The sequence below is a fragment of the Cajanus cajan genome, chromosome 2, assembly GCF_000230855.2.
Source record: "Cajanus cajan strain Asha chromosome 2, NIPB_CcT2T_4, whole genome shotgun sequence".
In the NCBI taxonomy this organism is placed as follows: Eukaryota; Viridiplantae; Streptophyta; class Magnoliopsida; order Fabales; family Fabaceae; genus Cajanus; species Cajanus cajan.
The window spans coordinates 67,877,324-67,949,412 of NC_138518.1; the positions used below are offsets into that span (position 1 = coordinate 67,877,324).

General features: G+C 31.2%; 5 protein-coding genes, 1 long non-coding RNA gene and 1 other non-coding gene across 13 annotated transcripts; 3 read left to right on the top strand and 4 right to left on the bottom strand.

Annotated features, from left to right (window-relative positions):
* Positions 1-7,352: 7,352 nt before the first annotated feature.
* Positions 7,353-10,856, bottom strand: LOC109793547 (phloretin 4'-O-glucosyltransferase). Its single transcript, XM_020353013.3, has one exon. It carries the CDS (start codon positions 10,270-10,272, stop codon positions 8,818-8,820), a length of 1,455 nt encoding a protein of 484 aa, XP_020208602.2. The 5' UTR covers positions 10,273-10,856; the 3' UTR covers positions 7,353-8,817.
* A 9,849-nt stretch (positions 10,857-20,705) lies between these two features.
* On the top strand, positions 20,706-20,811 carry LOC145955376 (small nucleolar RNA R71). Its single transcript, XR_014431990.1, has one exon. It is a non-coding gene; the product is annotated as a small nucleolar RNA R71 (small nucleolar RNA).
* Positions 20,812-26,498: 5,687 nt separating this feature from the next.
* On the top strand, positions 26,499-31,464 carry LOC109789498 (uncharacterized). 3 transcript variants are annotated; one of them, XM_083068803.1, is made up of 9 exons: positions 26,509-27,229; positions 27,415-27,517; positions 27,611-28,197; positions 28,443-28,545; positions 28,635-29,539; positions 29,690-29,792; positions 29,912-30,606; positions 30,981-31,079; positions 31,154-31,464. In XM_083068803.1, exons 1-9 carry the CDS (start codon positions 26,627-26,629, stop codon positions 31,220-31,222), a joined length of 3,267 nt encoding a protein of 1,088 aa, XP_082924929.1. In that variant the 5' UTR covers positions 26,509-26,626; the 3' UTR covers positions 31,223-31,464. The 3 variants fall into 3 exon arrangements, with proteins under 3 accessions (XP_082924930.1, XP_082924929.1, XP_082924928.1); XM_083068802.1 differs by having other exon boundaries at positions 26,511-27,229; positions 29,903-30,606; XM_083068804.1 differs by lacking the exon at positions 29,912-30,606 and having other exon boundaries at positions 26,499-27,229.
* Positions 31,465-31,887: 423 nt separating this feature from the next.
* LOC145955329 (uncharacterized) lies at positions 31,888-36,131 on the bottom strand. The gene is made up of 3 exons (XR_014431948.1): positions 35,947-36,131; positions 35,276-35,444; positions 31,888-32,465 (listed from the first exon to the last, which is right to left on the bottom strand). It is a non-coding gene; the product is annotated as an uncharacterized LOC145955329 (long non-coding RNA).
* A 3,345-nt stretch (positions 36,132-39,476) lies between these two features.
* On the bottom strand, positions 39,477-42,321 carry LOC109789503 (xyloglucan endotransglucosylase/hydrolase 2). Its single transcript, XM_020348471.3, has 3 exons — positions 41,983-42,321; positions 40,465-40,658; positions 39,477-40,042 (listed from the first exon to the last, which is right to left on the bottom strand). The coding sequence occupies exons 1-3, from the start codon at positions 42,259-42,261 to the stop codon at positions 39,673-39,675; spliced, it is 843 nt and encodes a 280-aa protein (XP_020204060.1). The 5' UTR covers positions 42,262-42,321; the 3' UTR covers positions 39,477-39,672.
* A 10,177-nt stretch (positions 42,322-52,498) lies between these two features.
* Positions 52,499-56,443, bottom strand: TIC22-III (Tic22-like family protein). The gene is made up of 7 exons (XM_020348472.3): positions 55,982-56,443; positions 55,826-55,900; positions 55,225-55,281; positions 53,134-53,193; positions 52,957-53,037; positions 52,848-52,883; positions 52,499-52,754 (listed from the first exon to the last, which is right to left on the bottom strand). Exons 1-7 carry the CDS (start codon positions 56,363-56,365, stop codon positions 52,680-52,682), a joined length of 768 nt encoding a protein of 255 aa, XP_020204061.2. The 5' UTR covers positions 56,366-56,443; the 3' UTR covers positions 52,499-52,679.
* Positions 56,444-65,995: 9,552 nt separating this feature from the next.
* Positions 65,996-71,947, top strand: LOC109789501 (uncharacterized). 5 transcript variants are annotated; one of them, XM_020348469.3, is made up of 6 exons: positions 65,998-66,285; positions 66,572-66,772; positions 66,962-67,210; positions 68,278-68,388; positions 68,500-70,434; positions 70,990-71,947. In XM_020348469.3, the coding sequence occupies exons 1-6, from the start codon at positions 66,249-66,251 to the stop codon at positions 71,670-71,672; spliced, it is 3,216 nt and encodes a 1,071-aa protein (XP_020204058.1). In that variant the 5' UTR covers positions 65,998-66,248; the 3' UTR covers positions 71,673-71,947. The 5 variants fall into 5 exon arrangements, with proteins under 5 accessions (XP_020204057.1, XP_020204058.1, XP_082924931.1 ...); XM_083068805.1 differs by having other exon boundaries at positions 68,284-68,388; XM_020348468.3 differs by having other exon boundaries at positions 65,996-66,285; positions 68,278-70,434; positions 71,059-71,947.
* The last annotated feature ends 142 nt before the right edge of the window (positions 71,948-72,089 follow it).

Genomic DNA, 72,089 nt, shown 5'->3' on the forward strand with positions numbered 1-72,089 from the left:
TAAAAAAAAAACAAGCTACTGTATCTAGATCTTCTGCAGAAGCTGAGTATAGAGCAATTGCTTCTATTACTTCAGAATTATTATGGCTCAAACAACTCTTAAGATTCTTCCAAACTCAACCTAAATGGTAATGGTGTTATGTGACAATATTTCAGCCATATATCTGTCAACTAACCCCATCTCCCATCAAAGATCAAAGCACATAGACATTGATGTCCATTTTGTCAGAGAACATGTTGAATCTGGTTTCATTAGGCTTATCCATGTGAAGACAAATCAACAAATAGCAGATCTCTTTACCAAAGCTCTTCCAAGACATAAGTTTGAAGATCTAGCTAGCAAGTTGGCTCTCAAAAACATTTTTCGTCCAACTTGAGTGGGGCTATTACAACATTCTGTTTACTAATTGTATTTTAGTTTCATATTCTTTTATTAGTTAGTATAACCTGTTTAGCAGGTAGCCTAGGCAATTTCTGTTTAGTTTCTCATTCTGTTATATATTTGTACAGTTCTAATTTTCGGTGGCTACATTCAGAAATATTATTGCATTCAGTTTTTGTTTTCTTCTCAATCTCCTTTCTTTTCCTCTGTGTTTTCCAATCACTCTCAGCCATTGATAAAACTATGATACAGTAACATGGAGGATTAGTGCACTCTGAGCGTGAGTGAGCTCTGTGGGGCCACCATCGAATAATACTCGTTGTTTCCGCTGCAAGGGAACTGTGGTCTTTTGTTTGAGGGGAGGATTGTTGGGATGCAAGCAAAATCCCACATCGTTTAAACAAGAGGACAGACATGGGTTTATATACACACACTTGTCTCCATTGGTTGAGAGACTTTTTGGGTAATGTCCAAAAGCAAATCCGTAAGGGCTTGAGTCCAAAACGGACAATATCTCACCAATATGGAGACATGTGTATATGTGTAACATGGAGGATTAGTACACTCTAAGAGCATCTACAATGGGAGTTGCTTATAGCAACTCCCCACCACTTTAAATGGGTCCCACTGTGCCACGTCACTCATAAGCAACTCATACTATATTTTTACAATTTTTGCTCCAATAAAAATTGCTTGTAAGAACTCCTATTTTTTTACAACTCATACTACACTTTTTGACACCTCATACTACATTTTATAATAAATTTTTATAAAATTAATTATTATAAATAATATATAAATATAAATAACTAACAAAACAAAAATTACAATAATATTTAATTTCAATAATAAAAAAATATTACATAATATAAAAAATATAAAAAAATACAATAATAAAAAGAAATAAAAAAAATTATAAAAAAAATTCTATAATAAAAAAATACAAAAAAAAAGAAATACCAACGTCTCTTGTCTTTTTTTTTTTTTAATTTACGTCCCTCTTTCTCTTCACATTTCTCTTTCTTTTTCCTTTCACTCTCTCTTTCTCTTCACTCAAGCTTTCACCGGGGTTAAACGTGCGATGAGGCGCGCGCATGGAGGGGTTAGTCGTGCGAAGCTGCACGCGCGCGAAGGGTTCTGTCGTGCGGAGAGGCGCGCGCGCGGAGGGGTCTCTCGTGCGGAGCTGCGCGCTGGAAGGTTCTGTCGTCGAAGGTCGTGCGCGCGGAGGGGGTTAGTCGAGCAGAGGTGCGCGCGGACTGGGGGTCTCATCGGGCTGGTCAGGCGGTTCCGCATCGGTGAGGTCTGGTTCAACGGAGTTGCGCGCGCGGAGGTACTCATGACGGTGGAGTCGCGCGCGGGTTAGGGGGGTTGCTCCATGGCCCGGACGGCTAAGCGCGGCCGGAGACGCGCCGCCGGCGACGCTCGACCGGCGACCGGTTGCCGGCATCGACAACCCTTCCTCCAACGTCCAGCGGCCTTCGCACATGCCCAATGGAGGAAGAACCTGAAGATGGAGGTTTTATTTATTTTTTTTATTTTCAAAACCCTTTTCATATTCCACTTGGATTCCTATCAGCCAATCACGTTTCTCTTTTTCAAATTTGTCAGTGCTAAGCACCGTTCCTTGGACAAGCAACTGAAAAAAAAAATTAAGCAACCGGGTTGCCACCTAGATCCACTCCAATAATGGAAAGTTTTTATAAGTACCGTTGCTTATTCTTAAGCAACACAGTAAGCACCCTCCGTTGGAGGTGCTCTAAGCGTGAGTGAGCTCTGTGGGGCCACCATCAGATAATACTCGTAGTTTCCGCCCCAAGGGATGGGGTAAACTGTGGTCTTTTGTTTGAGGGGAGGACTGTTGGGATGTAAGCAAAATCCCACATCGTTTAAACAAGAGGACGGACATGAGTTTATATACACACACTTGTCTCCATTGGTTGAGAGACCTTTTGGGTAATGTCCAAAAGTAAATCCGGAAGGGCTTGAGTCCAAAGCGGACAATATCTCACCAATGTAGAGACATGTGTATATGTGTAGTAACCCCCTCGGACCACAACAGATTTGATTGATGCGTAAGTTTTCTTCGATTTGGTTTTAGCTGTCATAAGTTCAAATTTATGAACATCTATTTGCGTTGTTCTTGTTCACATCCGGTTGAGCTATTAGATAATTTTCTTATTCTTAAACAACTGTGTTTTAAACAAGACACGGTACTTAATTTTAGTAACTTCACTTGCCAATTCAACGAGTTCTAACATGAGTTGTTTAATAGCAACATGTGCTTGATTTTAGGATACAGAATACGAACGCGCACTGCCGATATGCTCTAAGAGAGTTCATGCAATGACTGGCTATGAAACCAGGTAGCAGGCTTTGGAAACCAAATGCGTTAATTGCATGTGTCCTTGACCAAAAAAAATGTTAGGCAAGTGTGAATCCGGTTTGGACAGTGATTAGTATGTGGCAACATAGCAATCAATGGAGACATAAGTGTTATAGAAGTTATGAGTTATCGACTTGCTGCAGAAGGACGAGGGACAGATAACTGAACCTCACCGTTCAAGATATAAAAATGATATTTTAGATTTCTTGTCTTTGGAAATTCTTCTTATTCTGATTGTTTCATTATTTTACAGAAATTTCTATATCCGAATTTAATTATGAGTTAAATGAAATAAATTATTAATATAGCAATTTGTCATGATCATTATATTTAATGAATCAATTACTAATAATAAATATTATTTATTTTTTAAAATTAATATAATTACAATATCTAAATATATGCATTATAATATATATATATATATATATATATATATAAAAGTGTAAACTAATTGAAGAAATAATTAAATATAGGTGTTTGTGTGTACAAATAATAATAATAATAATTATTATTATTATTATTATTATTGATAATTATAATGGTAATTCAAAATTGTAAAATAAAAATTTCAAGCCATCGATCAAGTAATAACTACCAAAAATTAAAGTAGAGTACGTAGCACCTAGGATCGATCACTATTGACATCACCACAAAAAATTTTACTTAAAATTTATTTTTGTCATATTCCTATATCTAGTATAATAATTGTTGTTCAATTATAAGAAAACATGTAAGAATAAGTTAGTGTACAAAAGAATAATCATACAACAAGTATAAAAGAAAAATAATTATACTATCAACAACATTAACATGTAAACCATACAACAAGATCACATGGTCTACATCTTAACACTACAACAAAATACCTCAACATGTCATTCAACATCTTATAAAATAAGTAACTTAAGCACGTACGAAAATTCTTATTTTACCACATGAATGTCGCTCAACAACATCATCAACCAAGTAAATGAACACCACAATCAAAAACAACACATCAACTACATTCGTTGCCACACATTCACTTATGGAAATCTCGCATAACAAAAGTGAGCAGTTTGAGTAGCTTGACTTACCGAATCAACATAATATTTTTACAACTGTTAATTAGATCAACAACTGATTGGGATACCAATCCCTAACAACATAATTTTTCAAATATTGACACTTAAACTAGGAAATCTAGTATTCTTGTTAAGGTATAATAACTTGGGTATAAGCTCACCACAATTTAGCTTGTAGTACTAAGTCTTTTATGGAATTAATTTACTGACTATCCTCTAAATAATGTGTTCTTCCAGTACTTAGTTAGGGACTAAGCCCCTTAACCTTGTACTTTACTTAGTTGGTCACTTTATACACGTATGCATTGGCCATACACATATACAGATCAACATTAGTTACTTATAATCGAAATACCTTCACCTAACCCACATATATACGACACAATGAATGTGCTAGAGGAGACTTAACTATCCATTTTAAGAGTCAATCACTCGATTAAGGTTTTCAACAAATTGGACTCTTAAAGCATCACACTAATATCCTCACAATGAGATATCCAACTTTCGAAAACACTATTTTCTTTAGCCCTAAGTGAAACAACAAACCATATCTAAATGCCTAAAACATCATCAGCAACACACCTCAACAGTTCAACAATCAACTAACATACCATGCCTAAATACCTAAAGCATTCCCAATATCACGCCTTAACATTTCAACAATTATTCATCTATATATATTGTCTTAGATCAATAAAATATAAAACCTACAATGTTAAACAACATAAAACAAACAATATATTCATCTAACCCATTCATGTTCACCATCTCATCAATCAAACAACAAGTCTTCATAAGGAAATCCACACCTAGTGTCGTACACCTAGCACTTAACATCATTGAGATTGAGAGCTCTCTTTCTTGCACACGTACAACGCCATTCATCTTGCAATTGGTGTGACTAAGATCAAAGACCCCTAGGGTAATCATGCATGGCATGGTCAAATTCCATGTCTCGCCCCATTTCAAGTAAAGACCCCGTTTTAGGTAAAAATTCTCTCCCTGACTCATGTCCGAAGTCATCCTACTAACGTCCAACGTCAATTTAGGTAGAGACGATTTTCTCTCTTCATGCTTAGTGTCATTTAACTTAACGTTCAACATGACCAAGTCAAAGTCAATTTTCTCTCCATACATTTAACACCACCAATCTTGCGTTGACACGAGTAAGGTAGAGAACCCTTGATTTAAGTCACGCCTGATGTCATAAAGGTGTGCCTAGCGTGATGGTGAATTTTTCACTTGTAGTTTCAAGAAATTACTTTCCCTTCACCTAAAAATTAGGAAATATAACATGCAACATATCCAACAATATGAATACATTGCTACCAATTCATATGTCTAGCAAAAAATTCAACATGCAACCGTTAAATAGCTCACATTCTCCAAATCTTCATCAAAGCACCAAATCCTCACCAACCAAAAATTCAAACCTCAATTCATCAACACACATCCATCAAGACATGCAATTCAAGCAACAATTGAAATAGAATTCACATGGACATCACCACAACAACAAAGATCAAGTCCTAGATTCCCTTACCTCAACAAATCACTCTAAGAGTGAGGAAGACAAAGAAGAAGGTAAGAAACTCCAAGCACACACCGAAAAGTTTTGCACCACTCCAATCCTCAACTAGGTGCTTTAGATTACTACTTTGGTACTAAACAATGAACTTTTATGACTATCAATAAGTTGAAAATAAAAGGAAGAACTTCATAGCTCCTTTCACTACTAACAATCTAAAGTTCCATGAGAAATGAGTTGATAAGACTCAAGTCTTAAAAGGAACTTTATATATCTTCTCCTTAATTAGAGTCAAATTTACAATTTAAAAAATTAATTATTTCGATAGCTTGGTGTCGAACTTAATGCTAAAACTTTTTAGAGCATAAATTGTTGCATCCGTCGTCATAAAGTAAGATGCAAGATTGCGTTGAGTTTATGTACAAAAATTGAATAATTAATGGTATTATGATTGAAAATCAGTGATAATCACCACTTCAAAATATTTAGAAAGGAGTTTTTTTTTCTTTTTCTTATTTTATTTTCTACATAGAAAGGAAGAGTTTATACTCTTACTTTCTTTTAACTGAGTACATTCAGATAACTTGATTAATCAGCTTAATGTGAGCCATATTAGGTTTTTTAATGTTGTTGTATTAAAGAAAAAAAGTTTAAATTCAAAATCTATCTGCTAACTATGTGTTTATTTTTATTTTTTATTTTTACATAAAATAGTAGAGAAAGAATGATATCTCATGTCTACTAAACAACAATGACATGTTGGGATTCTCCTTAGACCAAACGTTATCTGTAACACCTAGTCGTATTAATATTAATTTCAATAATATACGCATATATATATATATATATATAATATTTATAGATGGAAAACACATGCATATTAATAATGTTATACATAATAACATACTAAAAATATTTACCACTACGTGCGTAATTACTTACTTTTTACATATATTACATATATATTATTAAAAATATTTACAATACGTGCCTATTTACATACCATAATTTCTTTTTCTACTTCTATTATAATATTTACAGGGGTGGTTGAAACAAATTTACAACTGGATTCACATGGTTAGCGGGAGGTAAAAAGAAAGTGACTATTATTGAGTCGTTGATCACTGTAGAGACTTCTTGATTTGGAGAGAAGGTAAAAGTTGACACCACCACTCCATTGAATGTGATTGTGTTTGTTGCCGCGTCTACACTCCATGTAGTTCCAGAAAATACTACAGATATCACTGAGGGAAAAGGTCTTGGAATGGCGAGCACAATCATCTATATGTATATATATTTGTTTTCTAAATAAATTAATACAAATTTTAAACAAGAAACATAATGAGTGAGAAATTTTTTTAAATAAATATTAATAATTACATAGCATACGTAACAATAGTTAATACTAGAAAATATATATATATAAATTTGAATTATACTTGCAGTGACTAGTCAGGATAAATGAACATCATCATAATATCAACTAACAAAAGGATTTTTCACCTTAACCCCTTACTCATTTAAATCCCTAAGGTTCATTCTTATGGCTATAAGATGAAATTTTATCTTTATAAATGCATGAAGAAATAACAAGATAAGTCAAAGATATTTTAACAAAACTATGTTATAGTTAATCATAAAAACAATTACACTAAATAAATTTGAATATTTATCATTAAAATAATGTTTACGTAAATGAAATATATTAAAAGTACTAATCAAGTAAATGACAATAATAATTATTATAAAATAATTCAACAATATAAACTATGAACACCTTATTAATTATTATGAGTAAAAATTATCATAGATTAAACAAATAAATGAGGTTAGGGATACCTCACTAAATAAATATACACAAATTATAACATAAATAAATAGCATATAAAATTTTAAAAAGATAAAGTTCTTCTCCCCCTTACCTTAAAGTTGTTTTTATCTTTCTTTCTTTCACCTTTCTACTTGTCTTACGTAAGAGAATTTACGTTTATCTTATATAATTTATCTAATTAATATATACTTATAGATTTTGAATAAATTTTTATTTAATTACTAATATATATATATCGAGACACAACATGATTTGATCCTGTGGCCTGTATCTTATGATCTCTATGCATTATAAAACAAGTCACTGAACCATTATATTTTATATGTATAATGTTATAATAAATTGTTTCATATGTAATAAAATATTATAATATAATTAGATATCATACATATATATATATATATATAGTTTACTGAAAATATAAAATTTTATAAAAATAAATAAAATATATTAACTATAATTTTAGAGTCTTATTTTGAAAAATAATAATAAGAATAAAATTAGAAATAAATATTATATAATTGTATTTTATTTTACTGAAAATTTTATAATTATATAAAATATTATACTTATTCTCTATTATATATATATATATATATATTATATGATAACAAAAAAAAATTAGACTATTACTTATAAAAAAATATAATAATAAATTTAAGAATATTATATCTAAAAATTAAGACATTACATTATACACTTAACAGTTACTCGAAATTGATCAAATATCTAGTTTGAGACAGGAAGTTACTTTCCAAATTGAGGGTCATCACAAGGTCACTAGAGGGAGCACTTATGACCAAAGAGAATTGATAGTAAGTAGGTCCACCAATGTAGAATTTTAGTAGTCTCCAAGTGTTAAACTCACATCATGAATATAAGTTTGGACCAAATTCTTAACCATTTGTGTCAATCCAAATAATACCACTAAGTGTAATTAGTTAAAAAAAAGTGAAAAGAAATAGCCGACTAGTAAATAAAAATATATAAGAAATAGAGTGAAATTTAGAGTGTTTAATTTAAAACAAAGAAAACAATATTATATATGTATGTTTTATACGATAGAAATAAATAAATGAAAATAAAGTATCTGTTAGAAATAAATAAATAAAATAAAATATTTTTAAAGTTAATTTTTAATGAAATATTTTTTTAATTCAATTAACTAAAACTTATAAAAGTGAATAAATAAACCCGTTATAAATTTTAAAATAAAATTAATAAGCGATTAAAAGTAAGTAATAAATAAATTAAGGTAAAATTTAAACCGATTAAAAATAAGTAAAATAATAATTTTGATGTCAGTAAATAAATCTAAAGTAAATATTAAAATAAAAAACCGAATTATAATCGATTAAAAAACTAATAACGATTCAAAGTTCCAACTTTTTAAAACAGTGACTTTCAAAGTATATTTTAATCAATTAAATCTTATTCATTCCCCAATAATAGAAAAAGACAAATGAGAAATATGACGAAAGCAGGAGTGAATACTGAATACCCCGAGTTGGGATATTACCAAAAAAAAAAAAAAAAAAAGCAGTAAAGCAGTAAACCTAGTCGACAAATGAGAATGAAGTGTAGCAAAACTGAAGGACGACGGTGAAGGTGGAGTTACATGGTGAAACTATGGTGGAGCTTGAACGTGACGAAGAAAAGCCCTGAGATTGTTGTCCGAAGAGCCACCTTGTTTGACAGCGTCCCTAGCCAAATCCTTCCACTTGTTGGCATTCTTCCTCAACTCCTCTCCTCTCTCTCCACTCCCCATCACCACTTCCAAACCCTCCCTAATCCTCTCCCTCTGCACCACCCCTTCCTCATTCACCTCACCATCCACCCTCACCCCTACCTTCCACACATCCTCTATCAGCTTCGCATTCGTCTTCTGATCCACCCACAGCGGAAACGCCACCATCGGGACCCCCGAAGCCAAGCTCTCCATAGCTGAGTTCCACCCACAGTGCGTCACGAAACACCCCACAGCACCATGCGACAGAACCTCCACCTGAGAACACCACGTTACTATCTTCCCCTTCCCTCCCAATCCCAACTCCAACTCCACCTCCAACTCCTCTTTCTCTCTAACCACCCACAGAAAAGGCCTTCCACAATCCAACAACGCACGTGCCACTTCCTCCATCTGCGCCTTCGACAACACGCAATAACTCCCAAACGAGACATAAACCACCGACATCTCCTTCTTCTTCTCGAGCCACTCAACGTAACCGTTCGTCAGGTCGAACACGTCGCCGCCAAATGAATTATCAGAAGGATCCTTTCCGCAGAAGGCCGAGGGGATCAACGGCCCGATGGGGATCATATTCAACTTCTCAACCACGCTTAGAGCCTCCGGCTCCAACGCTTCGAACGTGTTCACGAGTATCCTCGGCCTCGTTTCCTCGTCCAGAGCGAGAAGCTGCTTTTCATACATTGAAACAATGAGAGAGTCAAAAGTAGGGTTTGAACCCAATAAGAAGGAAGGTAGGTCGCTGGGTGATAGCGTTAACGGCAACCCCGGAAACTGAATGAGAGAAGAAGAATGTTTGGTTTTGGCGTCGATGGAATCACGGTGCCCGTGAAAGTAGTAGTAGAAGATATCGAGAATGGTGGCGGGTTGAGTCCAGAGCAAGGCGGTGGGGAGGTGAAACTCGCGCGCCACGTCAGCAGCCCAAGAGAGGATGGTGGTGTAGACGACGCAGGTGAAGGGGTGACCCTCTTGGGCGTTGGAGAGGAGGAGGTTTCGGACGAACTCGGAGCCGCGGCGGCTGAGCTCGGAGGAGTAGAGGGAGTAGTCGGAGGAGCTGAAGGTGTAGCCGTGGTCGTAGCCGTCGGAGAAGGGGAGGAAGGTGAGGGTGGGGAGGGAGGGTTTGTTGGCGATGCGGCGGTGCATGTAGAGCGTGGTGGAGACCGTCACGTGTGCGCCTAAGGCGGCGAGGTTTTTCGCCAGCTGGAAGGCGGGGTTTATGTGGCCTTGGGAGGGGTTCAGGATGAGGAGGATGCGGTGGTGGGACATGGTGGCGCGTGAGAGTGATAATAAGGTGGTGGTGGTGGTGGTGGATAGTGGATACTGGATACCAATCATGCATGCAGCAACTGCGGAAGGGTTGATTTTATATATGTTGAGGATTTGTGACGTTTGAGATGACGAATCTAATGGCAATTACAACTTGCTATATTTTCTAGATACTGATTGGATTCACTTCCACCCTGTTTTGGTCTGGGTGAATGAACGGGGAAGAAAAATATATCGTAAAATAATAAAGTAATATTACATCATCATGCATATGAAATATGGATTAGAATCCTTCACCAGTGAAACTGCACAAATCCCCTAAATTTAATTCTTTTATTACATAAATAATAAATTATTTTAATGTGTTAAATCTAGTATGAAATCATTTAAACAATATCTGAGTTTATCCCTAACTATAGTCAGACTCTACCTTTTCCCCGCAACTAGATTAATCTAATACAAAACAAATTATTTTTATTAAATTAAATTCTTAAACCCTATTAAAATTATAAATTATTAAAAGTATAAATTATTAATATTATGACTTATTAAAACTTTAACTTATTAAAAGTATAAATATTAAAATTAAAAATTATTAAAAGTATAAATTATTAATATTATAACTTATTAAAAATTATTACAAGTATAACTTATTAAAAGTATAAATTATTAAATATATAAATTATTAATATTATATCTTATTAAAATTAAAAAATTATTAAAAATATAACTTATTAAAATTATAAATTATTAAAGTTATATATTATTAAAATTATAACTTATTAAATTTATAACTCATTAAAATTATAATTTATTAAAATTATAAGTTATTAAAATTATTTCTTTATAAAAGTATAAATTCTTAACATTATAAATTATTAATATTATTAATTTTTATAATTATAAATTATTTTATATACAAATTTATATAATTAATAAAATAGTTTTTACATTAAAAAAATAATAAAAATAGGCTGCTCGGAATTCGATTTCCGAGAACCGAATTCCGACCGCTACAGTACAGAGGTTTAAGTCAGTAAATATATAGATGGGAAGTTCATGTTAGAAATTTTTTTAAAAAAAATATTATTAAAGTTAAAAATTCCTAATATCAAATCATTTAAACAATATCCTTAAAGATAGCCAGACTCTACTTTCCTCTCAAAATTAGATTAGTCTAATGTAAAAGCGATTTTTTTATTACATAAATAATAAATTATTTTATAATTAAATTTATACTTCTTCTAAGTTTATATATAAATAAATAAAATGTTCAAAATCCTTTTTATAATATAAATAAATTTTAATCAAGTCAATAATTTCATTCAATGTACGATATTTAAAAATATACTTAAGATAATAAATGAGAGCACGATTTACTATAAATAATTTAAAATATTTTTAAAAATATAGTATATATTTTATCTGAATTGTAAAAATTAAATGTATTTAAAAAAAAATTTCAAGAATATTTAATTAACTTCCTTAATACATATGAAATTAATTTTTTTCCTATGAATATAGAGAGAGTACCATAATTTTATGTACCAAAAAAAGGTTTGCGCGTACCATAAATATTTACTATAATTTTAAGTTGATTTACGCCATGCAGTTTTATTTCAATGCAGAGGATCCAAATTCTATAAACTTGACAAGGTTTGATAAAAAAAAAATCTTCTAGGGCTGATAGTCGATACTATAATGTATCAATGAGGTCGAGGTGGAGGGTATGTATAATTTTATTTAAATAAAAATAATGTAAAAAATTAAGAAAACGTGCCCAATGTAATACACATGTTGTAATAATTATGATACAGAGATAATTGCCTCAATTTCAATATTTGTGTATATATATTAACAATTTTATTCAAAAGGAAATCACGGTTATTCAAAGAGATAGTGTATGAGAATGATAAATAAAAATATTGATAAATATTGAAATTATGTTTCGTACTATAATTTATTTTGCAAAAATTATTATAAATTAGGTCTCGTAGTTCTTTTGCATCTTTATATGTGATATCTATCAGTGAGATACTATTTTTAAAAATTTTCATAATCTCTATCATGTCATACAAAATAGGTAACATTCTAAAAAATTAATAATAGAAACTAAAATAAGGTATAAATATAAAGATTAAAAAAATATCTTAAACAACATACATGACTAAAATTGATTAAAAAAATAAATATAAAAATAAAAAAATTATTTTAAATTATAAAAACTAAAAAATATAATAAATAAAAATATAAAGATTAAAAGTATTTTAACCTTAAAAAAAAATGAAAGAGAAGATATTTGTATGAACAGTAGGAAGTTCGTATTAATTTTTTTTTGTTACATGAGAAGTTTTCTAACAATTGTTATGTAATGGAATCTTCCCATCTTAACTGTGGCATGGGCGTTACATAGCTAGGTTAGTGAATGAGAAGGTAGATAAAGTGATTATGAGAATTCAACTTACATCTTTATGTTTTTAACTATTTTAACTCTTTCTCACTTAATTATTATGTTAATTCTAATCATAGTTTTAAAAACCGGACCGGTCATCGAATCGGTTAAGGTACTGAGTCAGTGGGTCAAAGGTTGAACCGGTGGGTCACTTAGTTGAACCGCATGACTCGATTTTTATTAAAAAATATTTATATTAAATATATTTTATACTTATAAATTTTAATAAATTTATATCTTATTTTAAATTTTAATTTTCCTATCTTATTTAAAATTATTTTTATTTTTATTTTGTAAAAAAATACATAAAAAAATTACATGTTAAACGGTATATTAATACAAATTAAAAATATAAATAATATGTACATATATAATATGCTTGCAATTAATATCACAAAATAATATATGTAATATTTACATAGATATTGCATTATTAAATATATAATTTAAAATTAATAATATACTATAAAATTTATTTAAGTTGTATATATTGCAAACAAATATATTAGAACAAGTAGTCATTGTTATATTTAATAAGACTCCTTGCTTTTTCATTAAGAGATTCAATTTTCATTATTATTTTTGTGATTTATGGTCCCTTAAAAAATTTTAAAAAAATTTTAAAAAAAAAAGTGGTTGAACCGGTTTGACCCACCGGTTCACCGGTTGAACCGGAAAATTGACCGATTCAATCCGGTTTGAAACGGGTCGACTGCATAACCGATCCAACTTCATATTCGAACCGGCTGGACCACCGGTTCCCGGTCCAACCGGTCCGACCGGCCGGGTCGGTCCGGGTTTTAAAACACTGATTCTAATGATTTAATCAAAGTTTTTTTTTTAAGATTTGAATCCTAAATCCTAAACCCTAAACCTCTGACCTTGCTTAAGCGTGGATCAATCGCTACCGCTGAATCACGTTTGAGGTTATTTAATCAAAATTAATTTAAGTAAGAAAGACTTAATAATACAAAAAAGAAATTGGATTAATTTTTATATTACCAGTATATTGGTCCAATAAAATCTATAAACCAATAATAGTTATTAAAAGGAGTATTCTTTTTGTATAAAGGTGTAGATAAATTAAATTTAATAAATTTGATAATATATTTTTTCAGAAAATTTAAACAGTGAAAGATATAAATTAATTTTGTTTAATTATTTGTTTTCTATGATATTAAAATATTTTCTACTTTATTAATAACACATTTTATATTTTTATGCCGCTGTCTATTATAGAATATATAAAAAAATATCTATATATTTTGTGAAAAATTTGGGAAAATATTAATTTTTTATGCAACAAAAAAAAAACATCGAATAATTTGTCCAATTTAAGAAAATAATCATGTGCTTACCAAAATTACAAAAAAAATTGCAGAAAATGATTTAGAAAAAAAATCTCAAGAAAATTATAAAATTAATATAAAAAAACAAAAACATCCCAAAAAACTATTGTAGATCCAAGTCATATTGTATACGTTTTCTTATACCGAAATGAGAAAACAAATATCATAATAAAATGATTTTAAAAATAAAAAAGTTATAAATTAAAATAATTAAATAATAATGAAAAATGTCTATATATTTTGTGAAAATTTTGGAAAAATATTAATTTTTATACAAAATAAAAATCTATGAATAATTCATCAAAATTATGAAATTAATAATGTGCTTACCAAAATTACAAAAAAAAATTGCAGAAGATGTTTTAGAAAAAAATCGCAAGAAAATCATAAAATTAATTTTAAAAATAACAAAAAGATTCCAAAAAATATTGTAGATCCAAGTCATATTGTATAGCTTTTCTTATACCGAAATGAGAAAACAAGGATCATAATAAAATGAATTTAAAAATTAAAGGTAATAAATTAAAATTTTTAAATAACAATAAAAAATTGTCCGTATATTTTGTGAAAATTTTGGGAAAATATTAATTTTATACAAAACAGTTTATTTTACAAAAATAAAAATCTATGAATAATTCATCAAATTTAAGAAATTAATCATATGTTTTCCAAAATTATAAAAAGAACGCTGAAAATGTTTTAGAAAAAAATTGCAATAAAATTACAAAATTAATAAACACACACACAAAAAAAGATCCCCGAGAAAAATTGTAGATCCAAGTCATATTGTATAAGTTTTCTTATACTAAAATGAGAAAACAAAATTCATAAATAAGATGAATTTAAAAATAAAAAATAAATAAATTTATATTATGATAATTGTCTATCGATTAATGTAATACATAATGTATAGTGCTATTAAATTTATACTTATTAGAGAGATCGAGACATTTCGTGCCTCTAATAGTCACATACAAATAAATATTATAAATAAATATTATAGACTAGAGGGGTCGAGACACTTCGTGTCTCTATTAAAAATAAAATAAAAATAAAAATAAATTTTAAATAATAAAAATATATTGATCTAATTGGTATTATGATTAATCTATTAGTTTCAAGTTCTTAAATTTGATAAAAAAATATTTTTTCTAATTTTTTTATAATAGAAGGGTATAATGGTTCAAAAAAATATGGAACCAAGGTGGTTACTGAAAAGGTTATTCGCTTTATATATTAGTATAAATATCATGAAATGACAATTAATTAATGAGATAAGTAATGTCCAATGTTATTAAATTTTTTTACAAGAGTAAACATGATAAAAATAAAGTGTAATGGGTGAAACGTGTAATGTAGTGAGTAAATTTTAGAGTTTAGTTGACTTTAGAGAGAGAAGTATATAAGGGTTTATTTGAGAAGGGAACTTCATAAGTTCATTTTCAAAAAAACTTAAAGAGAAGTTTTAGAGAGAAGGACTCTGGGTCCTTGAGCTCCTTCTCTCCCAAATTTCTCTGTATGGTTCCTCTTATCTTCTAGATCACTAACTTCTTCTATCTTCCCTTGGAATTCAGGCTAGGAAGCTTGTTTTTGAAGGATTGAAGTCTGTGAGTCGAGCTCCAGAGAGATTTCTTTGCTTCTTCTCAGTTATTGGCCATTTTGAACCAATTTTCAAGTGAGAGAAGCTAGAATGTATGTTATTTGGTTGCATGTGAGTTTAGGAACTCAATTGATGCATTAATTTGGAGAATCCATGATTGGATTGATGAAATTCTCATTTTTCGGGGTTTTGGGAAAAAAATAGGGTTTTTAATGATTTGAAGCATATGTTAGATGCATGTTGGATCCGTGGTTGTTTTTGGGTTGTTGGAGCCCATGCATTGCATTTCTTGGTTTGCATGAGGTTGGATTTTGCTGATTTTCAGGTGTTGGAGGAAATTTTTGAAGTTTTGGAGGTTGTTATTTGGATTTGCGCCGGGAGCAGTTCTTGGCGCCGGACGTGCCTTCATCAGAGGCAACCATTTCAAACTCACGTCGAGCGTGAGGCTAGTTGCGTCGGGCATGAATTGAAATGGAGGTCACTGGATGAGTTCGCGTCGGGCGTGAGAGGAACCACGCGCGGGCGCAATATCAGATAGTGGTGGGGTGAGGAATTTTACTGATGTGGCGTCGGGCGTGGAGACCTCTGTAGGTCTCTGTTTGGATGGCGCTGAGCGCATGGAGGCTGCGCCAGGTGCGGAGACTCTTATGAGTCTCTATCTCAGGCACGCCGGACGTTGGAACTTCACGCTAGGCGTGGATAAGTTTTATAACTATTTGGCTAAGTTTAGGCCGGGCGCAGGTGGAGCGCACCGGGCGTGGAAGAGCTTAGGGCTCTCGGGTTGGACGTTAGGCCGGGCACGAATTGGCTGCACCGAGTGTGAATGTGCTTGATGTGTTTGATTGAAAATGATGCTTATGCATGTTTAAAGTTGAAGTTTTGATCATGTATGTATGATATATGATGTGTGGTGGTGTATGATTCATATGTATGCTTGGTAATGATATGTATGAATGTTCAAATATGATATGACATGTGTATATGTTCATACGAGAATGATATTGATCATGATGGTGGGTAGACCATGTATGATGTATGATGCATTATTGCATGTGATGCCTTATGGCATGTGTCTAGCCTAGGACTTGAGGAGAGGGAAATATTTTCAAACTGGAAGAGCCCACAAAGAGTCTCTTGAGAGTGGTGCCTAGACAAGCCACTATTATAAATGAGAGCGGTGTTTAGGTAGGTCACTGGTTTTGGGTGAGAGTGGTGCTCAGGTAGGCCATTGGTTTGGGTGAGTCTCCTCTAAGTCTTTAGCTAGTGTTGGAGCGGAGTATGAGGTCGAGGGTTATTCCCTTAACCAAGTACTGGGGAAGGTGCGTGGTTCCTTGCGGATACTCGGTGGGCGAACCCCACAAGTGACTTGGTAATGCATGCCAAGGTCGTGGTAAGCTTGTACCCAACTGTGTTATACCTAACGGTAGAATTGGACTTCCAATTGTGTAAGTGACATCATTCAAGTAAACTCGAGTGAGGATTTATATCCTGTTTAGTTGTGACCGAGCGGGTGCATTGGATGTGAAAACGGTTGGGGTGGTTTCGGTAGGATTGGGATGTCACTTATACTGCTCTACTGTTATGGAGATGTCCCAAGTGTATGCGTGACAATGCATTAGATGATTGATATTCATTGATATCTGTCATGAGTTGCATATATTGCATGATTTCTAGTATGATGAAGTGTGTGGTGTTGACTTCATGTTTGATGAAATGATGAATGATTTGAGATGGGAGTCCCTTTGGGACTTGATTTGGATGCATGTGTAGTATAGACTTTATTCTGTACTTGTATGATTGCTTTTTGAACTCTAACTTATCCTTCTATTTCCATGTGGATGGACTGCGATGATCATACCTTGTATGGGAGCAGGTCAGGGCTAGCTTGGAGTTGAGGTGACCGCTACAAGAGGAGAAGTTTTGTCTTAGTGTTAGAGTTACCTCCTGGGATAACTGTTGTTTGTGCTTCATCGGCACTATGAGATTATTATTTTGGAATGACTGTACATATATAGTATTATATTTTTTTACATAGAAACATAGTTATTATATTTTATTTATATACCTGTATCTACGAGTCATCTAGTTTAATATTTTTCTATCTATCTATTAATAGTGCGATTTTACTAAGTGTAGAGATCATGGCTGGTTGTTACAAAATGATCTAATAAATATCTATATTTATTATAATTCAGTCATTATACAACAAAAAATATTAAATAACATACTACTAATTTAAGGTTATCTAACACACACACACACACATATATATATATATATATATATATATATATATATATATTATAAGATTTAAAACGTTTCCTATATGTACATATAAGATCTACACAAAAGATATATAATAGTATATAAATAATCTTACTTGTGAGTTAAACAACTATACAAAGTCACACTATAATCAAACAATATTAGAGAAAGAATTATCTTTAACATAACTTACCACCAAAAACATCCAAAAACAAATCCATTAATCTTATCATACTCTCATATAAAATATAATCATTATAATTCTTAAAAAAAAAGAAGATAAAGTTACAAACAGAATTAAAATATAATAATAATATTGAATAATAACTTAAATAAACTAAATAACAACATTCAACGTCATATAACTTCCACATATCATGGTGAACTAGACAAACAACTTGCACTTATTCTATTGTCATGCCAGTACTTCCTTATTTTATTTTTAAATTGTGCGAAGAGATCCGCCTGCAATTCTAACTGCAGCCCAAAGTCCAAACCTTTGGTCTAAATTTCGACTTCGACTGTCGTATATTTTCTCCAAAATTTATTTAATTTGGTCTTTATTATTAAAATATATAATTTGATTTCATGATGTTATTTAAAACATACAATATGTCATTTTTTCGTGGTCTAATTATGAATAATGAATTAAAATTTTTATATAAGAAATAATGTGTTATTTTCTTATAATGTAACGTTTACAAAAAGTTTATGTTGTTAACTTCTCTGACACCTTCTACCCCAATATATATATATGTATAATAATAATAAAAAATATCTTCTTGGATAAAAAAAATATTTTAAAAAAATGAAACGACAATTCCAATCATCATGTGAGTAGAGAATTCACATTCATGTACTTAATCCAAATAGCAAATAAAATGACAAAGAATAAAAATTGAATTTTCCAAATATATATACTTTAATAAAACATAAACAACATCATATTCTAATTCTATCTATGTCCCGATGTCACATGTCCTATCAGAGCAAAATCCCACATAGAAGCCTAAGCTCCATCGTCCACATCCTCAGCCTCATGTTGCTAATGGTCTCTTGTATATCAAACAAGAGAAACAATACAAAAGAATGGAGTGAGAAACATCTCACTCTAGCTCACGGTGTAGGAACGCACACCGGATAGTCAAACACAAACAATACAGTTACCTCATAGATCAATCAACAACAATAGCTTATCCAATCATCCAAGTCATACAAATAGTAATTTATCATCATTTAATAATAAGAATGCTAATGCATGGACACGGACTACATATTATCATGCATGTGGCGCCAGTAAAACAAACATCACATGGCATATTGCCGCTAGCAATATACGAATAGTAGTCTAGGAGTACATGTCGGGTCACACCCTCTGCGCACTCTCACTAGAAGGATATACTACCAGAGTCTCGTCAGGATAGCTAAGCCGCGCAAGATACATCCCATGCACACAATGGGCGAGACTGGGACTTCCAAACCGAGCTATCCCCAAGGACTAATCCCCAAAGCTTTTACACTAGGGGCCCTTCTCTGGCGGTGTATTCCACTGCCTGGATCTCTAGACTTCTGAGGTAAAGACTTCTGTATAATAGCACTGCATCCTGCCTCAAGCTCCACAATCTCTTCTTCAAGAATTCTTCTCTTCTTAGTAAACAATTCCTTCATGAACCGAGCATAAGTGGGCATTTGTTCCATGGCTTCAGTGAAGGGAATATTAATCTAGAGCTTCTTTATGATATCCAGAAATCTCAAGAACTGTCTTTCTTTTTCTTTCTTAGAAGGAGCATGAGGGTAAGGTAAGTTTCTTACAGGAATAGTGGAAATGACTTCCTTGCCCTTCTTTTTCTTTTTCTCCTTCTCAACTCCATTCCTCTCTTTTATTTTCTCACTATCTACACTTTCACTCTTATTGTTCTCTCCCTCATTCTTCTCACTCTCTTCCTCAACTTCCTTCAATTCACTATTTTCTTCCTTATTATCAGCACCCTCATTGTTCTCACTCACTCCAACATCTTCACCAACTACCTTCCCACTTCTTGTAGTTATGGCTTTGCAATGCTCCTTGGGGTTGGTCTTGGTATTGGCTGAGAATGGGCCTCCAGACATGTCAGCTAATTGTTTAGCTAGCTGACCCACCTGCACCTCCAAATTCTTGATGGAAGCTTCAGTGTTTTTCTGGTTGTTCATAGATACCTGCATGAACTGGTTCAGAGTCTCCTCCAATTTGCTGGTTCTTTCATGCATAGAAGGATAAGCAAGCTGATGTTGCTGTTGTTGTTGTGGGGACCTATTGGATGGCCCAACTTCATTCCTCCATCCATATCCCTTGTTGTTATTGTTTCTCCAACCTTGATTCCCCTGCATATAATTATTAGTATTATAATTATGGGAATTAAAATTACCTCCTTCCGGTTGGTTACCCACATAGTTGACCTCTTCTTCATTTGAAGTTTTAGAACAGTGACCATTGGGATGATCTCCCCCACAAAAATCACACTTTAAATAAGAATTTGATTGAGCTGGGGAGGAAGCAATGGCATGAAGCTGCTGTGGTATTTTGGCCATCTGCTTAGTCAGTGCTTCAATCTGTTGAGATAGCAGCTTGTTCTGAGCAAGGATTGCATCATTAGTACTGAGATCAAGAACTCCTCTTTTATGAGATTGATGTCTCCCATGCTCTGCTTGGTGATCAGAAGATGCCAAAGATTCTATAATTTGAGTAGCTTCTTTTGGGCTCACAGTCATCATGGTGCCACCAGCTGCTGCATCTAATAACATCTTCACCTCAGGCTTGATTCCATTAACAAAGAAGTTGAGTTGTGCTATATCTTCAAACCCATGGTTAGGACATTTTATGAGCAATGACTTAAATCTCTCCCAGGCTTCACAAAATGGTTCATCTACACCTTGCCTGAAAGTAGTAATTTCTGACTTGGCCTTAATATACTTGGATGAAGGATAAAATTTATTCACAAACTTGTTTTCCACGTCACCCCAGCTTGTCAAACTTTGATTTGGGTGAGATTGTAACCAAACTTTAGCTTTTCCTGTTAGAGAAAATGGAAACAACCTCAAGTATACAGCTTCCTCATCACCTTCAGGAATTATCATTGTTCCACATAGCTCATAGAAATTTGACAGGTGTGAGTATGGGTCCTCATGATCAAGGCCAGCAAATTGTTGTGAGCTAACCAAAGTAAGGAAGGCAAGCTTCATCTCCATGGCTCTAAAAGTATTTGGAGCTGCAATGTTAGAGAAATGCCTAGGACCATGTTGTTGTGCATAATCACCTAGGGTCCTTCTAGGAGGCCTGGCTGGTCCATGTCCACCATTATGAGTGCTTGTACCTTCTTCAGCCATTTCTGTTTCAAGGTGTGGTTGATTTGATGAAGTAGAAAAACTTGGAAGATCTTGTTGTTGTTTTTGAAGTCTCTCTAGTTGTTTACGCCTTCTTGTCCTACTATTGTTTCTCCTTGCCGTTCTTTCAATTTAAGGATCAAAATGCAATTCTTCGGCTGGAGTTTTCCCTCGCATACAAATTTAAGAAGTCTGCACGGGAAGGTGAGTCCACAAAACACAACAAGACAAATATCTCTATATATTATAAGTATTCACAAAATAATTTACAAAATTACAAAATCACAAGACTAAAAATTACTAAATAGCACCAAATCCCCGGCAACGGCGCCAAAAACTTGATGAGGTTTTTCGCAAACACACCACTTGGCAAGTGAACCAAGTTTCGAAGTAGTATTCAAATATCGTCCTCAGGGATTTGAGTGTTTAGTAATTCTTGCTCTGATGATTTAAATGAGAATGATATTAAAATTGCAAATGGGTAAAGATGGAGTAAAACAACACAATAAACTAAGAGTAGTAAAGACAATGGTTAAGAGACAAGGATTGGTCCAGAAGCACTTGCTAACTCATAGATCTTCTTAAAATACATGCGATTCTAATTCCATTATTTCCACGTTCATTAAGTAATCCAACAAGATTCCTCAAGGTTGAATCCTAAAGTCATTAAGCTCAAAACATGATTCCTCTATGTTTTGAGTTTAATACTTCGCATTAAGAACAATGACTTGAACAATGTGACTAACCAAATCAAGTCTATTCCTAGAACAAGAAATGATTAGGTGCAAGATTCAGTTCGGGTTTTCAAAAACGTTTTCCAACTGGATTCAAAAACCAAAAATCATACAACGGGTGATCAAGCCAGTATAAGCATTAAGAGAAGAATCAATGCACAAATAATGAGATCAAAATGCATATATTTAAGAAGAAGAAGAGTTAGTAGTTACATCCAACCAATCCTTAAGAAGTTTAGCCACACATGGCCATTACAGGATCAAAGAGTGAAAAGAAGAAATTACAAAGTAAAGGATGAAGAAATGGAGTTGATCTTCGTTCCCAAAGGATTCAGCTTCCAAATCTTTGTTCTCCCTTCGTTCTCTCCTCTTCACGTGCTTCTCCCCTGTTTTTCTCTGTAAATTTCGTGATGCCCTGTTTCTCCTTTTTTCCCCTTTTATATGAGCTTCAAAACAGGGCCAAAAAGTGACTTTTACTCCCACGGCTGCAGCTGTAGTTCCACGGCTATAGCTGTGGAGAGTCCTTCAGGGTGAAGAAACCTCCAAAGCCATAGTTGTGGTTCCACAGCTATAGCTGTGGCAACTCCTTCAAGCTTAAGGAACCTCCAGCGCTGCAGCTGTGAAGCCACATCTATGGCTGTGGATCTATGGAGTTTTTGCTGGGTCCTAGGTACTCCATGGCTTTAGCTTTGAGTTCACAGCTTTAGCTTCAACTCTCTGGAGCTTCAAATTGTATTTCAGATTTCCACAGCTCGAGCTCCAAATCCACAGTTATGGCTGTGGATCTCTGCCTTCCTAAAAAACCTGCAAAAAATGAGGAAATTCCTTAAGATTTTGCTACTACTCCTCTACTCTTTTAGTATAACTTGGTTCTTTAGATAAAGGGGGGTAAAATAACATATATAATATCTACAATTACCAAAAAGAGTACCAAAAGTTGAGTGCAAATCATGCATAAAAGACACTCAACAATATCGTACCCTTAAAACATTTATGCAAATGATGCATGTCAATCAAGACTCTATGCATTCTCATATCACATTATCATGTCTCATTCCCATATCACATTATCATGTCTCAACACATCTCATCATCACATCTCCTCCTTACATTTCATCATCACATTCGCATTATCACATCATGTTCACAATTGTCACAGAGCACTTTTATTCGTATCAGAACTCATCTATTTGCGAAAGTAAACATATATTCATACATCTCATACAACAAGGAATACAACAGAACAATCAGAAGGTAAAACATAAAATATTAGAAATATGACTGTTTCTCATAGGGTTCCCACAGGAACCCACAGAGCACTCTAATTCATATCAAAACTTGTTTATTTTCAAAATTAAACACACATTCACACATCTCTTTTAATAGGGAATATAAAGGAATAGACAAAAGGCAAAACAAAAATATTCCTATTTTGCCTGCTGCTCATAGGGTTCTCTCAAGAACCCATAGAGCATTCCAATTTATGCAATAAACATTTAAAATAAGATAATTCACGTATATAATTATTATCACAATTAATTTACTCATACAAGCACCAATGTACTCCCTTAAGGTTTCTCGTAGGAACTCATAGGAGCACCAAATTCCACAATCATAGCATAAACAAAGTTTCTATTCATACACGCATATTAATTAAATAATTGGAACATACAAGAAAAATATGACATACAACAAATACAGGATTGAGGGCCAATCCCACTACCCAGCATACAATCCCTCACCCAGAGCGAGGTTTCTCACTCCCCCCTTATCTCGATAAACAGGGGTTGAAACTGAAGTAGGATCTCTTCCTCCGGGTTTCCCTTGGTCTCCAGAAAGTGTAGAAGAAAAAAGGGTCAAAAGTGAAAAATGTCTTTTTCTGGAGTGCCAAAACGCATTTATAGGCATCAGGATTTGGCCAAAACGGCCCGTTCCGAATCTGGAACGTCCCGTTCTGGGCACATAGAACATGTACAAAAGCCTATCTCAGAACAGTCCGTTCTGAGTCAATATTTTTTCCTTTAAAACCACATCCGGAACGGCCCGTTCCCAAAGTGGAATGGCCTGTTCTGGGTTAAAATTTTACTCATGCATGCTCGAGTTGGAATGGCCCGTTCCCAAAGTGGAACGGCCCGTTCCGGAACTATGAAAATCCAGAATTACTAATTAATAAATAAATAAATAAACAACATATATATATATATATATATATATATATATATATCAAATTAAAATAAAATATCAATACAATTTAAAACATGATTTTCTTCAAATAATAATTATAACAAAATATCATAATTAATAATATTATAAAAAATAATTTTCATAAATAATTATTATTAAAAATCTTTAAAAATTCAATCAAACCTATTTAATTAATTAAAATAATTATAAGGAAATAATCTTCATAAATACAAAAAATAAATAATAATTATTCGTAATATTAGTAAAAAAATTCGGGGTGTTACAACTTCAATTCGACAAAAATATTAAATTAAATATTTTAATAATAAAGGAACCAAATTAAATTAATTGATAGGAAAAAAGAAATTTATGTTTTTTTTATTACATATTTTTTAGTGGTTGGAGACTAATTATTTTTTAAATATAAAAATTATCAAAGTATAATTTGTTTTTTCAAACAAAATTTCCTCTATACACAATTATAAAATATTGAATGGTTTTAAAAAATGAATGGTTTTAAAAAATAAATAAAATTAAAAAATAATGAAATGGGTAGTGATTAATTATTAAAAAAATGTGAGGGGGTTCATCATTAATTAGAGTTTTTTAAAAATAAAAGAAAATTAAAAATTAATTAAATGAGTAGTGGTTAGTTATTGAAAAATGTGAGGAGATTTATGATTAATTTGAGTTTTTAAAAAATAAAATAAGAGAATAACTAATGAATCGAAATAGTAGTTATTAAAATTAAAAAACTGTGAGAAAGTTACTAGTTATGTAAGAAAAAAATATTACAATCTATTAATTTTTTTTAAAGAATGTAATGATCCAACTGAAAAATATTACAATATATATATATATATATATATATATATATATATATATATATATATATATATTTATATACATACTCTCTCACACTTTTTTTTATGTCTTACAGAAATACTCCTGCACAAAAGGTAGGGTCGACATTAAATTCTAAAAATATAAAATGTTAAACAATTGCTTTTATCATTAGTATCTTTTATGTTTGTTTTCAACGGTATATTCACATCTTATTATTATGATAGTATATTAAAAATTGATTGAAGTCATTTTATTTTCAAATATATTTATTAAGAAAAAAATATTTGTTGGAAGAAAGAGGAGAAAAGTGTTTAGAAGTTGATTTTAAAATTGTGTTTCGTTGTGTGGAAGTGAATGGAAGTGTCGCATGTCATTATCTTTTTGACACAAGTGAGATGATTTGTGCAAACTTTACTACATGCAAGCTGCACTCAAATTGTGATGTTTCGTGTATATGTATTCAAAGATAATTGATCATGTTTGATTATATTTATATTTATATATATAATATTTATTTATTCTTAAAATCAATTTAAAATATAAAAATTACCATTAACAACAATACATAATTATATATATATATATATATATATATATATTTATATATATAATAATCAAAATTTTATAGTAATTATAAAGACTGTTATAGAATACAAGAAATCGATTTGATATTTGATCGTGAATTTTAAAATATTATGTGAACTATATTTATGAGTAAATTTTTTTTAAATATATTATTTATTTATTTATTTATAAATGAGGGGTTACAAATTTTTGAAAAATTGTTATGTCATGTGCAACAATAAATCTAACAAATTTTTTATTTATAAAAAAAGTATAATTTTAACACATTGATGAGTACTTACATGGTAAAATAATGTTTTTCATCACTTCATATTTAAGTAAAAGATTAAATTTTTATTATTAGTTTTTAGTTAAAGAATATAAATGTTGAATAACTTGTATTAACTAGTATTTTAGCATATGTAATACATGTGTTAAATAGTTTAAAAAAACTTATTCTTAACATTCAGTCTCCTTAAATAAAATTTTAGAATCGAGTCTTGTGTATAAAAAAAAATAGTTAGAAGAAAAGAATAAATTAAAAGTAATCAGTCAAATTTTCTAACAAAAATTAGTTATTGACAAAATGAATAGATACTTTGTCCTAATAATATGATTAAAAAAATAAATTTTAATTTGATTTTCTAAATCACTTATATTTTTATTTTTTAAATTAAACTTCATTAAAATAAATTATAATATAGTTTTTTACACCAAAAATTATAATGCAGTTAAAATAATTTTTATTATAATATTAATTAATATCATAAATTTAAAATAATTTACATTTAATTTTATTACAAAATTTAATTATAACTAATTTATATATTCAAAATATTTATCTATTATAAATTTTAGATATACACAAATAAATATTTATTTAATATTTAAAATTTCTTAACCATTCCTAGTTAAGTAATATGATATAATTGTTTTAAAAAAGTAAAGCGGCGCGAATTCCGAAGGATCCTAAGTTTCGCGCCTAAAGGAACCCCTTGTTCCCGCCATCAAATACCTCTCACATATCAAACCTTGCCGCCAAATTTCCCAGATCTATCACGCAGAAGCCATGGACACCATCTCAAGCTCCCGGAAGCGGAACCACTCTTACGGTACATTCACCCGCAGCAGATCACAGCTCTTCCTTCACCGCAACCGTTCCGGTCAACTCCGCTTCGATCCCGTTCCGACACACGACGATACCTGCGCCGAACTCGTTGGCCTTCGCCGGGCCGCCACGAGTTGCAAGAAACTGAAACGTGACGACGGCGACATTCCTCGCCCTCTCACCAAGGACCTCCGCGCCAGACGAGTTTACTCTCCCCCGCAATCCCGCCACCACGATGATTCCGATTGTACGGATCGGAAGAAAATGAGCGCCGATGCTACTGAGACTTCTGACTTGGGGCTTTCTTGCGAGGCTCCGGGTTTTGATCGGGGGAATGGTGAATCGTTAGAGGAGAGCAGGGATTTGCAAGATCGCAGGGGAAAGAACGGTGGGGATTGTTCGGGGAAAATTGACGGTTTGGATGGAACGACTCTACCTGATGCTGAGATTTGCGGTGGTTCGAAGGTTAACGAAGATGAGAGGAAACATGAAGCGGAGGCTCTCGTTAAGGATACGCCTCATACTGATAGCAAGAAGAATGATTCTGCTTTTAAGAGTAAATCTGTAAGAGCTTGTCATTTTTTTTAAAAGTTTATTTCCTTTTATATTTAATTATTTATTGGTTAGGCGTTTTATCCTTTAGCAGTTATGGAGGATTTTCAAAATTAGGTTGAATGAGTCAGTGTGGGAGCCTAGGTTAAATTGTACTCTATAATACTTTGTTTTGAAAGTTATGATTGCTTATGCAGGTTCTTAGACCACGTTTCCAGGGAAAATTATATAAGGCTCCAGGTTCCGTCAATTACGGAAGGTTGTTTCCGTTTCTAATGGATACCGTGGGAGGTGATTCTGGTAATTATTGTGAAGCGAAACACTTACTATTTGTTAACTGTTTGAGTTGGATGTGTGATGAAGGGGTTAATTGGTTTAATAACCTTTTCACAGGAACGCGCACGTCACAATTGGGTTTTTGCCTGAAAGATGAGGAGAATGGAGGGGAATTCCGACCTTTGTCATCTCCAAGTGAAGAAGCTTCTAAAGCAGAACTCAAGACCGATGGGTGCACAATGCCTGGTACTAATGGGTCAAAATTGATATCTCCCCACTGCTTACATGAATCAGATATGCTATTAGATTCGAAAGAAGTGGCTACTGAGTGTTTATCTGTGTCACCTGTGGAGGATAAATGCTTGAGTGAATCAAAGGTGGATGCCGCTGCAGATTATGGTGATAAAAATGTTGGATGTGATTTGCACGATGATGACTTTAAGCAATTGTCTAAGGCTAGTAGTAATCACAGTGCTTGTGCCTTACTGGAGTTTGGTGTTTTGAATGAAGAATGTATACTGACAACTCCTCCTGATGCTGATATACATGATAACTCAAAGGGCATTGTAGAACAATTAGAGAGCATATCCCATGATGATCGACATGTCAAACCCATGGATTCGACCAGAAGCACTCAGGAAAATGCCGGTGAAGGGTTTTGTCAGAAAACTTATAGGGGGAAAGATTCTCTTAGTAATAAACCTGTAAGCATTTGTCCCGGTTTCATATTTTGGTTTTCTACCAATTATGGGCTTGACATGTAGTTACTTATCTTTACTAAATTATAATTTTAAGTTTGTTAATCAAATTAGGTCTCGGAACCATAGGTGGTAAAAGATTTTTTGTTGTGGGCTTTCTATCACCTTATGTGTTTTTTGTTTTTTTGGTAATATTGACAATTTGGTTTTACATCTAGTGACAATTTAAATGGTTCGGGATGTGTATGCAGGTGCCTAGACAACATTTGCACAGGAAACTTTTTAAAACCCCAGGTTCCGTCAGCTATAAAAGGTTGCTTCCATTTCTAATGGATCTTACAAAGGACGACACTGGTAATCATCTTATTTATTCAACCACTTTAATACTGTAAATTTCATTAGATGCTAGATGTGGATAATGAAGAAGCTAATTGATTCTACAGGTACATCCAAATTTGACCATCAGACTCATCGTCAAAAAGATGAGGCAGATATACATGCAAAGAGGTTCCAACTTCCTTTGTCATCTCAAAGAAAAGAAGCTTCTATAGATGAACACAAGACAGACAGCAGTCCCATGCATGGCACAGTTGAGTTTAATTCTTTGGAAAACTATGTATTAGCTAATCCTTCTAATGAGTTATCTCCTGGCAACCAGTCAAAATCGACAACCCTCCAAGACCTTCCTGAATTGCCGATGCAAGTGGATCCAAAAGAAATGGTTCGTGAGGGTTTATCTGCACCCTCTGTCAACGAACATATTGAGAAACTTGTGATTGGTTCTAAAGATGAACGCTCGAGTGTATCAGAGTTGAATCCAAGTTCAGTAACTGTGGATGATTTTCACTCTACTAAGAATGTTGCGCAAAATGATGACTTCAAGGAAGTACAGGATATGATATCCACACAACACAATAGTGAGTCACCACCCAAAGATCAAAACATGCATAATATTAACGGTGATGACTCTGATCTTATATTTGAGCGTCATTCAAGTAAAGAAAAAGGATACACTGTCGATCATGATGAAAGCAAGCAGTTTGTGAATCCGGAGGAGCGTGAATGCGTTAGCAGATGTCCTCCCAAAGGTCAGAGTCTAAGACAATTGGATACTAATTCGATAGATGCTGAGGAGAATGAAACAAGCAGTCATGCAATTATTAGAAATGATAATTGTGTGGTTTTAAAGCATGGTCGGGTTTCAAATAATGTACTAAGATCACCATCTGAGAAGATTGTCTCAGAAAAATCTGACATGGCAGGGCACAGTGGTGACAAAGCATTAAGTGTCCTGAAAGGCATAAATGGTTGTCAAACTGAAAATGGCTCTGAATCCAAGATCACGTCGGTGAGGACCTTAATTTTTTTACTGCAGAAATACAATTCCTTAGAATTTGCATGAATAAAATTATGATTTTACATTTCTCATTGATTTAACTATTTTTCTTTCCGTGAGTGTATTTATTTGAAATATATTTGATTGGTGGTTTTGAAACAGGTTCTTAAACGTTGTCCGCGGATTAGATTGTTTAAACAGGCTGGATCTTTAAACTACAAAAGATTGCTTCCATTTCTCTTGAATACCGTGGAAAATGATTCTTGTAAGTATTGGTTCTTGTTCTTCTAGAATATATTCATTTAGTACAGTAATTTTTTTTTCTTTCAATTTTATCTTAGCCACGGCATTAGTAGTTCTAAACTAAACTTCTAGGTGCTTCAGTAAATGATCGTTACCCAAAACTTCGGAAGTCTATGGATCAAACACGTCTTCAACCAATTTCAACTTCAAACTTGCGACTAACTTCTCTAAGTGATTCAAATGGATGTGTTCCTATGGAACATTGTGCTGGCAATTCTGGTACTCCGCAACAAACAGGGTTGCATGCATGTGATTTCAATAATGATCGTTCAAGCTCAAAATCTCAAATTCCTGAATGTCAATTATCTCGCGATTCATGCAAAGTGATTCAACTGCAAGATGAAAAGATGATATTAAATGGACTCTGCAAGCTAGAAAAAGGGCCCACACCTGCCTTATCCAATTCATCAGTTTTCTCCGAAGTAAAAGAAAATAGTCCTTTCTTGATATCATGTAATGAGAAGTCACCTGAAAGACACGACTGTTGTCAGAGTTTGTCTCAATTGAAAGTCGTAGAGCAACTTGGAGTTCCTGCCGTTGGTTTCAAAAAAGGAATTTTAAAAAGAAATCCAAGAGGATGCAGAGGGATCTGCACATGTTTGAACTGTGTTTCTTTTCGCCTTCACGCTGAAAGAGCATTTGAATTTTCTAGAAATCAGTTGCTAGACGCCGAAGAGGTTGCCCATGACCTTATGAAGGAACTATCTATTCTAAGAAGTATGTTAGAAACATCTGCTGATAGTGTCAACGACAACCCTGTTTTTGATGGAAGCCAAGTTAGTACTACATGATATCTTGCTCATCTCTAATGTGTTGGGTAGTGTTTGACATGATTAATACTTTTATTACCCATGTTTGTTTTTTCCCTCTGATCACTAGATCACTATTTTATCACCTAGCAATGCTTTCTATCACGGGACACTTTGTGTTGACAAAGTCTCGGTAACGTTCTTTTTAAATGCATTTTTGATCTATGAAAATACATTTTCATTTTACTTAACTGTTTTTTGTCGGTTCATGGTTTTCTTTTGAACTTACACTAGTTTATCATTAAATTTGTAATTCCAGCCATTTTCGTATCTGTATATGCAAAAAATAGCAACCATTTAGCCTAAAAATAATGGGCTAATTTACTCCTTGTACGTTTCAGGTGAAAGAAGCATGCAGGAAAGCATTTGCAGCAGAAGAACTTGCAAAGGACCGTTTCAGTCAGATGAACGATGATCTTAACATCCATTGCAGAATAACGGTATGTGCATGGTTATACCCAAAATTGGTTCCTCCCCAGTTAAGCAATTGTTTTATTTGAACCTGTTTGTGCAGAGCTTGCAGCCACCAAGGGTTACATTTGCAGTTCACGTTGAAGAAAAAGTCATTCCACCAGACGGGTGATTGTCTAGTTGCAGTCTTACACTAGTTATCCTCTCATCTTAGAATTTTGTTTGTAGGAGTGAAAATACATTAGGTTGATGCTTTGAAACAGGAAGTGAGAGCAAGAGCGAATGAGCAGAGCCTTACAGATTTTTACTTTTATTTTTTGTCTTTTTATTTTTTATTTTTGGTTGTAATTTTTGTTATTGTAAATACCTTTTTTCCCCAATGATATGAATATTTTAATTAGCTTTATTTTTAAATATATTTTATAAAAGTTATATATTTTGTTTTTCACAATTTTTTTATTCAATCGCTTGTATTTTATTTGTAATCTTCTATTTTAAAATAATATTTAAAATATTTTGTAATGTACATGTATGTATATTATATATAATTAAAATTTATAATAAATTATATATATAAATAAATATTATACATAAATATATAAATTATATTTAAAATTAGTATATATAAATATTTTTAAATGTATAAATTATATTTTAGGTTTATGATAAATAATTTATATTGTAAAAAAAATTAATTTTATTTTAAATCATTATTTTCAATAGTTGATTATCAATTAACATATAAGGACAACTTTTACATAACATAACATAAATAGAGTTACATAAATCTATTCAAATTCATCTATATCTCATATGAAAGTTAAAATGGTTATTTACAATTTTTATGAAGACATCAAATTCTAATTTCATCATATCTTATATTAAAAATCATAAATACTATAAAAATTTACTTAAATGTAGATAGCTAAAATGGTCATAATTAAAGTTTTAGACCTTTTTTTTCAGGTAGTTTTAAAGTCACTGGAAAGCTAATATTCAATGATATAATTTTCATAAAAATCTTAGGATCAAATTTGGTGATTTACTTTTGTTGCTACAAGCCTACAATGTTTAATTTGGTGTTTCAGTTTTGGATTTTTGTTGGTCTAGTTTTTTCCCATGTTGCAACTTTCAATTGCTATTGCAATGATGGATCTTTGTCAAATCTTATTTTTTATTATTGTTGTAACGATCTGTTGTAGTTGTCACACTACAGAACAATACAACACACTACTGGAATATATATAGACTAAAATAGTATAATAAAATAATTACAACACAAGTTGCTAATTGAACAACTAACAACGATTAACTATATACAACATAATATGCTACTATAAGGTAGCCAACAAAAAAAATTCAACTCCAGGTAATTCCCGTGACCTCTAGCAGCTATCTCCCAGCCTATTCCTGCCCTGCTCCCATATATCGTATGATCATCGTAGTCCAAACCACATGGAAACATGCAAGGGTAAGTTAGAGATAATAAACAACTTATAATAATTAAAAATGCAACACACCAACTATATAATCATCTTCACATCCAACATAGAAGACAACAACACATATATTATACATCTTAACATCATTTTAACTTGATTCAACATATCACCACTAGTCCACTATAACAACACTTCAACGTAACTACTGTACAAATCATTGGAATAGTTACCATATTCATCACAATAACAACCAACACATGTATTACACATCTCTCAACAACACATGTTTAAAAGAAACTTACATCATAACAACACTATCATCATTATCTTACTTGCTCAACATACAACACACAACATCTAAACAACACATATATATGAAAATAACTCACAACACTAGCAACTTAACATCACTATCATCATCAAATAGTTCAACACACAACACATAGACAACATACATCTCAACAACACCTTCACAACACGTTAACACATACAACTCATATCATCTAAATATCAACTCATCAATACATTCAACTTATATCATCACAATATCAACTCATCAACACATTCAACTTATATCATCACAGTATCAACTCATCAACACATTCAACTTATATCATCACAATATCAACTCATTAACACATTCAATTTATATCATCACAGTATCAACTCATCAACACATTTAACTTATATCATCACAATATCAACTCATCAACACATTCAATTTATATCATCACAGTATCAACTCATCAACACATTCAACTTATATCATCACAATATCAACTCATCAACACATTCAACTTATATCATCACAATATCCACTCATCCACAACTTATACGTCGTCACACATTTCAACTCGGAGATCTCCTACAACATGGGTAAGCAGCTTAGGTGGCTAGGTCCTACTGAACCGACAACACAGAACCTTTTTGGGCTTGCTATGTAAACAACAAATTTGGATATCAATCCACAACACGATAACGATTTCTCAGACTTTACCACTTAAACAAGGAAGTATAGTACTATGTCAAGATAGAACAGCTGGGTCTAGGCCTACCACGGCATTAGCTAGCTTAACTAAGCCATCTATGGAATTAGCCTACCAACTATCCTCCAAATACTACAACCCTCCGATACTCGGTTAGGAACTAAGTTCCCGAATTCGTACTTTACTCAAATTGGTCGCTTTGTAATCGGTATAGCTCGAATTGGCCCCTATACCGTGGTCGCTTTGTACACGTGTGCCTCGACCTTGCCCACACACGGGATCAACTAAGTCCTAGAGGAGAACAATACAATGTCCACTCCAAGGGACAACTTTCCAAGGAGAGTTTTCAACAAATTGGGCTCTCAAAGCACCACAACTACCTTAATCCGCACAATGGGATGAGAAACTTTGAAAATATCTTCCCTAGTCCTAGTGATCAACAACTCATCATCACAGCTTAATCAACTTACAACTCAACAGTACAGTTCAGCTCAACAACTTAAGCAACACACAACTTTTCAACTTATCTTCTCGATTAACTTTCAACTTAAACAAATTAGTCAACTCACAACTTGAACAACACAATTTATCAGCACCGCAACTCATCAACATTGTTTAACAACACATTTTAAGAACATAACAACTCATTTCAACTTTAAACAACACAATTATCATCTCATCAGCTCAACTATCAACTCAACATCTCAATTCATAATTTATAACTCAACCATCACAAATTAATATCTTTTTGTATCGTCTTAATGCATTTATACACTTCACATCATGCTTATCAAAACTCACAACGTTATCATCATGTACTTCACAACTCTCAACTATATCATCTCATCATATTTCACAAAATATAATTAGCCAACACAACATAAAACAACTTTAACCACTTAATTTCAACATGCTTCAACAATATCATTTGTTCAACATATAATAGATCAACACATAACTTGTAAACAATTTCACAACATGCAACATATTCAATACATAATACAACTTACACAACATATACATCATGACTTAACCTGCGCACCCAAAACAACCTTCAACTTATCCAAATCACTCCTTGTGAAATGGCAACCTTCACATAAATTAGCATACCGGGAGTTATACTACTCCTATCATGCTCATACTTATCTCATATGAAATATAATAAGATTTACTACAACTCTTATGAAGACATCAATTCATAAATCCATCATCTACTTTGTCAAAACTTACAAAAAAAATCGCAACAGCTATAACTAATATTGACACTTGACCCCCGTTCACTAAAACAACCATATATGGAGTTCTAGAACTATTTTTCAGGTGATTCCAGCGCCATTGGAAAGTTAAGATCCAAGGCTACAACTTTTATGAAGACCACAAAGTCAAATTTTGAAAGCACAAAAGCGCTTAGCGCCTCCAAAGCGCTCGGCGCTTTGTCTCTAGGAATTCTCCCCTAGCTCGCGGCCCTGAAAAGGCTCAACCCTTTCAAAGAGCTCAGCCGTTTCCCAAGGCGCCCAGCCGTTTCCAATGGCTCAGCCCTTTACCTCCAGAGAGTTCTTTCTTGCACACTACCCTCAAAGGGCTCAGCCCTTTAAAAGGGCTCAGCTGCCTAGGATAGAAACCACCTGTTCTTCACCATTTTCACCCAAAACCTGACATGCAAATGCACCAAATCCATCTACAAACACCAATTCAAGAAGATCCAGCACAAGAAATCATAAATTTTCAGCACACCACACAACATGCAACTCAACAACCATCAAAAATACCACATGCAAACCCCTTAGCTTCCCTTACCTCGAAGAAGAAGAATCCGAGCTTCAGGGAAGAGAAAGAAGAAGAAAAAGAATATTAGTGCCTCCAGCAAGCAATCCACACCTCTACTTAGCACCTTCCACAGGACTCCGGGTTTCTCCCAAACTTCAAGCTCTCTAGCACCAAAAACCTAGCTTTTCCTAAGCTCAATCTTCAGAAAACAAGAAGGAGAGGAGAAAAGGATTCAGTTTCAGCCAAGGAAGAAGAAATGAAGAGTAAAGGAGGAACGAATTTGGGTCTTACAGCTGTAGTGCTCATTTTATTGTTGTAGTGTTGAGCCTTGTTTGAACATCTTATTTAGGGTATTTCTAGTGCTCTAGCGTCAAAACCAACGCTCCAATGTTAAATGCAAAGTTTTTTTTTTCTTGCATGCTCATTGTTTTTTCTTTATTTCTCTCTTGCACTTTAGAAATTTTTTTCTAAACACTATCTATAACTCATTTTCATTGATTTATTCACACCAAAATGACATGCAACCAAATTTACACAATCAAGTTCATATCTTTTGCATCCAAATCCAAATCTCAACTTCAACATGAAAACAAATTTAAAATTAGTTACTATAATGAAAACCATCATTTCATCTTTCTCAATAAGATGAATCACATAGAACAATCTATACAAGATTTCTAGACAACACAAACTTCTCTTACCTCTTGTAGAATTGAATTCGTAAGAGAAGAGAAGTGCAAACTCCTTATGACCCTGAAATTGAAATTCCAACTTCACAAGTTCTAACTCTTCTAATCAACAACTTCGATCAGCTACAAGGGAGGAAGAAAAGAACTTCTTAACTAGAGTAAAAAAAAGGAAGAATATTTACTTTAAGAAACCTTTCTCCAATCCTTCTCTCTAGATTTTTGAAAATTCTTGTTATATAATTCAAAAATCTAAGAAAGTCCTTAGCTCACCTCAACAAAATTGACACAACTTAAAATAAACACCTAAAAATATGTATTATACTTATTTAAAAATACTTTTTTTAAATATAAACAAATGGATTCAAAATATTAGAATTTCCGGTTATAAAAAAAATTCTCAACTAAATTTGGGCTTTAATTTTATTGTAATGATATTTTCTTTTAATAATTTGTTATTATGAGTTTTGTATTTTTTTCAATAATAAACTATTTTCTTATGTTAAGTTGAATATTTTTGTTATTTTTAATATTTGTATTAATAAACTTTAATTGAGTTGATGTCTTCAACTGAAATGAAAATCCTTACTCTTTTATTTTTATATGTCGTATGCTAACGTTGGATTCTTCCAATAACAAATACTCTATATTGTATTGTATATATTGTTATATCCATTCTGAATCGGCCTCCGAATAATTAAAATATTAATATTTTTAAATAAATTTATTATAAAATAATTATTTAATTTAATATTTTATTATTTAAATTGAGTTTTTAATAATTCGAAACAAGTTTCGATTCGTTCGCATCCAGCATTTTTCATGTATATTATATTGGATGTCAGATATTTTGGAGGAGTCTGGCTCTTTCTATCTCTTCTCAATAAGAGGAATCTATAAGTACAATTATTGACACAATAATAATATATACAGACAAAAGTGTTAGATTAATTATGTTTGGCCAAGGGGACAACATTGGCTAAAGGTCTTTCATGATAACTTTTTCGGGAAGATAAATCATATTTTTTCAGTTATATCACTTCTAGTTTTTATATAAATAATTTATCAAAATAAATAATTAAACTAATTAATTTTAATTAATAATATAAATTTAAACTTTATTATAATAATATTTGTATAATTAAATAATTTAAATATAATTATATTTAATAAGACAACTCATAATTTATAGGGACAAAATATGATTTGTACTTTGTGCTTCTCTTAATAAAACTCCGTATTTAGTAAAATTAAGGTAATGAAAATTTTATAAATTAGCTGAGATTATCATATGCTATTGAATTTAAAAATCTATTATAAGCTATATAAATTGAGTTAAAAATTTAAAAGTTTATAAGTTAATTAATTAGATTGAAAGTATTTTGTAAAAATAATTAGTAAGCTAGTTTTCTATAAGCTATTAAATATAAAAGACATGAAGTATTTAGTTATTTAAGATAAAAATGAATTTCAAATAAATTAATGAGATAAAAAGAATTATAAACAAAACTAGTAGCTTGTATACTAACTTATTTTTATAAACTAGTAATAGTTTCATAAGCGAGAAGTAGGTTATAAAAATAAGTTAAAATTTATTAAAATAAATTAACCGTATTAGATAAATTTATTCTTGTCAAATTATATTATAAGTTAGTCAAATATTAACTTATAAACACATTTAATATCTACTCAAACACACTTTTTTTTAATGTATTGTTAAATTTTAAAATGTTTTTGTATTATATCATTTTTGACAAAAAAATTTAATAATAAAGTTAATTTCATAAAATAATTAAAAATTTTCATCTATTTACTAATTTTCTTAGTCTGTATAATAAAACTTAGAACAACACTTCAATTATGGAAGAAAAGAATATTGTTAAAACCGCCACAAATACATCCACTTACATATAAAATGAGTGAGCGTTTCGTTAATAATCTTTGAAATAAATAAAGAAATACTGCTGCTAAAAAAACGAGTTTGTTTCTTGTAATTAAGGGAAAAAGCGTCTAATACCTTGTAAATGAGTCTAGATTTTTTTCTTTCTTCTTTTTGCTAATCATAAGTCTTTAATTTCATTGTAGATTATATTGATTTCTTATTCATAATGAAATGATAAGAGTATGTTGCTTAAAAAGAAAAAAGAAAAAAACTATTTCAATCTCTAATTATAAAAGAACAAAGCTAGTATTATTTATATAATACTATTATTTAGTTACAATATTTTAATAATAATAATATTTTATTTGTTTTTATTACATTTATTATTTTATTTTACCCTTTTATGTTCTTTTATCTATTTTTTATTATAAAAATATACAAGCAATTTGTTTTTTATTTTATCTTTTTAGGCAACACTTATTAATCAAGAAACTATATTTACCCCTGATTTAAGTGGCTCAAATTCTTTTAACGTTGACTTTTAAGAGATTTCAATCATTTCACTTAGCTTGTCAAACTATATCTATGCATGCATTTGTCTTACCCTAAAATTAAGGAGCCTTCAGAACAGAAACATATAGCTTTTTTTTATGATTATTTATTTGTTTTTTTTTGTCCGATGATTTTGGGTGCTGTTGCATGTTGAATTGTTGATATATGAAGTTTGATAAGCATGCAATATATTGATGTTTACTCGCTTCATTTTGGACCTCTCTACTATTCGTACAAAAAATAAAAATGGAAAAACAGATTATTCGTCAATCTTAAATTTGTGATTGACGGATCTTAAAATTATATTTGACCAAATTAAGAAACAGATTAGTCAATTTTACATTTGTGATTTTCGGGTCTTAAAATTATATTAATCAGTACAAGAAATAGATCGACAATTTATTACTTTACAAATTTGATTTATCTGAATCATTACATGTAAATGTATGGTTATATATAATTTTTGATGAAGAGAAAATGGAAAGAGAGCTGCCATATAGAATGTTGATATGCTTGCGAAGATCCAAAATCACAATTGAGGGACAAATTCTTTTCGGATCCATCTTATTAATACATTTAATTGATAAATGTTGATATGCTTTCGAAGAGAATATATAGAATGTACAAATACAACTATTGCAATTTGCAAATACAGGCCACCCATTTAAATTCCATATTCTTTTTTAGATCTCTTACCAATAATAAGAGAATAATTTTTATTCCTAATGTTAATGTCTTTATGTTCTTTTTATATTTTAATTTCCCCATTTTGAATCCTCTCATTTAATCTTATTTCCTGCTGTAATGTTGCTAATTTTGAATGTTTAATGTCTACCATTTTACTGAAAATATGGTATGTGGAAGTACATGTAACATAGACTATTTAACACATTATTAATTAAAATTTATTGAAGACTTTAAAATTTTAATAGAAACTCAAAATAAAAAATACACAAAATTTATAATTTATAAAATTTTCCAATTCTATTAAACTTGGCTACAACATTTTATTATATGAACAAATAGAAATTGATTCCAACATGATCAATTTCACAGACTGGATGAGGATGAGACATTGAGATCATGCAACTGTCCATACAGGCAAGCAAAGTGGTACAAAGAATTTGATTTATTATTATGAACCCTTAATATACATTAGCAAACTATAAAACAGATACTTAAAAAGCAAAAAAAAAAGACAGAAGTGATTAAAGAATCTAAGACATAAACATAGCATATGTTACAAAGACCATTAAAATCCAACTCAGAAAAGTGACATATTCTTAATCTCTCAGAACCTTGAGCGTCTAGTGTCTACACTCAGCAGGAACACCTTGTGGGAATCGCTTGAGATCATTGCAGTAGTTATAGATCATAAAGTACTTCTGAACCCATCTCAGTCTTCTTCTGCCATAAGCATCAAGCTCGTTAGCCTCCCATGCAGCACCAGAATTTGAAATGGAAGACTTAGGTGACAAGCCAGTGGCTTTGAAATTGCGGTAGTATGCTGTAAAGGGTGCTTTCGACCAATCAGTTTTCACCAATCCTCCTCTGGTGGCCCAGTCATCAGCATTCCACAGGCTGGAATAGATTCTCATTGGTTGGTTCTTTGGAAAAGGAACACCTACAGATTCAGCATTCTTGAATACCCTTATGGGTGTGTTATCAACCAAGAATCTGCAGTTAACACAATTCATGATGATTTTGTTAATAATTATTGATAAAAAGTATTGACAACAATAGTAAAAAGAGAATAACAAAAACTTTATATTCACTAACAAATCCTCATTGTGTATGAAAAATTTTCGGACTAAAGACAGTGATAATATCACAAGTAATAGTCTCTATTCTAATAGACTAAGTTGACTAGTACCGTGACAAAAAAATATTCACTAGCAAATTTTTTACACTTTCAAGTTTGAATCAACCATATGATATATATGACATTTAAAGTTGGTATGATAAAAGTGAACAAACATATCATACCATATACACAATTGTAATCGGATGATAATGTAAAGTTGTAATAGCTGGATAAATTATTTACTCATGAACAAAAGGTGTTTTTAATTTTATAATGTTTATTTGTTATGACTTACATGATGTGCTGGGGCTTCCAAATGATAGAGTAAGTGTGGAAGTTTCTGGTGGGGTCGAACCAAAGGTAGAACTGTTGCTCTCTGTTACCTTTGCCTTGGGTGAAGATGTTTGTGTGGAGAATATAGGGGTCCCCACTTAGGTTTCCCAAAAACTCAAAATCAATCTCATCGTGTGTTGGTCCCTGGGATGACAACTGCACCGCAGCAAATGGAAATACTACAGTTATTGATAATTGCCTTTATGTATAGTAGCACCACAAACAACTAGACAAAGAAAAGGAACCATAGTTTAGGGAATTCTTCTTTTTTTTTATTAACAGGAACTTAAATTTTGTACATGCATAATAATGAGTTTAAAAAGTCTTAGATTTTTATCAAATTCAAAACTAGAAAACATATTATGATAAGGGTGATTTATGTGAAGATTCGACCATGATTGCCCCCACACACACAACAAATTACACCAACATTTTTTATAATCCATTATATTGTTGTCATTACATTGTGCTACGAACTCATGAGGTTAATGTTTTGGTCAAAGTTAGTCACCTTCCCCTGTCACGGGGGCTTGTGAAATAATTCACTGCTTTAAAAGGACCAAGTTGATTAATGTTTACGTCAATGTTTGAAAAACACCATGGAATGAATAAATAAAGAATTAGTTGTTGACAAAGTAAAATTCTTTAGTCTAACTTGTTTTTGTGGGTTTGCTACAATAGCATTCTCGTGAATGCACAGCCGAGTTTGACAAAAGGTTATCTGAAGCATAAAACTGAGTCAATAATGGTCGTTTGTGAAGACAGGACAATTTATGTTCTTTCATGAAGAATCAATGCTAAAGCTACCCAAAAGAAAAAAAACATACAAACATACAAAAAGTCTACAGTATCACTGTATTAACTAATATAGGGAAGGAAAGAATCTGATCAACTTTAATGAGTATAGTTTTGTTCCAGTAAAAGTATTTTATACTATAAGGGTACCGAGTATGTAGAAGAAAAAAAGTGATGACATCACAAAGTTTATACTATTTTTACATTTTTTTAATTTGCAAAAATAAAAAAAATATTGAAATATGTAAAAGAATAAATTTCTATATATATTTTTATAAGAAAATGGTATATTCACTAACAATGGAAAGACTTTTATACTATCATCTAATCATAACTAAGCATGTATAATAAATTTATTAATGTTAGAAAAATTACTTAAATGTCATCCATATGATTTGTAATTAGTTGAAAATATAAAACAAAACTTTTATATTATTGGTAGATAAACATTAAACTTTATATTTATCGTTGTTCCTTCATATACTAGCTCAGTACTCCATATGTAAACATTTAATGCATACCTATATTAGGTAAATTATAGAGTTAAAACTCTAATTTTAATTTTAAAAAAATAGCACCAAGAGTAAAAAACAAAAAGGCCTCCTTCTAACCTTTGTATTTGAAATATTTGTTTGTAGTTTATAATATTGTAATGAAAATGTGTTGCAAGTATTAATGAACATACGTAGTAAGCAGTGACAGTGCCAGCAGAGTTGCCAGCAACTAGCTTGAGCTGCATATCAATCCTCCCAAAGAGATATTCTTTCTTTGATTTGAAGCCAGAGCCAGAGACTTTGTCAAGGGAAAGAGATAGAAGCTGACCACCATTGAATATCTTAGCACGGTGATCACCCCAAGTTAGATCAAAGTCTTGGTAGAAGCTACCAGCACAGTTAGCAACCATAGTGCTAATCACTATCATAAGAACATAAAACCCATTATGAGTAGAAGAATTAGGAGCCATTGTGGATATATAGAGAGAGAGAGATAAATTGTTATGGTTCTTGTGATGTGAAGGAATGTGTTGAAAAGAGGGGTATATATATATATGTGACAAAGAGGTGGGGATTGGGTATGGGAGGGTGGTGGGACGCGTGAAGGAGCAATAACTGGGGCTGCTGGGACCATAAGCTGGTGCCAGCTTTGCAAGTTTTGAAAGCTGGAAACTTTTTGTGTTTACTTTATGAATTTTGATATATGTTTTGTGGGTTTGTGTACAGGATACTATTCACTATGAGTAATGATTGTGTCCATGATATTACTTCAGAAAAAGAAAAGAGAAAAAGAAAAATAGAGAATTGTATCCTGATATATAGGGGGTAGACCCCATTTTTGTATGATTTGGAACAAAAATTCACTTTTTTTTTTAAAAAAAAAGAAGGGAAAATTAGGTTATGGATGCCAACTGGCTGTGATATGGAAGGAGAATAAAGACATGAAGCCTTGAAGGTATTTTACTACTACTTCATAGTACCACCAATCATGAATTATGGATCCACTTAGATTATGCCATGTGGCATGGTTCTTATCTGAGTCATTGCCCCTCTCACCTAAATTTTCACTGTTACTAATAATTTTCATGTTTGTGACATTACATAGATTAGATATTATTTGATATTGGCGTTGGGGTTAAAATTAAAAAAAAAATAGTCACGAGACTGCCAATGATATGGCATGGTTACCACTTCGGTGAAGCTGATAACCCTTTCTGCTTACTCTGTCTCTGGATGTTGAATTGCTCGAGTTTTAATTTGTCTTTTCCAATGCTGACAACAACTTTGGATGTGAATGACAAAGCAAATAAAATAATAATTCAAACCAATATGCATTTATTTCTCACGAGTACGGTGCATATACAATTATATTTAAATCTACTTGTATGGCAGATTATTAATGAGAAAAAATATTACCAACTTCCTAGTTGCCCCCATCTTCAATGTTAGTATATCAGATTGCAGAGGCAAAAAGTGAAAAGTTCCATTAATCTCAATGAATGGTTACAACTTACAACTTACTTTAAAACCAGTAGCCGTAGTAACTCAATTTGACAGCTAGCACTAGAATTAACAGCTGTAGCTAACTATTCTAACATGTCACGTTAGCCCTTCAGTAATAAGGAAGTTCTCCTAAATCTACCTTGGTATAGAGGATAAGGCTATTCATAATGGCACAATACCGAAGAGTATGGCAAGTCGGTAGCGATCGCTTCATCACTAAAGTACCCGAAACTGTTACAAGTTTTAATTATAATTATTAGTACTCACTATTCAGGACATATAGAAACTAGATCAATAGTTGCTAGGAGTATTAATTTGGATATCTAAAAACTATTCATTAGTGCGAATCATCATTGAAGTATATAGCCTTCCATCCTCTAATGTTAATTAACCATCACTAACTAGTTATTGGAATAGAAGTGCAATTTTATTGATTGTAAGGAGAAGGTAAGTGGGAATAAACTTGTGGCAACCAGCTAGCAGAATCTCAAACCTTTCCTTGCAAAAAGTAACGAAAATGATGATGCCGAATTTAAAAAGCATTTTAATGAATGTGAGAATGTATATAGCACCTAATAATGGACCTGATTTTTATGTGGTTTGGGGGAATTGATTTAATTAGTGTTCTTCTCTTCTTTCTAAATTCTTTCTTATCAAAGCAGAAAGCATGTTTTCTTTTGCTAACTAAATAATAAACATATCAGTACAAATGGACTACATAATGCATATGGTTGATGCTTTCGGCAATTATGTTTTGTGTCCTTTTAGATAATAAAAACTTCGTGGGGTTGGAGATGAGTCTATATAAAGTATATTTGAGAAAGCCAATACATGGAAGCATAGGTGCTGCAAGTGACTTGGAAAGTTCAAATGAAACAAAAGGGTAAAACAACGAGATGAATGTGATGTGAGTATGGAATTCCTAGACAGTGAAATTGTTGAATTCAACTGAATTGGTTGGTGTCACGATGACATTGAAGGTTGATATTTGTATTAATTAATCAAAACTACTTATTCCTCATCCATCTCTGCCTTCATGAAAAGGAAAGGAAAAATCATAAAAAAGTGTGATTTCATCCCCACAGTTTAATGATGAGACTCCTTCTAACAATCTTTTATAGCATATGGTTTTGGTGAAGATTAAAGTAGGTATACGCCATTAATTAGTGACAATAATTGTGGAATTAAATATCATGGACGTATCAAAATAATATTTAATTAGTAACCATAATATTCTCTTTAAGGGGGGCATTCCTTGTAACAAATTGAGCCATAGTTTCAACTTTTATCAAAGCAAGGCAAGTACTGTTGCTGTATTTGAAATTTGAGCTAACAGTCTTCATAATGGAAAATGTTTGGAATGGTAGTTTCCCACAGGACAAGAGAGGTCGTCCTGGCAGACACGACACGGGTTGAACGTTTAAAAACCAGAAATGGGTGGGAATGAAATTTGAAATATCTATGGAAGCAGGTTCTATTTATTGTTTCATACCAAACGAAGCAACAGTTAATTTAGAAATTTTCTAAATATTAAACAAGTAAACACTTGATGATATAAAAACTTGCATATTCTTTTTGAGAAATGATACATGTATAACTAATTGTACAATGATTTGTTTCCTAAGGGAGATATACCTTATTAAATTTTTTCACTTTTACTAGTTTGGACTTGAGATCAAATTTAATTTTTCTTATATTTTATATCATTTTATACAAATTTACACTAGAGATTGATAGAATAGGCATTAGTATAATAAATATGATTATATATGTAATTATGTATCAATACTCTAATTTTTTTTCTTGCACAAATTACTTTGGAACATTATTGCTACATACATCTATATCAATGAGTATATCTAATCAAGAAGGTTGACTCAAGAGTTAATGAGGCCTAAAATTAAAATTTTAATACATTTTTATTCATATAAAATGAATGAGTTCTGATTTTAGATTCTCTAAAAAAAATTATTTTTCATCTTCCTAAAATTAAAAGTTATTATTTTTTGTCCTGATAAAATAAAAATATTTTGATTTTGATTTTTGTAAAATATTTTGTTTGATTTTCATCCTTCAAAAATTAAAAAAAAAATCATTAATATTAGTCTCCAATTTTTATTTAAAGATAGATAAATAACATTTATTTTAGATATTTTGGAGATGTCACAAGCTAATATAAGGCTTAACATACTAGCATAAAATATGATAACTAACATGATACATTAATTTCTAGCACAATCATTATGTTACATTATTTATATATCACATCATCAAGTTCACATTAGTAGTCAATTTATCATATTAATATTAATATTTATTATTTCATGTCAATAGTTAATATGTTATACTACAATTCGTGAAATAATGAAATAAAATATACAAATTTAAAAGTTAGATGACAAAATTTACGAAACATGACAACAAAAATGTAATTAAACTTTAAATGTTTTATATCTAAGAAATGTGATTCAAGAAATTTTTAATAAGTTTAAAAAATAAATATGAAAATAAATTATGATAAATTATAGGAACTAAAAATAACAATTTAAAATTTAAAATACCAAAAACTAATTTATCCTAAATTTGAGAGATTAAAAAAATATTTAAGCGTAAAAAAAATAAATGAATAGGTTAGATTAGATTTACATATAAAAAAAATGGAAAAATAAATTTTTTTTATCACTTCTAATCTAATGTTTACAAGCAAGTTATGAAATAGTAAGGATGTTATTATCTAATCACAAACCATTATTTATAAGCTATAATTATTAAGTTTTACAATAATCATGTAAAAATTATATTAATAGTGATTTTAATTGATCAATAATATATATATAAAAAATTATACTAATAATGCTTATTAAATCTTATAAAAAAAGAGACTCTTCTCTTTACATGGTGTTAAGTCAAGAGGAGACATTTTCTTAAATGTATCTTGTTTTGTTCAAATTTCAGAAAAGGAGAGAAGTGGAGTGGAACGAAATCTCTTTTAACCTAATTTTAGTTCCCCTCTAATATTAGAGAAATTTGGAAGGAGATGACAGATTTTAAAACATTTATAGTATAATATATGAAATATTTTTTTTACTTGTGTTTTAAAATTTAAAATTATAAAAATATAAAAATAAATTAATTTTTAAAAATATTCCCCTCCCCTTATGAAGTAAACAAGAAGAGAGTTATCTCCTCTTTCTTCCTCTTAACCAAACAAAATTTATAACCACCCCTGCCTTTCTTACTTGACTTTGAATTGTTATTTTTTAACTTAAAAAATATAGAAAAATATTTCTCAAAAATAAATTGGTCCCCCCGGAATAGCTGTTGAAATTAATTTATTTTACAGTTAATCAAATCAATTGCAAACTAAAAGGAAAAACATAAAATAAAATATAAAATATAAATTTTTTTTTGGACAAATGTAAAAATATATTTTTTAAAAAAGTGCCTGCATACACAGGGCATACAGTAATATTGAATCGTACAAAATGGTAAGTTGAATAGTAGCTAAAATAAAAATCCATGCATGCATGTTGTTAATATTATTCCTATTAGTGGGTACATGCATGCATGTTATTATTATATTGGTAATGGATGAGGAAATTTTTGTTTGGTCTAAAAGTCTCAATCGAAGGGCAATTCAACAGAAAGAGACTTATAATTCTAAGAAACAGGAGAGGAGAGGGCACCGAAAACCAAATAAAAAGTCATGAATTAAGATTATGCAAATGCAGAGTCACATCGTACATGGCTTAGGTCTTAGGTGGGTCCAAACTATGAATGAATAAATGTTTGCTTTCTATATATATTGGGGTTTGAAATATTCCTTCGGAATGAGGACTCTCCAACTCCTCCCATATCAAACTCGTGATTTCAATGATTTTTTCCCCCTTACCAGATAATTAGTTTGGATAAATTTTTGAGTTGGATTAAAATTAATAAAACAAAATTTAATTATTTATAATATATCGATTATGCAAAAAATATTATATTAGGCTTAATTACGCCAATATAGTAAAATTTACTCATTTTTCAAAAAAATTTATGCCCTCAAGTTACAAAATATTTTGAATTTTGTTTCTACATAAAAAATTGTGATAAAATTATCTTAATTGTGATAATGTAAACAAAAACTGCCATAAATTTGTCTTAATTATGGAAAATTTTCTACATAAAAGTAAAATTCGTGATATTTTTTATATTGGGTGGAAAAAATTCACAAGATTGTAAAACTTTGAGAGTAAGCCATGCAATTTTATAATTTTATTGACTTTTATATTAATTATTTTAAAATTTATACTTAAAGTAATTTTTTAATTGATAATATAGAAATATCTATATTGATAGCATCTAAAAATTAAACTTAAAATGCTTAATTTATTTGCAATTCATTAAAAAATGTTAAACATTTTAAGTAGAACATGTAATTTATAAATCCATATTTTCTCCTTTATGAATATACAATCTATCCACAATTCTAAAATTATTCAATTTCATTAGTTCTTTTCTCCACTAGGTTCAGATATAAAGTTGCTGCAAGTGAATAAGTGATATATTTTTTTTCATGAATATATTGATTAGTGTCTCAAAATTAACAATTAAGGATTAATATATGTTTATGAAACATGAATTTGATTGATCAAACACTATTTTAACAAAGACAAAAATCAAATTTGGGAACATCATATCGATCTGCCATATCCCAAAATAGGTCTTACAACCATCGGTCAAAAAGTTTGATTAGTGAATAAGTGATTTTGAGTTTGAGTCCAAGATATATATAATTACATTAAATACTTAAAATGAGAATTTTATCGTTCATAATAATTATACTTAACTTAAGCATAATTGCTTCTCGTAAAAAAAATACCGATAGTATCTATAGAAATAATAATTAGATGATTAATAGATAAATGAATGTAATTGTCACTCTAATACAATCGTTAGCATCAACAATGAAATAAAGAAGAAAAAAAATGAAGGAGAATTTAAGTTTTAATAAATTAATAAATAAAAATAAAATAAAATTTTATTTTAATATTTTAAATTTTGACGAAATTTAGTTTTTTTTTCTCTCAAGTATAAAAAATAATTTCCTAGTTATTTGTTTTGGAAATAGACTAACTTAAAAAATCATACATTAGAAGAAAAAAATATTTTCAAGTTAGAAGAATTAAAAAATTACTTTTGAGTTTAAGAGATAAAAATAAGTCTAAATTTGAGATACTAAAAATATCTAAACCAAAAAAATAAGAAGAAAAAAAATAAAGAAATATCAAATCTATTTGAAGAAGCAAAAGAAAAGTAGAAAGAAAGAGAAGAAATATAAATTTTTTAAATCTTTTTTTAAATATTGTTTATTTTTATTTTATGCTAAACTTTTTAAAAAACTAAAACAAAAAAAAGTGAATGAATAAAAAAAACAAAAAAGTGGGATTCCACACCAATTTGGGGATTTGTTTTTAGATCTTAAAGAACAAAAAAAATTCCTTTACTTTTATTCCTCTTCTCAATCAATCAGAATTTTTATTTTCATTTTTTTAAAAATAATCCTATTTCACTCCTTTTCATTTTCATCTTCTATATTTCCATTATGAGAAAGTAATACAGGGGATAAAGTAAAGTGGCCATCTCTTTATAATACAAAGTGTCCTTCAAGTGCCTTCAAATTGGTTTTTCTGTAAACAATTTATAACAGCAATCAATAATCATTAGAAGAAAAAAAATAATGTTATTATCATCCATAAATGCAGTACCTATGAGCCTGTTTTTCTTTGAATTGTACCCCATTTTGTAAGGCAATTGTCAATTGAAAGTTGTCCATTGTATCAAGGAAGATTAGAGTTTGTTGAAATTTTAGGGTGTACTGTCTTTTTCCTGCAGCCAAGACAACTGTACTACAAAGAGAAACTCCCTTCATAGTGGACAATACTTTGGTTAAAAAAATATCGTCTGTAAATGTGCTTTGTGCATAAGTTACTCGTAATAATGATACCAGTTGAAAGATTAAGCCAAATGAAATAGCAGCAACTTAACAGAAAATTAAATAAGACCTCTTTTGCATCACAATATGTTACAGATTTTTAACCTTGAGTTGAGGTCATCAACTTATCATTTAACATCCTAGAATTATTTTAAGAGTCTGTTTGATAGAATGAGGGAAGGCAGAGAAATAGAATGCATTGGAAATCTCCCTCGTTTAGTAAAGTGAAAATAGAGTGTAATGGAAGAAAAAAAATCTGCTAGTCTGTCTTTTTATTTCCTAGCTCTAACAGGTAAAATTTTCAACTAACAACATGTCAAAATAATCAATTATTTCTGTTTTGTCGCATTGCATATAATGAAAAAATAATTGATATTCATTAACCATCAATTGTTTTGAAAAAATATTAACTAATAATGTGTTAATGTAACAATCAATTTTCAATGTAAAATCGATCTATAGTTTCAGAAAATAATCGATTGTTAATTTTTTTTTTTTAAATCAAACACCCATATATTAAAGATATTTCTCTTTTCCATATTTCCGTATAAAATATTCCTCTACCTTGTGACAAACAAAACATAAACGTAAAAATATTGTTTGCTTTATGTTCCTACCGTAAGTCCGCTGTTATCGTTAGGGTCACCGCATTTGAGGCATTGTTCGCTTTGGCGTTCGTTGGGCCGCCACGGTTTTAGCCTCGACTCTTAAATGATGTGGGACTTTTAGGCATTACCGGAACAAGCCTCTCAGTCGATGCTAAGGGGCAAGAGTGGCATGGGCCCTCCTTCTAGCGCCAACTGTTCCTATCATAAGTTCGCTGTCATCGTTAAAGTTAACGCATCTGAGGTATTGTCCGATTTGGCGCTTGTTGGGCCGTCACGATTTTGTCCTTTAAAATACCTTGGTGGGTTAAGGAGGAGGGGTGTTTATAAACTACCCTTAGCCTCGACTCCTAAGTGATGTGGAACTTTTAGGCATACCGGAACAGTTTAGATTACTCAAAATCATACTACTTTCAATATTTTTTTCATTATAGTTTATTTTTATAAAAAGGACTTATTAAAATACTAATTATTGCACCACTAAATGCGACTTTAAATTGGTACATGTTTAGATCAACATTAAAGAATTAATTTTGGGTCCAAAATTAATTTTAAGTTGAAACAATTTAAGTAATTTTTATATTAAATATAATAAATTATATAAATTGAAAATCAATTTTAACCATAACTAAAATTTTAAATTCAATTATGTAATTGCTTCCACAAACACTTGCAGTGTATTTAAGACAACGTTGTCAAATATTGGTTATAACAACGTTATACCAGAATAAGGCGGTGGTTTGGAGCTCCATAAAATGATATTTTACGGCGTCCACCATGGTCATGACGCCATAAAACTTTATGATGATTATGACACTTTTTAAAAAAAAATACATTATTGTTGGGCTTTGACCCAACCCAAATACATAGTCAGTCCTTATTTTTTTTCTGTTCGACTCATTTCACAAAGTTGTAAAAGCTCCGTAGTTGAAGAGGTCATGTAAAGTTGTCGTCCTAGGTTCCTAAACCTCTCTTTAACTTCAACCACCAGTCACCACTCTTCGTTCACTTTGTGACGAACAACTTTAATTGCGATGGCCCCGCACTCCAAGGAACATCTCCAATGAATCCAATAATAGGTTATTTTTGTGTTTTTTTATCCTACTTCTTCCTTCATCTATTTTTCATCTACGTTTATTGATGCTGATTTTTTTATACTCTTTCTTTTCTACTTCTTCCTTCAACCATTCTTCATCTATGTTCATAAATTTATGTATTTTTTTACATTCTTTTTTTTTTTCTGCATTCTATATTTGAGTTCCTCATGTTCTTCATATCTTATTCTTTATTTCTTCTTCATCAATTGAGTCCAGTTTGAGTTTCTATTATGTTCTAAGTTCTAGCATTGAATTACTATTATGTTATTGTTCCTATTCTTATTTTAGGAAAATGTCTAATAACCCAAACCAAAGTTAAACATACTCAAACTCTATTATGTGTCTTGCACTCTTGTTGCCTTCCTATTCTTTTGTTGTGTTTTAATCAATGATTTTTATGAGACTTCAATGAATTATGGTATTATTATTTTAATGTTTAATTATTTAAGTTAATATTATGTTGTTTTTAATTTATTTTTTTGCTACTTATTTACTTTTTTACTTTTTTTTTTGTGCACACACATATATATATATATATATAATAGATGGTTCAAACGACACCAGTGTAACTTTTACTAAGTGTTACACTGCTCAATAACTTTATATTAAATGTGAATTTTATAAATTCAATTTATGTGTGTCAAATTTTATTAAAATTGAACAACAATTTGAATGTAATCAAAATGTTCATATTTTAGTACAAGATGTATATTATTTTTTTTATTTTTATCTGCCATAGATCACCATTCCATTCGTGGTATGTCTATACAGGATTTTGAACTCACTATCACATGGATTGTAGTAAGACCCATGTGAATTTAATTTGACTTTTTATGGGTAGATTTGCTTGAAATTCTTCCAAAAAAAAATGTTTGGACAAAACTACCCCTAAGCTATTGTCTAAATAATTAATTATTTAAAGATAAAAATGTAATTTATGAATAATATATTTTTACATAAAAATCTAATTATATAAAATATAATTTTAAAATACCAATTTCTCTTTATTTCTCACTTAATTTCACTCTACCAAATAATTACAATTTTCACACTATTTCTTACATATTTTCTATTAAATTAATTCTCACTTATTCTCTTTCATTCCTTCAATTTTTTCTCCTCCCCCAAACAAAGCATTAAAAAAAAACTCAGACATCATATGACATGCACTGATGCACACACCACCTGACCTCCGCATTATTTTTTTCAAGTCACCTGACCTTATGAAATTGGTTGTCTCAATATTAATCTCTGTTCAGTGTCTGCAAATTCGATGGATTTGCTCATTGTCAAACGCTATCTAATCTTGCAACTTCAAACATAGTGATGAATAATTTCGAAAGATAAACAGGGTCGGAGGTAACTAACATTTGAGATCTTATAACTCCCCAAAATCCAATGAAATCTCACGGTCAAGTGATGCACCTCCAAGTTGAACACCGTAATTCAGACTTCAGTTAGTGTACATTAGTAATAAAGATTATCAAGTCTGCTAAAACCTACTTGATAATGAAAAGCAAAGGAAAAAAAGCAAAATTCAATATTTCCAATAACGTTTCATATTGAAGACATTGTATAAGAGTTTGCAGTCAGAAGTTTGTTGTATGCACAAAGCCTAAATAATTGTTTGTCACGTGCCATGGATTAAAAGCTAATACCAGAGTATAAAAGGTGACATGAAAGATCATCATCCTGCAATACTGCTAATTGGAGTCGTCTGAAACATCAAATCCAGGAGGTATAAAAACAACATCATCCCAGTTCGATGTAGAATTTTCCTGTAAAAGGGGAGCAACAAATACAAAGGGTTAATTGAATGTATGCCCTCATATTCCATTTTCTGCACAATCTGCAGTAACTTTGGCACTCACCTTCATTTCTTTTATTACATCCTCTAGACTGGCAACCTGAAAGATAAATCATGGGTAAGTCCTCTAAAACAACAGGTCATACAATGATGGAAGCCGTTGTAGGCTATACCTGGATATCCCCTTGTCTAATAGAGGGATTTAATTTATTCTGCTCACGGGCTGCGGATTGAAGTGTATTTTCTAAGTCCTCCTGTGAAAGATTCAAAAGGTGAGAAACAAAAAAAATCTCAGCTTCATTTACGACAACCAAATCTCAGGTAACTCGATTTAGGCAAATCTACAACACCTTTCTGAAGAAAAGTGGACGATATCTCTTATTCTGGCTCTTCAATATCAGACTTCTGGACTGAAATTCACCAATATAACAATTTAAAATACTAGTTAAGGGATTCAAGCATGAAAAAAAATCAAGGTAACATAGGATCAATAGAATGAAACGCAATCACAAAATATGATAACAAGGTTATAAGAATCAATACTCCAAATATACTTGTAGAACAGTAGAACAAATCCAGTTCATAGTGTCTATCAAACAATTTTCTTCATAACACTAACATAACTAAACCATTAAAAAAATGGCAAACAAGGAAGTATGAATACGTCGTGTTGGATAAGTATTTGTCTCAAATATTTCAAATACTCCTAGTTACGTTTTATAATATATTTTTTACCAACACATCTGGGAATGCCACAATAATTAGAAACATGATAGCCTTTTATTATGCATACAATGACTCATGCTAACTTAAACACCAATTCTCTCACCTGACACTTAAATTTTGTGTTTATGCCTCTAAATTTTTAACTCTGTTATATCTGAGAGTATCCATGTTGTATTGTATAAGTGCCTTGTATCATGTCTGATATTTCTAACATCTAAAATGAGTTTATCTCTAAAGTGAGCAAATATGAACATATCCATCCTTTATTTAATTAAAGTACCTCATGATATAAATAGAACTCAAGGTATAAATAGATGTGTACTTATTAGTCTTATCTTTGCATTAATTTGTGAATGGGTGGCTAATCTGAGGCTTGAAAGAGAGACTGGGAGTTCAGAAATGTGCAAGCAGTAATTCATGCACAGAAAACAAGAAAAATCTAACAGCATTCTTTCAGGGAAAGAATGAGTATTGCTTAGGGTAGTCAAAAGGCAAAGACAAACAGGATGTCAATTACTGATTTACATGAAAAGTTATATCACGAAACAGTAAGAGTAATTTTAGGAAAGATCATTTTTCCCACTTTCAGCTTTTTTTTTTTATAAAAAAAAGTGTTTGCAAAATAAATTGTATGTTTGAGACAACAACTTAAATTTGTAAATAACTTTTTTTCTGAAAAAAAAGTTGTTTATAAGAAGTTAGAAATTTGGAACTAAAGATTATTTCTCAACTGTTTTTTTTTTCCTTTTTAAGCTGATTTATTCCATTAAAACTGATTTCTGTTGTATACAAACAAAAATTAAACATCTTAAAATCGTTTCAGCAAACTTACCCAAACAAAATTTCATTTCAATTATAATCAATTATAGCAATAATCAATTATTCACATAATTGATTATTGAAATAATTTAATTTTCGCAGTTCTCCCAAACACACTCTAACAATAAAGAAAGAAAACTTTGCTCATAAGCATTCTGCCAATGATTATCATCAACTCAAATCAACAGAAATCCCAGATTCACAATTCTTAGCTCTATTAAATCTCAGTGTGATTCTGTTATGGTCCAGTCCCTTGGATCGGGTTATAGGACCTAACAATAAAGTGTTGTGGTAAATCACCAGATCTTTCTTGTGGCCTATTTTATCATTGAAATTTGTGCTCATTAGAGAGAACCAAATGACCTCCAAGAGTCAAATGATTTTATTAGTTTATCATTCTACACATTATACTAGGAGAACTCCACACTTAACCACTCAGTGAGTCAGTGTCATTTGTTCAATGATGCTTCACAAGTGAAGACTGTCACCCAAACAGTTTTGAAAATTAAGGGCTTTTATTATTATAGTCATATACTTCTTATACATAGCATTGCTTTATTTTTCTTTAGTTCTGAAATTGTTTATTTTTATTTATGCATATATATGTTTATATGCATGTCCATGATTGTTCACCCAATTTTGCATAGTTTCTGCTTCTCATTATAAAAAGATGGTCAGCCAATAAACAGACTCAATGCATGTGGGGATAAGATTTGCATATATCTACCTCCCCCAGATCCTACAAGGTACAAACCTCACACACCAGGTCACCCTTCCTTCCCATAAAATTTATGTAGTATTAAATTGTGGCTAAACATTCCTTGAAATCCTCTATTGTCATATAGTTTGTAACAAAAAATTCAAAACGTCCAGACTTCAAAAGCTGAGAGAAGAACCTGGAAAACTGGAACACCAGAAAAGCCACTGGAAGCAAATCCAGATTTTTCCCTCTCCTGTAAAGCACAAGCATACATAATCATTACTGCGCAGCTCAATGACCAATTTCTAAAAAAAAATGTATCAAATTAGCATATTAGGCAAACATAATACAAAAATGACTAGTACACCAGAGCAGTCAAGATCTAATTCTGCGAATTGGTGATAACCAATCCAAAATCTCAGTAAATTCCTGTTAAGAAGCTTTCTATCCACAAAATAATTTCACCACCAAGAAAGACTTGTCACCGCAAATTGCACACATAGTATTAAAAAGGAAACCAACTCAAAAGAGAAGCTTCTTCTACCGTCCTCCATAAGACAGCATCCCAAGTAAAAATTAATCATAATTCCAAGAGTACCAATGGACCTATGCTAAACGAATAAACAATTTAATGAAAAGACAGAAGAGTGAAGAATAAGTGTGTGTTTGAATTGCCATTTGAAGCAAAAGAGTGGCCTTAGTTGAGCCTATTTATCTGTTAGAGGCGGAAAGCAAACAAGTATTAGGGTTTTTGTAGGGTTTAGGTGCGCGTTAGGTATAACAGTTTGAGTGCTCACTTTCAGGGCATTCTTGACTTGAGAAAACTCGGGTATCAAGCGAAACGCAACGCCGTTCACCTTGAGCTGAAAGACCTGGAGAAAAAATAAACGTGACAGACATAAATAAGGGAATTTACGAGAGTGAGAAAGGATGAACGAGTAGAGAGCGAGTACCTTGTTGAGAGCGACGGGGACAACTTTGGAGCCATGGCGCGCGTGTGGGTCAATGAGGGTAACCTGATTGAGGAGAGCCTCGGCGTCGTCCTTGTTGAAGCAGAAGAGGCCGAGGTTTTTGCCGGAGGAAGAGCCCGAGACCAACAGAAACTCCTCGGAGGCGTTGCTGAGGGCGTAGACGGGTATGCCCTCTAGACGCTCCTCGATTGCCTCCACCGTCATGGGCCTGCTCCTCCCGCCTTGGGCTATCCGGGCCCAGGGCGGGCTCGGGTTAAGGAAGGGAAATGGGCTGCGGATGGGCTGCTGACGGGTCAGGTTGCCCAGCAGCGTGGAGCAGTGCCCTTGAAAGTCCGCTAAAGCCTTGTGGAAGCCGTCCAAGTTCATGTTTATGTTTCTCTGTAGAGAAGGATTGTGGGTGCAGGAGAGAAGTAGTGTAGTGAATCTTCAAGCCTTTGTTTGCAAGGAAAGTATTTATATATATATATATATATATAAATATTTTATCACTTCATATATCTCATAGGTTACTTTTAACTATGCTAAATCCTACTTTTTACACCAAAATAATATTTAATATACAACTTTTTTTAACTATATTATAGATATATCATCGATTAATCTCTGTCTTCATTTTATAATTTTAATTTTATCATTAAATATTTATTTATTAACTATTAAAATTATAATACTCACCATCATATTAAATTAAATATATAATATAATAATTAATATTAAGTTAAATTATAATCTCAATTCTCATTTTTTATCTAATAAAATATTATGAAAATGGGTTAAAATTTATGATTAAATATATAATTTAACTTAAATATTAATTATCATGGTATTTAATCATGTTAAACATTACAATCTTAACATATATTTAACATAATTAAAATTGTGAATTTTAGAAAATTAAGTGATGAAAATTACATAATTTAAAATTTGGAATCTTAATTGCATATCAGATATTATAAGTGATTAAAACTACAATTTTGTCTTTTTAATATAAAAAAAGTTTAATTTTAGACTAAAATATATTTTTATCATTTATTTTATTTTTAAAGTATATTTAGTCATTTCCATTTAAAAGATTTAATTTAATTATTTATCTTTTAAATTTAAGTCAATTTAATAATATAAAACTATTGAATCAACTAATGAATGATCCAAATAAAAGTCGTGAACTTATGAAATTTGTATGAAAATAGGTTCAACGAGCAATCAACAATTTTTTTAAAATAAAATATCAATTTTTTTCTAGTTGTTTGTGATTTTTTTTCCACGTACTTTTCACTATGATTGTAACTATTATTTAGTTTATGTCTCATCCTTTATCCTCAAGCATATATTAATATAAATTTTGGTAGAAATAAAAAGAAATAACCAACAAACTCCACTTTTCTTATAGCAATAAATGTCAAATTATCATCTCAACTAATGTCCATACTTTAGTTAAAAGAAAACTCAACATAAAAAAAAAATTGACACTTGAAAATTCGTATAAATGTTTTTAAAATCAAATTACTTTATTGTAAAAAAAATATATGAAAATCTCAAAATAAGAAACAACAACTAAAACAACTAAAACTTATTATTTTGATGTCATATTCTATCGAAGTAAAATAAGTCTAAAAGTAATAAGCATGGAGGCCTAAGCTTTGTCTTAAGCATTAGTCTCCAAACTAATCCTCACTTATAAAAAAACATTCATTCAAAAGACAAAGCAAACTAACAAACAATTACAAAAGAGAATGAGATACATTTTACTCAAGTTGTTGGTGTGAATCAAATTTTGGATAGCTTACATGTATAAACATATTGATGATAACAAGATAAGTCAACAACATCCACATCCCAAGTTAAAAATTATCATTATCATGAAAATACTATGTGTGACAAAATTTATCACTCTTTATAACTCTCATGCTTAATGTATTTTATTCCCTGCTTAGTATAAAAATTTATTTTTATGTGGATGACTCAATGTTAAAAAGTTCACGAACAAGGTTAACTTAATCCTACTAAGGGGTTACTCTTTATAATTTATGCACTTAACGTGAAAAAGACTAACGTTTAATGCCAAAAGTACTAGATTCTTTATAAAACTTTTGTACTTAACAAGAACTTTGTCTCGCTTAGTGCTTAAGAAACAAAAATAATTTTTACACTTTAGAAATTATCGCACTTAATGTGGATATTACCAGATTTAGTGTGGACTCGCGAAAGCAACAAAGTTGTGTTCCGTTCAAGTCCTATAATTTTGGACAATTTTTTGTCTTTATTAATTAAAACTAGCTTTAAACCAAGTTAGGTGATTCATAACTTACATGCACACGAGTTTGAATACACAACAATTTAAGTAAAAAAAATGAATTTAATAATCTTTTCTTTATTTTTCATCTCCCTGTAATTTTAAATTAATGTTTTAATTCTTATTATTATCTAATTATTTTTAATTACTGATGTGTTTATTAGAAGTTAAAGTGGCAATTCAAGTAGTATTCACAACTATATGTGATATAATGTCAACATGAAAAATCTCTACAAAAAATTATAAAATCTTAAAATAAATATTATTTATTTATCTTAAAATAATTGTTAGATAAAAAATATTGACTTTGGATTTTAAAGCGATGAAATTAAAAAAAATGGAAACCAAAACAAAAATTTGTTTATTTTTGAGTTTATAGGTTAAGATGTCTTAATCCACCTCAATTTAAAAATCAAACAAAATAATTAAAACTGCCAAAAACATGTAAGCAACAACTAGAAAAAAAAAAAAGTTTATATTTGCTTCTTTTTAAAATAGAAAAATACACATGTGACAAACGTTAGAAATTAAGTGCCAACATATAGTTCAATCCAATCGTTCATTGAAAAGTATAATGAGTAAATGGGAACGGCTCAATCCAACCGACACCATCAATGCACAACGTAGTCTCATAGGAGATAGCACTAGCGATCAACCATTGATAAGAATTCTTTGAAGAAAAAAAAACAACACCCACATATGAAATAATTAAATAAACAATTAATTTTATTCTTAAATTATTACTCCCTCTCCTTGAAAATCTTTGAATAAATTAAATAAGTATTTTACAAGTATTGAAAATCTCACTAATTAACCATTAAAATTGACCTAATCATGGACTTGACTTGTCATAAATTTGAGATTATAAGTACTAATAATGAAAATAGTTTAGATCAAATTAAAGTCTACAATAAAATTACTAAACTGTTTTTTTTATTACTTTGCTTGACTTATTTAGAAATATGTTTTATCTGAAAATTATGTACATGATCTGTTTTATATAAAATTTATAAATAGATTAATAGAAATAAGCTTAATACATTACTATTAGTAATGATATATATTAATTATAAAATGAAAAAAAGTATAAAGTTGTGTAAAATTAGCGAATATCAAAATAGGGAAAAAATAAGTAGTTTATTAAACGCTAATTGAAATAAATTATAATTAAGCTACTAAAATAAGGTGTACTAAACAAGCTTGTTTTTATATAAAAAAAAATTATGAATCATTTCAATCATAAGTAAGCTACTAAAACAAGTTATACAAAACAAGTTTATTTTCGATAAAAAAAATTTTATTAACCACTAAACTATTAAACCTTTTTTTAATATGTAGGTATTGAATTCAATACTAAAGATTACAACAGTTTATGTATGTTATTTAAACAATTTATCCTATAAAATATTATAATTAACATGGTGATGTGACTTAGAGTAAATACGTAAATATATGAAGAGTTATGTTTTATTTTTATTGTGGTTGTTGTATTTTCTTTAAAAGTTAATCACTTATATATTGTTAATGTAAAATTATTTTACATTAACAATTAATTATATCTTTTAATTGTGTCATGTTATTATAAACACATTTACTTTTAACAGTAACATGACACAATTAAAAGATATAATTGGTTGTCGGTGTAAAAAATAATGTATAAATGATTAATTCATTTTTAATAACAAAAGTAGTTATTTATGTTATACAATGCTCCATACAAACTTAAATTAAATACGAGATTCCAAAAAAAAGAAATATTCATATAGTATCTCTCTTTGTTTCAAGTGTACCACTTTCTATGAATTATTTTTAAATTATTCATTATTAATAACAAAGACGGATCTTATTATTTGTACCAAAAAAGACACATAATTTCATCATGTTTAATAATAATAGCAATGCTTTACTTTTTAGGTTTCCAATGGCCATGTATCTTGTTAGCAAAAATGTGACACCCTCTACCCCAATATACATATACAATAATTATAAACAAATAAAAATTTTCATCAATAAAAATCAAATTTCCAACTACGTAAGGGTAAAGAGTTCACATTCATAAACTTAATCCAAATAACATGCTAGTAAATTTACAAAGAAATAAAACTGAATTTTCCAAAATAATTTAATAAGAACATTTTAAACTAATCCTATCTATGTCCCGATGTCACATGTCTTATCAGAGCAAAACCCAACATAGAAGCCTAAGCTTCATCATCAACATCCTCAGCCTCACGTTGATGATCACCTGTATAACAGTCAAAACAGAATAACACGAGAAAAGGGAATGAGAAACATCTCACTCTGGCTCACAGTGTAGAAATATACGCCGAAAAGCCAAACACAAACAAAATGAGTATAACATAGATAAATTAATAATAACATCACACTCATCCAAGACATAAACCATCACTTTATCATATAACATTAAGAATGCATATGCATGGACACGGACTACATATTATCATGCATGTGGCGCCAGTAAAACATCACATGGCATATTGCCGCTAGCAATACACGAAGAGTAGTCTAGGAGTACATGCGGGGTCACACCCTCTGCGCACTCTCACTAGAAGGATATACTACCAGAGTCTCGTCGAGATAGCTAAGCCGCGCAAGATACATCCCATGCACACAATGGGCGAGACTGGGACTTCCAAACCGAGCTATCCCCAAGGACTAATCCCCAAAGCTTTTACACTAGGGGGCCTTCTCTGGCGGTGTATTCCATATCGTACCCTTAAAATACTTATGCAAATGATGCATGTCATTCAAGACTCTATGCATTCTCATATCCCATTATCATTTCTCATTCCCATATCACATTATCATGTCTCATTATCACTTTTCACATCATCTCATCATATTCACATAGTCATCACTTTTCACATCATCTCATCATATTCACATAATCATCATTTTTCACATCATCTCATCATATTCACATAGTGTCTACATAGCACTCAAAATCATATCAAAATTGATCTATTTTCAAAAATAAACACATATTTATACATCTCATTCAACAAGGAATACATCAGAACAATCAGAAAACAAAACAGAAAATATTCATATTTTGCCTGTTTCTCATAGGGTTCCCACAGGAACCCACAGAGCACTCTAATTCATATCAAAACTTGTTTATTTTCAAGATTATATACATATTTACACTCAACAAATATCAAGAAACACAACAGAAAACTCAGAAGGTAAAACATAAAACATTTAAAATTTGCCTCTTACAATTATCAATGCATTCCCTTAGGGTTTTCCATAGGAACCCATAGAAATCTTAATTCATACGATTAATTACATATAAGAAAACAATAGGCAAAACAGATACAATTAGGAAAAACCTCTCATACATAAGCATACAAAAAATGCAACAAATACAGGATTGGAGGCCAATCCCACTACCCAGCATACAATCCCACACCCAGAGTGAGGTTTCTCACTCTCCCCCTTACCTCGATAAGCAGGAGCCGAATCTTGTTGGTCGCCCCCTCTAGGTTCCCCTTCGTCTTCAGAGAGAAAGGAGGAAGAAGATTAGAAAATGAAAAAATGAGTTTTAGAGAGTGCAAAACGCTTTATTTATAGGCATCAGGTCGCGGCCAGAACGACCCGTTCCGAATCCGAAACGGCCCGTTCTGGGCACACGGAATAGTACCAGAACGGCCCGTTCCAAAATCAGAACGGCCCGTTCTGGGGTTTCTGGAACGGCCCGTTTCAATGTGGAACGACCCGTTCTGAGTCAAACTTTGTTCTTTTAAAATCACATCCGGAACGGCCCGTTCCTAAAGTGGAACGGCCCGTTCTGGGTTAAAATTTTACCCACGAATGCTTGATTTGGAACGGCCCGTTCCCAAAGTGGAACGGCCCGTTCCAGATATACGAAAATCCAAATTACTGATTAATAAATAAATAAATAAATAACGTATATATATATCAAAATAAAATATCAATACAATTTAAAACATGATTTTCTTCAAATAATAATTATAACAAAAATATCATAATTAATAATATTATACAAAATAATTTTCATAAATGATTATTATTAAAAACCTTTAAAAATTCAATCAAACTCATTTAATTAATCAAAATAATTATAAGGAAATAATCTTCATAAATACAAAAATAAATAATAATAATTTGTAGTATTAGTAGAAAAATTTGGGATGTTTAGGGTTTAGGGTTTAGAAATAAGCTTAATACATAACTATTAGTAATGATATATATTAATTATAAAATGAAAAAAAGTATAGAGTTGTGTAAAATTAGCGAATATCAAAATAGGGAAAAAAAAAGTAGTTTATTAAACACTGATTGAAATAAATTATAATTAAGCTACTAAAATAAGGTGTACTAAACAAGCTTGTTTTTATATAAAAAAAAATTATGAATCATTTCAATCATAAGTAAGCTACTAAAACAAGTTATACAAAACAAGTTTATTTTCGATAAAAAAATTTTTTATTAACCACTAAACTATTAAACCTTTTTTTAATATGTAGGTATTGAATTCAATACTAAAGATTACAACAGTTTATGTATGTTATTTAAACAATTTATCCTATAAAATATTATAATCAACATGGTGATGTGACTTAGAGTAAATACGTAAATATATGAAGAGTTATGTTTTATTTTTATTGTGGATGTTGTATTTTCTTTAAAAGTTAATCACTTATATATTGTTAATGTAAAATTATTTTACATTAACAATTAATTATATCTTTTAATTGTGTCATGTTATTATAAACATATTTACTTTTAACAGTAACATGACATAATTAAAAAATATAATTGGTTGTCGGTGTAAAAAATAATGTATGGATGGTTAATTTATTTTTAATAACAAAAGTAGTGATTTATGTTATACAATGCTCCATACAAACTTAAATTAAATACGAGTTTCCAAAAAAAGAAATATTCATATAGTATCTCTCTTTGTTTCAAGTGTACCACTTTCTATGAATTATTTTTAAATTATTCATTATTAATAACAAAGACAGATCTTATTATTTGTACCAAAAAAGACACATAATTTCATCATGTTTAATAATAATAGTAATGCTTTACTTTTTAGGTTTCCAATGGCCATGTATCTTGTTAGCAAAAAGACAAAGGTCCATCCATCCATGACTTTATGATTCCATTAATCCTTTAACATTTGTTGTTATATGATATAATAGCTATTTATTATCTTCTAAGGCACGTTCCGACAGTAACCACCTTAACTAAAATTTCTTAGATGAGCCAGTGAGGCAAAGATGATTCTATCCACAAGATCCCCAACAACACACCACTTCCTGAGGGTCCTACTATTCCTTTGCACCAAATTATTGATTTATTTCCACCCTCACCGCACATTTTTTTTATAACTTAATTAGAATCTCTTTAACTTTACACAACTCTTGGTGCACCAATATATTACCTCCATAAACAAAATAAATAATTTATATTTTTTTTATATATAAATAGTTTGAGTAATATTAAATTTGATATCTTTAAATAATATCAAATTTAAATTTTGTGGATAAAAAAATATAATTAAGAAAAAATTTACTAAAAATATTCAATCATATTGGTTACCGATTTCACATTTTGGTAAATAATTTATATTTAAGATCAACATGTCTAAATATATTTATTTTTTAATGTGGTTTAAGATGTATTGAACTTACTTTCAGGGTTAATCTAATTCATTTTAAAAGTGAATAAAAAAAAATAATGAAAGTTTATTATATGATTTATCATTAACAAAAATTGACAGTTAAAAATATGCAGGATAATGATTTATGAACAGCGTATGAATCCATATGTATATTGTTGGTCCGATAACGGGACGTTTGAGTAGTTAACAACAGAAACGGACGAAACCAAACCCTGTCAGCGTACACCAAGAATCTTTTCTTAGAGATGCACCAAAGTCCCCGACATAATGCTACGAAGGTTAAAATTATTAATATATGAAAATATCATATTTATAATTTTATTTTTTATGGAAAAATTATTTTAAAAATAAATTTAATTTTTATAGAAATAAAAATAAAAATTAAGGCTTAGTCTTTTAAAAGACTAAAATAATTTATAGAAATCAAATTAAAAATACGATATGTTGAAAAGTCAATAACTTTTATAAGTCATATAAAAAATATATTTATTGAATGGTTTTTTTTAATCAATTATAAATATTTTTGTAGGTTAAAATTATTGGAACACATTAAATTTTAAAGAATATTGGTTAAAATATAATGTTAAATCTTCAATAGTTTTAACAAATTGTTATAAAGTAAAATAAATAATTACATATTTTTATTACTTATGTTCTTTTTTTTTTTAATTTTATCATCCAACTTTTAAAATCGTGTATTTGTCATTAAATTTTTAAAATTTTAAACATTTTATCACTTTATTAATTAAATATCTTATATCATTAATTATTAACATAACATATTAATTATTACTATACACATATAATTCTAAAGTCTCATATAAATGATAACTTGATAAGGTATATCATGTCAACAAATAATAATTAACGTGATCAACTAATAATATTTGACAATTTAATATTTTTTTATTTGTTTTTTGCCTTTTAAAATGATCTTTTTACTGTTTCATTTCATTTAATATCAATTGTGTTCTCAAGTTGCATTGATTGATGATATATATATTTTATGAATAAACAGGTATTTTTTTATTATTTAGAAAACAATCCTCTTTAATTATGTTTGATAGTTTGGTAAAATAAAATAAAATAAAATGGTGAAATAATTTTTTAATCATATATTAGATTTTAATTATGTTAGGACAGAGAAAAATCTTCTTCTATTACTTAAAAGTGAACAAAATAATATAAATTTTAATAGATAGTAAATTAATCGTGTCCTGTGTGTTTAGATTAGAGGAATGAACTTCTAATTTTTTTAAAGGAACAAAATAAGAAAATTGAATAAAGTAAAACATATTAAATACATATTTAAATAAAAATTAAGTTGAACTTAATATAGTTTTATTTCAAAGCAATAGTTTTATTATTTTTAAATTTTATGTATTAAAATGTAAAACACACATTTTAATATTTTAAAACATATAATCAAAGACAAGCTAATTTATACCGTGTTTCATTCAATTATATCTCAATTTAAACAATCCAAGTAACAACATTAATTTACTATTTTGGTCGATATAAACGTACCCTATAAGAGTCTCCCATGTTATCATTAATTAAAGCCTCCCATCACCTAATGGAGGATATATAGGAAGATTGTTGTTCAAAGAAATACAGAAATGAATGAAATACATCCAACCTAATTGAAGCGTAACTCATATGATCACAGATACAAACAAAAAATACTAATAGAAGTGGTTGCACCGTACTCGGGGGACATACTTTTGTCATAACAGGACGTAGGAAGTAGGAAGTAGGAACCCTTTGGTTTTGGAAAGACCGTACGTATGACATCACAAACACCAACCCCATTGGCTGTCGTTCTACCCACCGTCACAGCCATGTGACCGTTCGCAGCGGTGTAAAGGTCGTCACGTGCACCGCATGTGGACAAACCATAACACAAAATGTATTGTACGTTAATGACAGTTTTACCCTCGAATACCCTTTCACACGTACAAGTGTTTGAAGCGAAGAATGGAGATGGAAACGGAAGTTGCGTGTGAGCATGAACAGTGACTTTGGTTGTCCACATGGGTGCGGGCCCTTTTGTTTTTTACGCTGTTGTTCCAAAGCACTGTACCACTCCACTTCCACTCTCGTTACCCTCTTCTTTCTTTGAAGTTTCTCTGTTTATCTTACTCCAATACCACACCAACCCTTCTTCTCTTCTGCTTCCACTCCACTAAAGTTTTGGTTTTTCTACCCTCTCCATTCTTCTTCCTCCTCTGGGTTTTCACTTGCTGGATTTTCTTACTCTCTTTCATTGACTTGACTTGGGAATGGATAACCAAGATCAAGGAAGAACTAACGCTGCAGGTGCTTTTTCTTTTGCATTTTCTCTTTAATGGGTCATTCAGTTCATCTCCCTTTTTCTTTTTCTTCTTCTCTCTCCTTTTTTCCTTTCCATATTCCATTATTATATTATTTCTCTTTCTGGGTTTAGTTAGTTTGGTGTTTTCTTACGAAAAGTCTTAGTCTTTCTGGTGGATTTTCTCGGGTGTCTGGTTTTGGAAACCGTGTCTGTGTCTGGGGGCTTTTTGAAGTTTTAAGTTTCTCGAGGTGAGATTTTTTATTTTTTTTAATAAATTTTTTGATGTTGAAGGGCACGAGAGTCACGGAGTTCATTTGTGTCACAAATGTGGATGGCCCTTCCCGAATCCGCATCCGAGTGCCAAACACAGGCGTGCTCACAAGAAGATCTGTGGAACCGTGGAAGGTTACAAACTTTCTCTCTCTGAGGGACAACCCCGTTTGAATGGCTCAGATGATGAACATGTTTCTGATGATGATCACAAATCACCAGGTGAGTTTCCTTCTTATATGTAGTATTTGAACGTTTATACTGATAAATACTACTAGGAAATGAAGTAAATCTAACTGATCTTGACATTGTGAGATTAATTTTAATTTCTTGTCTTATCTGTATATGGGCTTTGGAATTATTACTACATTCCAAAACAGAAGGTTTGCTAAATTGTTGCTATTTTATTAGGTGTGGTTGTGTCAGGTCCAAACTTGGAGACAGGCAACAATAAGAAGGGCAATGAAGGAAATGGAGAAAAAATAATTAGATCCGAAGATGAGGTGTTTTCAGACGCAGTTGCAGATTTTTCGGATAGTGGATCAAATGCAGAAGTTAAAGAACGTTTGCAAGATAGTTTGGAATCTGGTGCTGATGTTGAAAGGGTTGACATAAAAGAACTAAATTTTTCAGTGTCTTCCGAGGAGAAAGATTTCAATGGTGGGAAGATAGGTTTTATTGCATCACATTTCCTTTTATTTGGTTTTACTTTATTTACTGAGTATGGACTTGTGTGGGGTGAAATATTTGTGACCGATTAATTAAAAATATGAGAAGATATGTTTTTGCATGATTTTGCAGATATTAAGCTTGATGAATGCAAATAGATATTATATAGATATGTGACCGATTTATTTGTTTATGTTAATTGGATTGTCCTAGAAAGCAAAATTTTACATCAGGATCTGGATCTGTTCACACAATCAGCATCAATAGTGTCTCAAGATATTATATATTTTTGTGGAATATACAATTTCTTAGAGTCTATCAAAAAGGTTGATTTTGTAACTCTCCTTGCCTCCAAATTTTAATGAACACTGGATTTTTTATCCACCAATAATTGTAAGATGGGAATGGTATTTATGATACTATAATTTATATTCCTACTCCATAAGCATTTGACTGAAACATTATTGAGTTTACGATGATTTAAGATTGTGGATTGTTTGTTTCTGTATAGTTGCATTGAAATTATGAATTCATATTAGTAATGAATTAATAAACTGCTGATTTAAGTTGAATGTAAAATGTATATTTAATAATTATTTTCTTATGAATATATGAAGTAATTGAAGCAGTGAAGCCTTTCACCTTGGGGATAGCCTTTTAAGTTAACTACCTTTGTAAAATTATATTAAAAGGGGAAAAAAAAATCAGATCTGTTGTTTTGATTTTTATTGAACCGAGACAATTTCAGAGGAAAACACATGTGAGGGCCTCTGAATATCTGACCAAAATGTCTTTTCTATATAATTATTTTTTCAGACATCCTACTTTTTTTAAACAAGAAAATGAGAGTTTTTTGTATGTTAAAACTTTTAGAAGGATATTGATGCAAGTATCTAGGATAATACAAGTGTATTGATGCACACATAACTACACATTTATTTTCCAAAAATGATATCCTCCAGTATTGAATAGGCATTTTTGTCTTACAATATCTCTCTCTTACTGCGTCATTTGTTTCTTCTTTGTGGTCCTATCATGTCTGATAATTTGTTTCACAGCTGCAGATGTGAGTCAATTAATTGGCAAGTCAACTAATGACTGCCAGATTCAAAATCCAAATATTTTGCAAAATGAAAGCGTTGAAGTGGGAAAAGCAGTGGAGTTTCAAGGTCAACCGTCTGGCCCTACTGTAGATCCATCATCAAGTTCCATTGCTGACTTGAGAACTGAAGAATCAACTATTGCAGTTGCAGATAGTGATGTTTTTTTTGGTTTGTCAGGTGACTCACTTCCCAGTGATGCTGAAGCCATGCCTGATATAGTGCCAGAAAGGAATATCTGTGCTAGTGAAGATGTGACAAATTGCAATTTGATATCTGTTGCAAAGGAGAATAATTTGAAAGAAAAGGATGAGAGTAATTCCACCAGAGTTGTGGTTGAAATTGTGGAATTTCCTGATTCTGATAAAGTTAGTGGTGAAACAGGTGAAGGAGTGTCTAAAATAGCAGTTAGTGATGTAAGTTCCTTGGATCATCAAGTGGGTAATGGATCTGTTCATCTGAAGGAAAAGAATGGTGCTGAGATTAGTTCCAACAGAGGCCTGACTGAAATTGTGGAATCATCTGATAAAGTTGTAGGTGAAACAAGTGAAGAAGTGTCTAAAATAACAGTTAGTGACGTAGTTTCCTTAGATAATCAAGTGGATGATGGAGCTTTTAATCTGAAGGAAAAGAATGATGCTGAGTTCCTTTCTTTGTTGCCCCCCAATAACCTTCCTCTCGAGTTAAACTCGGTTGTAATCGTGAATGATGCTCAGGGAGAGTCTGCATATGTGGTACAGACTGCCACATCCATTGATGACAAGATTTTGCAGGAAAAGGGAGAAGGAAATGTTAATGTTGATCCACTTCCTACTAGCAATGATAGACCTGATGAAGCACATCCTCAGAGTGACTATGGAAACTTTAAAGATCATGAGGGAGTGGTTTACTCAAATCCTTTCCTACACTCATCTGAGTCATTAGCATATAAGGGAGATGACTTAAAGGACACTGTTACTGAGGAAAATAAATTTTATTTTAACACAAGCCAATTGAGTGAAGAAAGTGACATCTCTCCAGATATCGATGTTATGGTTAGAAGCACGAAGGTGGATCTGGTCAACAGTGAACCTATGCCTGAAGGAGTGCATGCCAAAGAATGCACTGAAGTTTCTCCAGTTAATTTCACAGTTGAAAGTCATCAAAGATTGGATGAAATTGATGCCTCAATGAATTCTATGAAAACTGGGATGAATGAGAATCATATGGTTCAATTTTCTGAAGAGCATGGACCTGATGATTCTTGTGAAAATTCCCAACAGGTAAGTTTCCCAGAAGGTAGTTTAATGGCCTCATCTAAGGAGAGTCAGATAGATGAATCATTTCGGTCTGCAACCAGTGAAACAAATAGTGTAATTAACATAGAAAGCACAAATAATCACGAGGAAAGTACTGAAATAAATGATGTAGCATTAGATGGCAAGGTTGTTGGAGCTGACATAGAAAATGATATTGAAATTATATTGAAAGATCTTCAACCTGGTGACATCTTGCAATCAGAAGTAAAACAATCAGATGACTTATTTAAGAGTGATGCTGCTGGTGAAATGGGTGAAAATGAACAATGTGATGTGCCTGATGCTCAATGTAAGGAATGGCCAATTATAGGTGATACTTCATTGCCTAAATCTGCTACCAGTCATTTTGATATCCCAGTTATTTCAGAAGCTTCAGACATTGTAGTTGATGGACCTGCGAACAAGTCAAATGGCACAGAGTGCAGAAAAATAGATCCACTATCAGGTGCCCAGAAAGACATAAAAGAAGATGAAATCAATATTAATATCAAACAAAATGAAGAATACAACAAATCAGTTGATACTTCTGCTCATTCACACCAAGCCCAGAGTGCTGAACTATTAGTGAAGGCTGCAGAAGACCTTGCTAGGATGTATACATTTCCTTTAACTACTGAGCCTTCTGCTCAACATGATTCTGCTGTTGAAGATAATTCTGGTGGAGTGCCTGGCAGGAAAGTGTCTGGAATTACCGCTGTGCCTGTTCAAGATCAAACTGGTAATAACTCGGGTAAACTTGGTTCATCTAGAGTTGATGCTTCAGTTGACTCTGGTAGCCGATGTGAGAGTTTGGAAGGCAACTGGGGCTCTGTTTCAGGTATATATATGCATTCGCTTTTTGTAATAGAAAACATTTGTACTGTGTAGTTACATTTTATATTGGGGCCATAGCAATATGCTAGCCTAGTCAATTTATCAGGACATGTATGGTGGTTCATACTATTGGGTGAATTGGTTGAGTGTTACAGTAAATATTGTAGCATAGTTGATCTTTATGCATACACTTTTACACATTAAAGACACACATACATGTTGGCTATAACTGTGCAATTGTGCATCTCTGAATCTTTTCTGGTAAAAGATTTCCTAATGAATTTTGCTAGTAAGATTTCTGCATGGTTACAAAGATATACATGGCTAGATCTTGTCTCTTACATGTTTTTCACCAATTATATTTTCCTATTAGTTTGGTGTGATCCATATAGTCCCCCCTCCCTTCATTGTTTCTAAGAGTGTTTCTCCTTGTGAGAGAAGGTGGAGGGGAAAAATTAAAAGGATCCATTTCTTATGTTTTGTCCTTACTGCTTTGCATTATTTTTTGAAGCAAAATTAAAATCAGTTTTACTTTTTTCTTTCATGATCCATTAAACAGTTCTCTCAATGCAATCTGATGCACCTGCTGTTATTGATTCTGAAACCTTACCATCAACTGGTTTGCCAGCATCCACAGAAGCAGGAAAATCAAACTCGAACAATCCAAAAGCTGCACTTGCCAGACAGCAGTCTGGAAAGTCAGAAATGTTTGAACCGCCATCTTTTATGACATTGGTCGAACCTAGGCAGGTTAGCCCAAAATCTGCCTCTTTTGAAGGCCAGAAGGGGCAGAGCCCACAACAGCCAGATCCCACTTCACAGGCTGGTTGGTTTCCCTCTCTAACTCAGGTTGTTAATGAATCTCAAGGGAGAAAGAAGAATGAAGAAATAATAGCCAAGGTAACAAACTGGAGCACCCCTAAGGAGCACACACCTCTGAAGAGTCTCTTGGGTGAGGCTGCCCATGGCAACACGCCAAAATCTCCAAAAATGGAAGAAAATTTGGTGAGCCAGAAGAGTAGTAAAGTTGCAGAAAAGAATGGTTCAGGTTTGACAACTGTTAACTCCATTCTGGGTCCTGAATCCCCTGCAGCTCAAGTGGTAAAAGGAGAGGCTGCAAAAGAATGGAACTCTCCAGCAAGATATCCTGCAGACATCAAGAGAGAAAAAAGGAAAGTCAAGAGCAGACCATACTGGATACAGTTGGTATGCTGCACATCAGTTGGTCCTCAGAGAAGGTAGAAAATTGCTAGGTGCTGCTGATAATGCTCCCACTTTCACTCTGATGGATTCTGGTTATTATTGAGATGCTATTTGCAGTATTTTCTGTATTTAGTTTATCTCTAGGTTTATATTTTTATTTTGATCATGTGTCTTCTGTTCATCTTGCTGGTCCCCTAGGAGTTTGGTTGTATATGTTGACCAATGATCATCTTCAGTTATTATTTTACCCCTGCAAGCTTACGTTCTTACTGTACTTTTTATGTAACGTGTTATTATTTTGGCCTGGACCCCTATTTTAGCTCTTGAAAGTTTTTGTCCAAAGGGCATGTATTCAGGTCAGGAATATTGTCATTGTCTGAGAATAACTTGCAGTTTCTACCTGTACATTGGATTCTGGTTGAATCCTTTGGTAGCAGAAGCCCCTTAAGAGAGAAA

Coding starts and splice junctions, on each gene's coding strand:
- LOC109793547 (XM_020353013.3), bottom strand. CDS start 10,272: ATGATTGGTATCCAGTATCCACTATCCACCACCACCACCACCACCTTA.
- LOC109789498 (XM_083068802.1), top strand. CDS start 26,627: ATGGACACCATCTCAAGCTCCCGGAAGCGGAACCACTCTTACGGTACA. Junction 29,540..29,689: donor CTGAATCCAAGATCACGTCG/GTGAGGACCTTA, acceptor GTTTTGAAACAG/GTTCTTAAACGTTGTCCGCG. Junction 31,080..31,153: donor ACATCCATTGCAGAATAACG/GTATGTGCATGG, acceptor CTGTTTGTGCAG/AGCTTGCAGCCACCAAGGGT.
- LOC109789503 (XM_020348471.3), bottom strand. CDS start 42,261: ATGGCTCCTAATTCTTCTACTCATAATGGGTTTTATGTTCTTATGATA. Junction 40,659..41,982: donor GCACTGTCACTGCTTACTAC/GTATGTTCATTA, acceptor GCTGCGGTGCAG/TTGTCATCCCAGGGACCAAC. Junction 40,043..40,464: donor TGGAAGCCCCAGCACATCAT/GTAAGTCATAAC, acceptor TGTTAACTGCAG/ATTCTTGGTTGATAACACAC.
- TIC22-III (XM_020348472.3), bottom strand. CDS start 56,365: ATGAACTTGGACGGCTTCCACAAGGCTTTAGCGGACTTTCAAGGGCAC. Junction 55,901..55,981: donor TCCCCGTCGCTCTCAACAAG/GTACTCGCTCTC, acceptor TTTTTTCTCCAG/GTCTTTCAGCTCAAGGTGAA. Junction 53,194..55,224: donor CTGGTGTTCCAGTTTTCCAG/GTTCTTCTCTCA, acceptor GGTGAATTTCAG/TCCAGAAGTCTGATATTGAA.
- LOC109789501 (XM_020348466.3), top strand. CDS start 66,249: ATGGATAACCAAGATCAAGGAAGAACTAACGCTGCAG. Junction 66,286..66,571: donor AGGAAGAACTAACGCTGCAG/GTGCTTTTTCTT, acceptor TTGATGTTGAAG/GGCACGAGAGTCACGGAGTT. Junction 67,211..68,277: donor CGAGGAGAAAGATTTCAATG/GTGGGAAGATAG, acceptor TTTGTTTCACAG/CTGCAGATGTGAGTCAATTA.